We start from the raw sequence: 72,089 nt of genomic DNA on the forward strand, positions 1-72,089 counted from the left end.
GTGAGCACTTCCACTTCTACTTAAGTAACTTTTTGATCGAGTACTTGTACTTTTACTCAAGTAGAAATTTTGAGTACTTTATACAAGTCTGTCTACAGTCTCCTAATTTCTGTACTAAAACAGCTGGAGGAACTAGGTGGTGAGGGAGGAGGGTTCAAAGGAAGCTATACCAGGAATTAAGTGAGCAAGGGTCAAAGGGTGCTGATGTGGGCAGAGTTAGTAGTGTATTAAGAGTACCTAAGACCAATGCATGTAGGCTGGCAGAATTCTATTGCAGCTTTAGAACAAACAAGAAGTAAATAATATGCGCTAGAACAATATTAAAAGGCATGTTCACAAATGCTAGAAGTTTGGTTAGTAAAATATTAGAACTAGAACTGATAATACATAAGGAAGTAAGGGATAACTTAGGAAACAGTGATTACAGCGTGATTACATTCACTGTAAATTATAGGAAAAGGATGCACGTGAGTAGGACAGGAACCATTTAAGAACCAAGCCTAAAAAACTGATATTTTTTTGCTAGAAAATTACTTAGAGCCTCCAAACATTATATATATTTTTTAGCAGAGGCCTTAGAGAATAAAATGGCAGTTGTTGAAATTTTTTATGTTACACAGTATTTGTGCAGCAGTTTTTTAAACACAGTTTGTTTGTAAAAAATACACGTGAATGCATTTTAAAATTAATTAAAAAAAAACACAATATAACCCAATTTTTTTGTAAAATAGGAACAATGGTGTTATGCCAAGTACATAGATACCTAACATGTCATGTTTTAAAATTGTGCACGCTCGTGGAATGGTGCCAAAGTACTGTACTTAAAAATCTCCATTGGCAATGGTTTAAAAATTTTTACAGGTCATCAGTTTAGAGTTACAGAGGAGGTCTAGTGCTAGTATTCTTGCTCTTGTTCTGATGTTAACGGTGATACCTCACATGTGTGGAGCAAACACAGTTTACATATGTGGGCATGACCTACGTATGCTTTCATGCCTGAGAAAAGAATTTATACCGGGGCTATTGCATGTAGCTGCAGCCATAAACCTGATATTAAACATCAAACTAATGACGTATTTTCACAGTTAGGTGGTTGGTAAGTGGTAAATAATGCCATTAGACACTGCATCTTAATGAACAACAAAAATAACTAAAGTTAAACTTGGGTGGCTAAATTCTAGCATAAAAAGGCATATTAATGAGAAAATAAACTTCCTTTAAAAAATGTAAGGCTGAAGGTCCCATAAAGGATAATCAGGGGAAGTTGATTATAAGTGACAAGGAGAAGGCAACTGTTTTAACTATTTTCCTCAGTTTTTACAAAGGACAAGGAGGGATATAATAATGAAGACTGTATTGTTATTAACGCAACATGGAATGTACCTTTGCGAGTAACAGAAGCTAGTGTTCAAAAAAGACTTAAGAATAAATTACCAAGACCAGATGACTTTGAGAGTCCTTAAAGAACTTCAGGCATGTGGTTAGTGCAGGGTGAACTCTGTATTCAGAGTCAGTTTTTTAGTGTCTGCTGCAGAGGTAGTCTACTGACTCCAGTCCAATCCACTATGTAGCTGTTGCCTAGATTTTTTTTCTAGCAGTTTTGCACTGACTGCTGTAGTTGCAGTGAGTGCCCTACTGCAGAGGTAGCCCACTGACTCCAGTCCAATCCACTGTGTAGCTGTTGCCTAGCTTTTTTTCTAGCAGTTTTGCACTAACTGCAGTAGTCACAGTGAGTGCCCTACTGCAAAGAGTCCAATCCAATCCTATTTGTAGCTGTTGCCTAGCTTTTTTTTTCTAGCAGTTTTGCACTGACTGCTGTAGTTGCAGTGAATGCCCTACTGCAGAGGTAGTCTACTGAGTGACTCCAATCCAATCCAGTCCACTATCTAGCTGTTGCCTAGCTTTTTTCTAGAAGTTTTGCACTGACTGCAGTAGTTGCAGTGAGTGCCATACTGCAGACAGAGGTAGTCCTCCACTGACTCCAGTCCAATCCACTGTGACATGTGTAACTGTCGCCTTGCTTTTTTTCTAGCAGTATTACACTGACTGCACAGTTGCAGTGAGTGCCTTACTGCAGAGGTAGTCCTCCACTGACTCCAGTCCAATCCACTGTGTATGTATGTGTATTGTGTAGCTGTTGTTGTTGCCTAGCTTTTTTTCTAGCACTTTTGCACTGAATGCAGTAGTTGCAGTTGCAATGAGTGCCATACTGCAGAGGTAGTCCACGGACTCCAGTCCAATCCACTGTGTAGCTGTTGCCTAGCTTTTTTTCTAGCAGTTTTGCACTGACATCACTGCAGTAGTGAATTAAACATATTGCAGTGAGTGAGTCCACTACTCCAGCACTTTATTATGCATTAATGCACAATCAGATGATGTGAAATGCAAAAGTTCCTGCAAGTGCACTTTTCCTATCAGTTGTCATGCAGTTAAGGTGTGAAGAATGTTAAAAATGTTAATAAATAAAGATTAACATGTTTATTAATAGATTTGTGTCAAAATTTGTGTTTTTTTTTGCAAAATTTTACATGTGTGAAAATATCATCCAATATCGGCCGATACCGATATGCAATCGGCAAAATATCGGTAACGGTAATGGCAACGAAAAAACGATATTGGTCGATCCCTAATATATATATATATATATATATACAAAACTGCACAGCTGATATGCATTTCTAATTCAAAGAGACCAAATGGTATGGAGCAAAGGTACATGATAACAGAAGCACAGATAGCATACCAAAATTGAAAAATGTATAAGAACAGAGAATAGACCAGGGAATTGCTACAAAATAGTATGCACCTCAATTTCCTAATTAAGACCTCCTGGCGACAGAGTATTGAGGTGATAAATACAAAAGGTTTCTCTGTGGCAGAGGGTATGAAACCTCACAGCCATAGAGACACAAAGGGGAGTTTGTTCCAAAAACTAAACTCGAAGGCCATACTGAGTGCATTTAAAATGGTGGGGAACACTGTGATCAGTGCTGCCTTCCTCAATGAGTATCCTGTGTTCACCAAAATGTACCCAGACTGTATGAATAGTCCTGCCTACATAAAAGAGACCACAGGGACATGAGAGGCAGTATACAACAAAATCAGTGGAACAGGAGAAGAAGGAACTGATTGAATATGTTTTTCCTTTGTTATCAGTAAAACTCTTTTTGCAGTGGTCGAAAAATTTGCACATCTTGCATTTTAGTTTCTTACATTGAAACATCCCTTGAAGAAGGTAACCAAAGGATGGGAGGAGGATTTATTGCTGGGCAGCCAATATAGTAGGGGTGGTGAGAGTAGTGCAGGTAGGCCTAGGCAGTTGGTGATAACAGGGAATTCTATAATCAGAAGGACTGATTGAATAATTTGTTGCCAGGTTTGCCTCAACAGAATGGTTTGCTGTCTCCCTGGTGCTAGGGTTTGGCATGTGGTGGGCCAGGCTGATAAATTACTGGGGAGGGGCTGAGCATGACCCAGCTGTTTTGGTCCATGTTGGAACCAATGACAGAATACATGGAAGGTGGAGGTTCCTTAAGAATTAATTTAAAGAACTAGTCTGCAAGTTGAAGGGAAGGGCCTGCAAGGTGATATTCTCTGAGGTATTCCCAGTGCTCTGAGCAACACAGGGAAGACAGAGGGAAATTATAGAGCTGAATGCATGGCTAAAAAATTGGTGTAAGAACAAAGGGTTTGCGTTTCTAGAGCACTGGGCTGACTTTTCATTGGGGTGCAACCTATATGCTAAAAATGGTTTGCAACTAAATAGAAAGGAGTCTGCTGTGCTGGAGGAGAGGTTTATGGGGAGGCTGAAGGAGTATTTAAACTGGGATTGAGGGGGAAGGGTGAACTAGAATTTAATTGGGAAGACAGGTCAGACATGAATGGGGATAGATGGGGGGGGAGGGTTATGGCAGGTGACAAGAAGGTTTCCATGTTACAAACAACCATTGGAAATTATAGTGCTATTTGTACTACTAAAAATTATATGCAAAACACAAGAGCAAAATGCAACAATGCATTAAAGTGTTTGTTCACCAATGCCAGACATCTGTCAAGCAAAATAGGTGAGTAGGAAGCTTTGGTGCATGAAGAGAAGTATGATTTTATCGGTATTGCTGAATCTTGGTCTCATTCTTCAAATGACTGGGCTATTAATATTTTTGGCTATGCACTATTTTGGCGAGACGGGGTAAAAAGGTGTCTCTGTGAGAAGTGATCTCAAAGCGAGTGTGAAGGTTGACCTAGCTGATGAGGAGTGTGATGAGTCTGAAGCATTATGAGTGGAAATGTACATGGGTGTACGTACTACAAAGGTTATCATTGGATTTTGTTATAGACCTCCCAGTGTTAATTAGGAGATGGAAAATCAGCTCCTTGCAGAGATAGAAAGGGCTGCAAGGGCTGGGACAGTGATAATAATGGGGGATAATAACTACCTGGAATTTGACTGGAGTAATGGTACTGCTGGAACAGTTAACACTTACTGCAAAGTGACGTAGGGGTACGTCGGCAGACTTTGCGGTGTTTTACGGGGGTGATGCCTCTAGCTAGAGGTATTAGTACTTTAGAACTAGTGTATTCAAAAATGCCTCTAGCTAGAGGCATCACACTGGTACCGTTGTTTAGAGCCGACGGTTGGTTTTCCGACCGTGGTAATTACTGATGCGGCTCAGGAGCCGCTCGGTTGTTACCCTGGTGAGCGGAAGGGGACGCCACCCCCCCCCTCGCCACCTTCCGCGGCTTTGCCCGGGTCTCCTGTCTTACCGGGAGACCCGAGCACCCAGCCGGATCATCCGCCGGCTGGATGGAGTCCTGATCAAATCCGGAAGCAGCTTCGATCGGGTCTCCGATGATGTAACCTGGAGGCGGCGTCCATGACGTCAGGTCCGGGTTACTCTGCTGCTAAAGGCGGCAAATTAAAAGAACTAGTGTATTCAAAAATGCCGTTTGCGGCATTTTGAATACATGGAAGTGTAGTTAGACCCTCGATCCCTCCATAAAGAGTACCTGTCACTGCATATTACTGTCACAAGGGATGTTTACATTGCTTGTGACAGCAATAAAAGTGATCAGATTTTTTTTTTTAAAAACCTGTGATAAAGTTAAAAAAAAAATAAAATAAATAGGGAAAAAAAAAATATAGCCGCCCCCGTCGCCATTAGCTCGTGCACGAAAGAAAACGCATATGGAAGTCGAGCCGCAAAATAAATCACTGTTCAAACCACACATGTGAGATATCGCCGCGATCGCCAGAGAGTGAGCAATACTGAACAAAAAAGAGCTACACTCTAACTCTAAACTGGTAACCGTTAAAAATTTTTAAAGCGTCGCCTATTATGATTTCTACTGACCGTAGTTTGTCGCCATCCCACGGGTGTTTTAAACCGTAACATGTTGGGTATCTATTTACTCAGCGTGACATTATCTTTCACAATATACAAAAAAATGGGCTAACTTTATTGTTTAGTTTTTTTAAATACAGTGAAATTTGATTTTTCGTAATTTTTCCCAAAAAATGGCGTTTTAAAGACCGCTGCGCAAATAGCGCGTGACAAAAAATATTGCAATGACCGCCATTTTATTCTCCAGAGTCTTTGCTAAAAAAAAAAATATATATATATATATATATATATATATATAAAATGTTTGGGGGTTCTAAGAAGTTTTCTAGGAAAAAATACTGATTTTAACTTGTAAACAAAAAGTGTCAGAAATAGGCCTGGGGCTTAAGTGGTTAAAGGGCAAAAATTAGATTTTTGATTCTAATTTGGATTGATCGAAAAAAAAATCTACCATCTTGAATTGTGTGTGAAGAATAGCTGGTTGTTAAGAAGCAGCCTGGGAAGCCAGGCGCCACCTCCTTAAACACCAATAACTCATCAGCTGTCAGTGGGTTGCCCACTGACAGCTCAATGTAAACCAAAGAATTGTCAGCAATTAAAAAAATAAATAAACAGCCCAAGGGTCCCCCCTATCCATACCAGGTCCTTATCCAAGCATGCAGCCGGCAAGCCAGGGAAGGGGGAACGAGCAACCCCCCCCCCCCCTAAACCATACCAGGCTACATGCCCTCAAAATGTGGGGTACTTTGGGACAGGGAGGCCCCCCCAAAGCATTCCCATGTTGATGAGGAAAAATGCCTCTTCCCCACAACCCTGGCCCAGTGGGTGTGGGAGGTGACTTGTCAGAATCTGGAAATCCCCTTTATCAGATCCTGCCCCCCCCCCATGTGAATGTGTATGGGATTTATGATAGTTTAATTTTGTTGTGTGGTACCCCTCAAATCCATACCAGATCCAAAGAGCTTGGTATGGATCAGGGGGACCCCCACACTGTTTTTATTTTACATTTTTTTTACTGGCATTTGTTTTGTTTACATTCAAATGGCTCATGGTTGTTAAGGATGCCAGTGCCACCCACTCCTTAAGGACCAGCTATTCTGATTTCTGAATTTTCATAGGGAATGCAGAAGATACAAAAAAATTCTAAAATCCCGAAAATGAATCGGTCCACTATCGAGTCAATTTATTTTATATTTTTAGCATTGTTTATTCAAAATAGCATTAATTTTTTATTTTTTTAAAACAGCGTGGGATCCCCCCAATCAGTGGTGTATTTAGGTCTTGTGCTGCCCTAGGCCTGACTAAACTTGTGCGCCCCCTAATTTAAATATGACACACCCCTTCCTGTTAAGGACACACCTCTTACTGTTTATGACCCACTTCCTTAATAAACCATGAGTTCTCTGACATGGGAAACAAGGTAAGGGGAGTAAGAAGACAGCGAGGCCTAAATGTACACTCAAAGGTGTCCCCGATACCGGATGAATGACCTTCCACACCCTGTGACACACGAAAGGCTGGGAGGGAATATATATTTTAACAATGCACAATAATTCAAAGAACAGGATAATAGAAAGCAGCAATAAATATGTCAACAAATACATGAAAAAGTTGCAAAATAATATATGAATTTAGTAATTAACAAGGGACCAATGACTGACCCCTAATCCCTATAAGGGGTCCTGACTAAGAGGAAATGTAGAAATAGTGGTCTGATAGCCTCTTTAAAACCCCCTCCCACTGGTCAGTGAGTTGGGGCTCAAATCTGGCATTAGAGTCCCAGAAATCCAGGTGTAGGCACCTAATTGGTGTCATAAGCCAATATAGTTTCTTTAAGTAGTGAGAAGAGGGTATGGCCAGCGGCCTTTCATGGTCACATAGGATGATAACATGTCTCTGCTCTCTATCTGGGGTTTAGCGATACCAGCTGCAGTGACATCCTCCCCACAGCTAGGCAGTGACACCATATTTGAAAGTGGCTTTACTATGGACCAGAAAATATCAGCAAATTGTCTCATCCACAGCCAGCTACATGATCTGTACTCTACTCTACAACAACTTCCCTGCCACAAGCCCAGGAACAGTTCCTCTTCAGCAGAGCTCTGGATCTGCTGATATCTGTATATCAAGAGCAACAGAAGCTCAGTTTCTTTGGGGACTATGTCCTCCACAAGTCCTTGCTCCTCAAAGCAGTTTTTTTTTTTCTTTTCCCAGACTTCAAAGTTTTACATTACAGCTTCTTCTACTCTCCCTGGTGGTGGGTGGGGTTTTCCTCTAGCCATCTCTGTGGATGCACATAGCCCTGAAAATGTTCAGGCATTTGTCCCTCTCTCCCCTTCCCTCCTTACTGACAGGCAAAGAGGGGAATAACAGCTGTAGCAATGGCAAGTGTCTGAGTGACTGCAGCATGTGTCACTCTGTCAGTAACAGCCTGGTCTGTACAGCTGTAGTCCACGGTGTGCCTTGAACTGGGAGTACATTTTCCACCTTGCACTAGTTCGGAAATTTGAACAGGCAGACTAAAGTTCCAGTACAGATTAGATAACAGAGTAAAATCTTGCGATCTTGATCTAGCTACTTGTTTTTCAAGCATAAAATTGTTGCTTGGACATTTCTCTTTAACACATAGCTGACTATGCGGTTAACAAACCATATGCATGCTATACTGTGTGTACATCCACAGCTTTACAGGAGTGCATTCCTTATATGGAGGCCAGAACCCAGTCATTTGGCAAATTAATGTCACATTGGTATTCTACTTTGCAAGTACATGTGGGCAGCATGGTACAGGAGATGCAGTGCTGCAGGCATGGTACAGGAAAATCTCCTGTACTATGCCCGCAGCACCTGCATCTGCTGCGGGGGAGTTTCGCTTACCTTGAGGCTCCTTCCATTTAAAAATGGCGCCGCCCGGCGCCATTACGTCACCGTGCATGCGCCGCCTGGCGCCTGCCCGGAAATTGCCGAGCGTGTACGGGTATTCCCGAACGGCGGCGGCGCACGCGCAGTGCGCATGTCTGGCCGGCCGCGGCCATTTTTTTTTTTTTAGGTTTTATCGGCAGATCGGGGGGATTTTTACATGCGGGGGTCGGCTTTTTTGCCGCCCCCCACAAAGTGCCGCCCTAGGCCTAGGCCTTGTCGGCCTAGGCCTAAATACAGCAGTGCCCCCAATCCATACCAGGCCCTTCAGATCTAGGATGGATGTTAGGGGAACCCCACGCCAAAATTAAAAAGAAAAGAATTGTGCAGGGTCCCCCCCAAAATCCATACCAAAGTTAGTCAAAGTTAGTCAAAGTTATAAAAAGTTTTTGACAAGTCTTACTGTATTTAAAAAAAAGACGACCTAAAAGGATCACAGCCACCTGACAGGTAAACATAGGGGGCAGAGGTGATGTAACCGGGTGACCCTGCCCCCATATCTATCTCTCATTGGGCAAGTGTTATTCCCAAATGACAGATAAACATGGGGCGAGGTTACCCCGTAATGTCACCGGGTGATGCCACCCCATAATGACACCCACTCAATAAGAGGTAGACATGGGGTGGGGTCACCTGCTATTGTCACTGGGTAACCCCTGCCCCTATGTTAACCTGTCATTGAGCTGTGTCCCTAGGTGGGAATAGTTGTATTCCGAGGGCGGTTTGTTATATTTTTTGCTCAGGTCTACGGTTTTATGTTTTTTTTAAAGACTTGTCAAAAAACTGTTGTTGTGTTTTTAATTAACCATTGTGGTGAATGGGTAGGGGTACAATTTACCCCATGCTCATTCACATGGATGGGCCAAGATCTGAGGGGCCCCCTGCTAAATGGGGCTTCCAGATTCTGATAAGTCCCCCCCCCCACCCCCACAACCACTGGGCCAGGGTTGTGGGGAAGAGGCCCTTTTCCCCATTAATATTGCGACAAGATGCTTTGAGAGGAGCCCACCTGCCCCAAAGAAGCCCCCCATGTTGAGGGCATGGGACCTGGTATGGTCCAGGAGGGGGGGGGGCGCTTGCATGCCCCCCCCCCTTTTCTGGCCTGCCAGTAGCATGCTCGTATAAGGATCTGGTATGGATTTTGGAGGGAACCCCCACGCTGTTTTTTTTCTGAAGTTTTCATTGCCGGCAATTCTTTTTTTTGCATTCAGCTTTCAGTGGGAAACCCACTGACAGCTGATGAGTCATCGGTTGTTAATTTGGAATTCGTTTGAAAATTCGTTATTTTCTAAACAAAGCCAAACAAATTCCGAAACAAATTAACGAATCAGAATTAGTATCATAATGAACCTATCTGAAATTAAACTAAACCATTTTTTACGTTCTGCACATGTCTAATTATAACTGTGCCTCAGCAGGGCTAACGTATATTATCTAAATCACATTCAAACAGCCTTTTTATCTCAGGTCATTTCTAAACTAAAATAGTTTGCCACGGGTGTCACCCTTCTGGCAGGTGACATAAATATGCCTTTAGACCCCACAATAGACACTTCTCAGAGGTGCTCCACCATCCCTCTTAAATGACTTTCTTTTGTTATAAAATGCCTCCATAAATCTCAATTAATCTACACCTGGCACTCACTTTATCCTAGGGCCAGAGATTACTCTCATTTTTCTAAAACAAGTTATTCCTATTCTAGAATTGATGCCTTTTTCATTGATCACTTTCACTTACTCCACTTGAAATGCCCTCTCTCAGATTACACCCTGGTTTCTATGCACCTAACTTTGCCTTCTTCAGAGGAACTGGAAATCCTGCTAAGGTTTCCCTTTTATCAACATCATTGATTTAAGATTTTGGGAAAAACGCTATGTGTAATATAGCCCCATCCTTGCTATGGGAAGCCCCTACAATGTGGGGAAAATTGACTAAATTGGGGGCGAGGAACAAAAAGGAGCATAGTTAACAGGTCACTGATGCTCTCCACCAAGTGACAGATCTGAAGAAAGCAAAAAAACTGCATAAAACTGTTTTAGGGAGACTGACGCAAAAGAGGGAAGAATTAAAATCCTTACTTGACCTGCAGAAGGTATATCAGTGGGGAAATAAACTAGGTACACCTCGTGCCCATTCCCTAAAGACAAAGAAAGCTGCTTCATTTATATTTAAAATAAAAACATCCTCTGGTGAAGTGATTCATACTACTCCCCATATTGTGTGTTTTTTCAGGGACTACTTTGGTCAACTTTATAACATTCAGGGAAACGTCTCTTCGCTTAGAGGAGAGATGCACATGAATCCTTTATTATCTCCAGCAAGCTAAGTTCCCCAAACTTCCTCTATAAAAGCTCTAACAATTAGAAAAAGATTTTACTACTGAAGAATTTACTTTAGTCTTCAAAATCCAAGCCCTTAGTTAGAGCCCCCAGTCTGGATGGTTTTACAGTTTCATATTATAAAACATTCCAGGATATTTTTGATCCCCTATCTTATCAACTATGATAACTCCATAGTGGGATACGAGGGCCTGTGACCAGAATCCTTATCTGCCCATATCACGAATATACTATAACCAGGGAAAGACCCTACCTGCTCTGATAGTTTTCATCCAATATCTCTACCTATTAATATAGATGTCAAACTATTTGCTAAGGTCATGGTCAACAGGTTGCTTCATCATCGGGCCTTCATCTTTTGAATACCCCAAGGAGATGAATAGAGGTCTATTTTCTCAAAGAATTCCAAGGAACGGTGAGCATAAGCAATCGTTTATAAGGGGATAGAGAAACAGGCTGTGACCACCAGGCTGACCCAGTCACATAGTGTGTATACACCTCACGGCCATTGCCAAGGCCAATGGGAAAATTGACCAATATGGTGTGCAGCCTTTATACGGTGTGAGCCTGCGCAGTCCTTCCATTATACTGCGTCTCTCCCTTGCTCCCGCATCCATATCCATTACTACAATATGAGACTTTCTACCACATGGGGTTTTATGTTGGCCTGATTGTGCAAACCATAATTCTGGAGGATCTGAACTTCATTCCTTCAAAGACTATCAGCTATTATCCATTTCCAGGATTGGCTTTCCAAACAACCCATTATACTTGGTGTGCAGATATTCCTTTAGATGCTTCTCCCTCTATGGTGAAATCATGATGAAAATGTGGAGCTCACAGACTTATTAATCACAGTAGAAGTGTATAGGCTCAAACCTGCATTCCAGTAGATTATTGGTGCTTTTCTGACAGTCTGTGAATAGACTCCAGTATCACCATTCAATCAGCAATTTTGAAGTATAGGGTTGATATGTTATTGGTTCAATCATGCAGTCCATGACCCTCTGAATTATTGGTACAGCAGTTATTGGTTATTTTATACCAGGTATAATACATCATTGTGGCATGCCGACCAGCAGACCAATGTGATAGCAGCATCCTGACATTCCCGGTGGGAATACTTGCAGCTTACTCTGGTCGTTGCTGGTCTGATCTTCCAGTGTGTGTGTGTGGCCGGCCTTGTATGTGTGAAGTTTTTTGGTTTTATATGTCTTGTGTGCTGTCATTTACATTTCATATCTGTTGATATTTGTACATTGTTCCCCTATATTGGGGGTATTTTTCAAACCGTGTGTCATTTTGATCTTCAATAAAGGATTTTTTTGATTATTTACATAAAGTTGGTCTGAGCATCCCTTAATGCAGCCGTTCTCCAGAGGCTCCTTTTAGCCCCTACCAGTTTTTTCTCTCTAGTTCATTCAGGCTGCGGTGGCTCCCTACTTACTATTTGAGACCCTTTTGGATTACCATAGGGTCCCTCGACGGGTCTGTGCCCAGGTCAGACTTGTATAAAGTACTCGAAATTTCTACTTGAGTAAAAGTACAAGTGCTCGATCAAAAAATTACTTGAGTAGAAGTGGAAGTGCTCGCAGAAAAAGTTACTTAAGTAGAAGTACTAAAGTATTCAACATTTTTTATACTTAAGTATTGCAAGTAGTTTTTTCAAAAAATTTGCTACTTAAGTACTAAAAGTAAAAAGTACCAGTAGTTTTGAAAAAAAAATTCTACTCAAGTACTGAAAGTAGAAGTACAAGTACTGTGTTATGTAGTTATTAAAGAAATAAGTCAAAAGTTTGAACATCATATTGTTTTTATTATTTCAAATGATTTATTCAAATGATTAACCTGTGTTTGTTAGTAGTTTCTTGATGCACTTTAAGCGCTGTAGCACCATTTATTTGTTTGTTTCATATTTTCTTTTTATTGGAAAGATTTGGTATAGCAGCTTTTATTATACACAGCCTTTATTTTCGTATGCGCTGATTTACAAATAACATTATACACATTTTTTTGAGCTTTATGCAACCTGCCATCTAGTGTTCTGGCAGTGGTAATTTTTTTAAAAGTAACGAGTAACTATGCAGCACAAAAAAAAAATACTTGAGTAGAAGTATCGAAATCATCGAAAAAATGTAGTGAAGTAAAAGTAGAAGTAGGAGAAAAAAATTCTACTCTAGGAAAGTACAGATACCGCATTTCGGTACTTAAGTACAGTACTTAAGTAGTTCTACTTCGTTACTATACATCTCTGGCCCAGGTATACAGGACACAGCAGTCTCTATTTTGGGTGCCCCCATCCTTGTATGCTTCATCTTCTCCCATGCTGGATTACAGCTGATAAAACTAGTTTTATTTTTTTTAGACAAATATAACAGTATACATAAGAAATGCACATTAGTTTCTCGTATAACAATTTTTTCAAAAAGGGGAAATGAGCAAACAAGAGATAGTATTCATACAGCTCGCATAACTATAGCGAGTGACAAGATAAAAGAACAGTGTGAGATCTAACAGTAAACCCATATCAGCAAGATAGGAACATGTAGAGCAAGGATCATTAAAATATGAATGCACAAGCTACCAGGAATCTCTTTTATATTATAAGACAACTATGAGGTAATTCCCATCCCTGCGGTTTAGAGTAATGAAGCTAAAGTGATATCACAGGAGGAATCTTGCATGAGGAGACTCCCAGCACACCTTGGGAATGTGGGTCCAAAGTGGTTTTATACCTGGTCATGAGGCCAGGGATAACTCCTTGCATACCCTCTGCCTTATATCTTATGTTATGAGTCACTCTCAGCCCACCCTTCTCCTTTCCACTGACCCTGACAAAGCACTTGATAGGGTGGACTGGGACTTCTGACGACTTTAACTTTTTTCGGTTTAGGTCCCAAAATGCTACACCATTTCTCCTCGCTGTACTTTCTTCTGACAGCTCAAATAGGGATCATAGGGACCTTCTTAGTGCTCCATTCACTTTACATAATGGCACAAGACAAGGCTGTACCTGGTCACCATTTCTTTTTCCCATCTCTTTAAAACCCTTATCTCCACAATACGGCACAGCAGTAATATTTATGGTGTCATGATTGCTAACAGAACACATCCATTTGCGGCCTACGTGGGTGATATTCTGTTCTGTATCCAACAACTTTGTATCTATTTACCTAATTTAAGGTCAGCTTTTAGTATCTTTAAAGTGTTGTCCAACTTCAAAATTAACTTGACTAAACTTGAAATGTTCCCTTTTCATTGACAGCAGGATAGCTTAGCTTGAAACACCTAGGGATTTTTCCAACACCCCACCTTTTCAGTTTATTTAGGTATAAAACTTTATTCCCTTACTGCAAAATAAAAAACTGATCTCCATTGTTGGTACTCTGTCACTATTGGTTGGGGAAAATTAAAGCCATAAAAAAATAAATGTTCTCCTCCCAAATCGTTTTTGTTCTGCAAATTATTCCAATGGGTGTGCCTATAGGCTTTTTTACTATTGCCCAATCACTAATGTCACGTTATATATGGCGAGGGAAACATTCTATTTACCCCCAGTTGTGTGAACTCTTCTATCTCATTCTAAAATGTTGGGAGGTTTAGCTCTTTCCAACTTTAAGACGTATTATCATGTTATTTCTTTGACTCGAATTCCTGATTGGAAACATGCCGGTGGTACCAAGCTATGGGTGAGCCTGGAGTTCACTTTATGTGGCACAGATCTTTATGTCATCCCATGGATCCTGGGTTCATTCAGGGCATTGGCCCCCTTTACCTCACCTATGACGACCTCAACTCTGGCAATATGGGACATGCTACATTCTTGTTATTACTGGACTTACAACTTGCCCTTAATGTCTTTATTAAATCTTCATGTTTTTCTTCCCATATTCCTAGATCAAGGCTTAAGATCTTGGAATCCAGATGGTCTCTTTTTATTACATCATGTTCTTCAAGATCAATATATTAAACCACTACAGTCCATCATTGGCTCCAGGACCCCAACATTAATGGATAGATGGCATTATACTCAATTTATACATTCTTTACCTCAACCACTCTGTACCTTGAATGACCTCAAACAATTCTATGACCAAATGACCCCCCACTACACTGTGTTTCTCAGTTCTTTAAAGCTCTCCTCGCTTTGCAGGGGTCCAACTATCTAGACTACCTCAATTGTTTGGAATCTGACCTAAATTTTACTCTTACTGAGGCCCAGAAGGATACATTTCTGAAACTCTCTCATACCTCCTCAATTTCAGCGAGATTGGCTGAAGTCAATTACAAACTCCTTACCTGTTGGCACCACACACCTGTGAAACTTCACAACATATTTCCTTCTCAGTCCTCATTATGCTGGAGGGAATGTGGACAACCAGCCACCCATGCACATATATGGTGAGAGTGTCTGCTATTCTGTCCCTATTGGCATGAAGTGCTTTTTCTCATAGATCCGATACAGGGGTGGAGTATCCCTTCTAAATTTTGGGCCATATTGTTCCACTGTACAACTGAACCAACTGGCCGATATAAAAGGTCCATTATTCCCCGTCTTCTGAATGCAGCAAAATCACTTATCCCTGGTATGTGGGGATAAACCTTGGTTCCTACCCTGGTTCAATGGATACATAATGTAGAGAATATCTGTCTCTTAGAAAAACTAACCCATTATGCAAAGGATAATGTAGCTTGGCAAACTAAAATATGGGCCTGTTGATTCTAGTTTAAAACTTGTATGTATATACTGTATACAAAGATATTATTTCTGACTCTCTTATCATAGTTGCAATGTGGTTGTATATTAATTACATTTTATGTTTCAATATGGTGATGATGTTTGTGTTATCTATAATCGGCACCCCCCCCCCTCCTTTTTCATCCTCCTATCCTACTATCTCTCTCTTCTCTTTTCCTCACCTACGTCTTACCTTTTACTCCAGTTTACATATCTTTTTTATCACTCATTTGTGTGATGTATTTTGATTTTGCAATTGTAGTGGTTGTCTCAGACGATGATGTTACCAGATGAATCTTCTGGTCCTTAACATACAGTGGGTACGGAAAGTATTCAGACCCCCTTAAATTTTTCACTCTTTGTTATATTGCAGCCATTTGCTAAAATCATTTAGGTTCATTCTTCTTCCTCATGAATGTACACATAGCACCCCATACTGACAGAAAAACACAGAATTGTTGACATTGTTGCAGATTTATTAAAAAAGAAAAACTGAAATATCACATGGTCCTAAGTATTCAGACCCTTTGCTCAGTATTTAGTAGAAGCCCCCTTTTGATCTAACACAGCCAGGAGTCTTTTTGGGAAAGATGCAACAAGTCTTTCACACCTGGATTTGGGGATCCTCTGCCATTCCTCCTTGCAGATCCTCTCCAGTTCTGTCAGGTTGGATGGTAAACGTTGGTGGACAGCCATTTTTAGGTCTCTCCAGAGATGCTCAATTGGGTTTAAGTCAGGGCTCTGGCTGGGCCATTCAAATACAGTCACGGAGTTGTTGTGAAGCCACTCCTTCGTTATTTTAGCTGTGTTCTTAGGGTCATTGTCTTGTTGGAAGGTAAACCTTCGGCCCAGTCTGAGGTCCAGAGCACTCTGGAGAAGGTTTTTGTCCAGGATATCCCTGTATTTGGCCGCATTCATCTTTCCCTCGATTGCAACCAGTCGTCCTGTCCCTGCAGCTGAAAAACACCCCCACAGCATGATACTGCCACCACCATGCTTCACTATTGGGACTGTATTGGACAGGTGATGAGCAGTGCCTGGTTTTCTCCACACATACCGCTTAGAATTAAGGCCAAAAAGTTCTATTTTGGTCTCATCAGACCAGAGAATCTTATTTCTCACCATCTTGGAGTCCTTCAGGTGTTTTTTTAGCAAACTCCATGCGGGCTTTCATGTGTCTTACACTGAGGAGAGGCTTCTGTCGGGCCACTCTGCCATAAAGCCCCGACTGGTGGAGGGCTGCAGTGATGGTTGACTTTCTACAACTTTCCCTCATCTCCTGACTGCATCTCTGGAGCTCAGCCACAGTGATCTTTGGGTTCTTCTTTACCTCTCTCACCAAAGCTCTTCTCCCCCGATAGCTCAGTTTGGCCGGACGGCCAACTCTAGGAAGGGTTCTGGTCGTCCCAAACGTCTTCCATTTGAGGATTATGGAGGCCACTGTGCTCTTAGGAACCTTAAGTGCAGCAGAAATCTTTTTGTAACCTTGGCCAGATCTGTGCCTTGCCACAATTCTGTCTCTGAGCTCTTCAGGCAGTTCCTTTGACCTCATTATTCTCATTTGCTCTGACATGCATTGTGATCTGGAAGGTCTTATATAGACAGGTGTGTGGCTTTCCTAATCAAGTCCAATCAGTATAATCAAACACAGCTGGACTCAAATGAAGGTGTAGAACCATCTCAAGGATGATCAGAAGAAATGGAAAGCACCTGAGTTAAATATATGAGTGTCACAGTAAAGGGTCTGAATACTTAGGACCATGTGATATTTCAGTTTTTCTTTTTTAATAACTCTGCAACAATGTCAACAATTCTGTGTTTTTCTGTCAGTATGGGGTGCCATGTGTACATTCATGAGGAAGAAGAATGAACTTAAATGATTTTAGCAAATGGCTGCAATATAACAAAGAGTGAAAAATTTAAGGGGGTCTGAATACTTTCCGTACCCACTGTATCTTGCGCATGCTTCTACCTGACAATTTCTGTGAATTCAGGCTCACACTTGAATGTGTTTTATAAAAACTGTTGTATTTCTTTGTATATCCATGTTTATTTTTCATTAAACAGCTAATAAACAAAAAAAGACAATGTGTTCCATTTTTAGTTGACTTTCAAGGTCAACGATTTCTGTAATCTTGGTAGGATTTTGTTACCAAGTGAAGTTTAAAATATGACAGATGTTAAAAATGATCATGTCGTATGCAGACATAGATCAAGAACGCTGGGTTTAGGACCTAGCTCCACTTCCTCCAAACTCTTTATCCTCCCTATGGTTTAGTGAACCTGTTTATCACAATGATGAGCCAACAATGAGATTTATGAAATGTGAGGTGGTATGGTCAGGCTTTTACCAAATATAGCTACTGTAGGTCCAATTTTCAAAATGTTTCTGCTTGTGAAGAGCATAGAAATGTAGCACAAACCTGGCATGCAAGCACCTGAATGTATGCTGATTATGGTTGTTTGTGACATTTTTCCCACTTTAGGTTAATTTAAGCTAGCATGTATTTAAGTAAAAAAAAAAAGGGAAGATTAATGTTTGTGTTTTTATGTAATTACTAGTTATTAATTGAATGTCATGATCATTATTATCATTATTATGTTTTCACTTTCTGTTTTTTAGAATCAGTTTTAGCTTTATATATATATATATATATATATATATATATATATAGTTATCGAGTTGTAATTATTTTTAGCCATCTCTGTAAGAGGCTTAAAAATATTCTGGAAAATAGAAAAGAAAAGAGCAGGCTCCCACTGTGACATAAAAAGTAACTTTACCTCTTCAGGATTACAGTAATCACATCTCAGCAAGCCAGTGGAAAAATATAGATTTGCTAACTACTTTCTAACTGCAGAGAGGTGCAATCATACTGTAATTACCCAAGCAAACTGGATAATTTTGATTTTTTTTTCTTCATCATTTTGCTTTAGCTTTGTACAACATCTTTTTTCACATTGATAGAAACAACCTGAAGATAAATACTTGTTCAGCCCTTTGTCCAGTTTCATGTAACCCTGAAAATTTTTATTGTTGAACATGCCAGAATATAGTCCATATAGCAAAATCAGAAAAAAAAACAATAACTTAAGGATACTATAATTAAAGAAAGAAATGAATATCTTAGCATCTCTATTAGCTTGTGTTTCATTCATTTGCAGTGTTCTTCACAATTGTCCTTGGGGAAAGTTTCCAAATGGTTGATTCGGATAAAGATTACCACAGGCTGAAAAGTATATGCGGCAAGACTATTTGGCAATTAAAGGCTTGGTTCCATATTTATTAAATGTAGCCTTATCATGAGCCTAGTATCTAGTAGACTAGTGAATTTAAGATAATTTTAAACTAATGTAAGATTCTCAAAGCTACTCCTACCCCAAATATATGCTTTTTCCAGGATGAAACTCATGTTACAGACAAATAAATAAAAAGACATCAGAGAAATCAGGGGCTTGGCTGCCTACTTACCGTATGTTATTGCCTCCCTCACTTAGGGGTATATTAATGAAGCATTTCCTAGTTAATCCACCCAATGAATGGGATACTGCTATTTGTTCAAATTACATTTAATGTCATTCTTCCAAAATACAAAATTTGCAATATGATTAATGTGTACAAGACAAATGCAACAGACTGTGAAGAGCTGTTGGATGTCACTCATATAGTAAGCTGTGAAAATGGCTTTAAAGGCTGTAGGCTAATTTTCTGGTAGGTGCTGTCCTTAGCCCCACCAGAGCTAAAACTGTGTATAAGAACAGTTTTAGTGCTTGGGAGATGACAATCACATTAAAAAATGACCAGAGGTAACCAACCCATCATTCCAGGTAGGGAGCTTGTAGCTCATCTGCTATGCTAATATATACCGACATGACCTTCAGTATAGAGGGAATGCTTTGACAGAAGTCCACCTAAAAAACAAAAACTAGAGATGGAATTCAGTTAAATATTTTAGAAATGTAGCTGTGCTTTTATAAACAAGTATGTTGTCTGCTACTCCCACAACCTCCAACAGTAGCTAGCTCAAAAGTAAAGATAACTATTGGGTAAACAAAATATATATTTTTGAAATTTTGAGGCATTTAGTGGCTTTGAATGGTATTTCAGGACTTTTTGTTTTTAAGTAAATTTATTTACAAGTTATTAATAAAGTTTACTTTTTCAGGCAGAATTTCACTTTTCATAAGAAATAAAAGCATTTTCTTTTCTTGACCAAGCTATCCTATTGTGCTTACCCCTCGCTTACCTAGTCCATGGCAGCTGTAAATCTACACAGCTTTGTTTAAAATTGTAAAAAATGCATTCATACACTGTGTAATCTTTTTTTTTTTTTTTTGAAAGCTGCTTTTATTGTTGTTTTTCAAAGGGTAGTACAGAACAAAGCCTATTGGGCATACCCAGGCTCATACTCAAAACAGGAACCAAACACCAAAAGAAAAATGAATAAAATACCATAGCTAAAAAAAAAAAAAAACTATAAGTCGGTACGCTCAGACCACATGAGCAGGTCCTCTCATAAGGATGTTACAAATAACACTCTTTGCACTAAGGGCTGAAGCTCAGGAAATGATAAAGTACACATTCCCCAATGACCCGGATACCTAGGGAATTAACCTCCTACCAGATTATATGTGAAAAATGCCACTATTACACTTGTATTTAAATACACAACAGTATAATGGTTAGTAGCCTATAGCATCTGCAATTGTAAAAGAGGCTTTCAGCCATATGTCCCACACTTTGTGAAATTTTTTTGCACAGCTATGAGATAGATAAGTGGCCTTATACAATGGCAGAGCCAAATTGACCAAATCCCAATGATTGGTCCAGGCAGCAGGGAAACAACCCAAAAAACACCCAATCACATGATCGACTCCCAGCCAAGGCGTGACATAGCCGAGGTGAGATGTAGAGACAATCCTCTTCTCGCATCTGCCAATTGATCGAAATGATCCAGAGTCGGGGAGACATAAAAAGCCTCAACCGCCTTGGATTCACTGTCTTCCAACTGTCACACTTGAGATGATAGCTCATAATGCACCGCTTTAACAGCGGAGGTGTATTCTCCCCTCATATTGGCCTTAATGGCCTCTAAGACCACATGAGTCGAGGCAATGCCTTCATTAAGTTCCCAGTGATGTTGTAATTTAGGAGAGATCATCTCACCAACCTTGGGACCTGGAACCACTTAGTAGCTAACCGCCAACAATTTTGACCCCATTTCTCCAGCAACCTCAATTTAACAGCTGGAGGGGCATGATCTGAGAGGCCCGCAGGTAAGTACAAGACCTTCCGCATGGCTGTCAGGGCACAGGTGTTACCAAACACCAGTTTTTTTTCTGGACTCAGATTTGTGAGTGGTGGAGTGGAAGGAGTAGGCCATAGAGGTCTGGTGCTTCCATCTCCAAATTCAGTGTAATTAGAGGCTTGTGCTGATTGAAGTAAATCAGGGGAATCCACTGTTCGGGTTGGACGAGTCTAAACATGGATCTAAAAGAGTTAAAATCTCCAGCTATGTATAGTCTGGAGAATTGTAAGGTGGCTAATTTTTCATACACAGTGTTCAGGACCTGCTGGTTGAAAGGGGGGAGGGGGGGGGGGTGTACACAATATCCAGAGCATACTCAATCGCTTTGATTTCAAGTAAAATAATAATATGAAGAAATAATATGTGACGATTGGTGTTGGCGCTACCTTAGAAAATAAATAAATGGTGTATGCTGCCACAATTGGCGCAAAAATTAGTGTAATACAGTGACCTACAAATTTCAGAGTGTCACCAAGAAAATGTGAGTGAAAATAACTAAAATTAAAATAAAGAATCCAAAATTCATATTCATATATATCCAAAAAATAAACCACTACAAACCATGTGATGGTATGTGCAGACAACAAATTATATATAATGATCCACGTGTATAAAAAATGATCCCAAAACCACAAGTGTATTCTCAGGTTACAAATACCTGGTAAAAGTGCCACACATATTGTGATTGAGTGGGAATAAATGATGAAAGTAAAGTCCACGGATAGCCACCAGGTGGCGTTTAAGGTATACAACCTGTATATTTGATTGTGTGGGGGGTCTCTTCTCCGTAGAAAGGGAGCAGCTCTGAGCTGGTGGCCGATGCCCTAGGTGCTCACATAAACAGAGGAAGACCCCATGGTGAATGTTAAATCCATACAATAGTAAAAAACAGCGTAGCAGACTCACTCGTTACGGTGATCAGGATCAGAAGAACGGTGCGCGCCGGGATGCTTCCGCGTTCCACGGCCGACAACCGGAAGTGACGTTAGACGTACGTGACTCCGCCCTACGCGTTTCGTCAGATGGACGTCAAGTGGAGCGGCGTCAACTAGGCGTACTCCCGGATTCTTTATAGCCATAGGTCACTGTATTACACTCATTTTTGCGCAAATTGTGGCAGCATACACCATTTATTTATTTTCTAAGGTAGCGCCAACACCAATCGTCACATATTATTTCTTCACTTTCACCTTTACAATTAAGGGTTGATTGGGGCAGCTTACACCTTATTTTCACTTTCACCCTCCCATCATAATCCGTAGCGCTGGTTTTTTCTTTTATCATAAAAGAATAATATATCTTCACTCTGGGTCTCTTACCAGGTGTATAACCTTATATGCTAACGACTTATTTAGCAAGATAGCTACTCCGCTTGCATAAGTGGAATAGGTAGCATAGAATGATTGTTACATAGTTACATAGTTAGTCAGATTGAAAAAAGACACAAGTCCATCTGGCTCAACCAATAAAAAACAAAAAACAGTAAAGAAACCCCAACCATACAATTCCATATACACAATCCTATGCCCACAGTTGATCCAGAGGAAGTCGAAAAAAAACCCCAGCAAAGCATGATCCAATTTGCTACAGCAAGGGAAAATAAATTTCTTCCTGATCCCCCGAGAGGCAATCAGATATTCCCTAGATTAATTTTACCTACAAATATTAGTACCCATTTATATTATGTACACCTAGGAAAGAATCCAAGCAATCTAGTGAGCTGGCCAGAACCACCTCTGGAGGGAGGTTTTTTTTTATAGCTCTTACGGTGAAGAAACCTTTCCGTATTTGGAGACTAAATCTGTTTTCCTCTAGACGCAAAGAGTGCCCCCTAGTCCTCTGTGACCTTAAAGTGAATAACTCAACACCAAGTTCACTATATGGACCCCTTATGTATTTATACATGTTGATCATATCCCCCCTTAATCTTCTCTTCTCAAGAGAGAATAAATTCAGTCCCTCTAATTTTTCCTCATGGCTGAACTTCTCCATGCCTCTTATCAGTTTGGGTGCCCTCCTCTGCACTTTCTCCAGTTCCCCGATATCCTTTTTGAGAACTGCTGCCCAAAACTGAACTGAACTGTATATTGTTAATACAAGAAAGGACTTTGCTTGCTTTGGAAACCGCAGCTTGGCATTGTATGCTATTATTAAGCTTAGGATCTATCAGAACACCCAGCTCCTTCTCCGCTATGGATTCCCCCAGTTCTACTCCCCCTAGTATGTATGATGCATGCATATTCTTAGCCCCCAATTGCATAACTTTACATTTATCAACATTAAACCTCATTTACCACATAGTTGCCCAATGAAACAGTGCATTGAGGTTAGCTTGTAAGTTGGAGACATACTGTAAGGAAGTTATTCCACTGCAAAGCTTGGTGTCATCTGCAAAGACTGAAATGGTACTTTTAGTCCCAGACCCTATATCATTTATAAGGATATTAAAAAGTAAGGGTCCCAACACTGAACCTTGGGGTACACCACTGATAACCTTAGACCATTCAGAGTAAGAATCATTAACCACTACTCTCTGAATTCTATCGTTTAGCCAATTTTCTATCCATTTACAAAGTGATCTTTCCAAGCCTGTAGACTTTACCTTACACATTAGTCGTGTGTGGGAAACTGTGTCAAACGCTTTTGCAAAATCCAAGTAAGAAATCAGGTTGTATCAAGAGTCTGCTAAGAGCAAGAATCTTATTGCCCAGAAGATGAGTTTCCTGCAGGAACAGTATATGGGGTTTATATTGATTCAAATACTTAAACATCAAAGTTCTCTTAACCACTTCAGCTCCGGAAGGTTTTACCCCCTATTTTGTGATTCAGTGGTGCGTTATTTTAACTAACAATTGCGCGATCGTGCAAAGCTTTTCTCAAATACAATTGATGTCCTTTTTTCCCCACAAATCGAGCTTTCTTTTGGTGATATTTGATGATCACCTCTTCGTTTTTTCGATTTTGTGCTAAAAAATAAAAAAAGAGTGCCAATTTTGAAAAAAAAAAAAAAAACACAATATTTTTTACTTTCTGCTATAAAACATTAAAAACTTTTTAAAAAATTAATTTTTTTACCAGTTTAGGCCAATTTGTATTCTGCTACATATTTTTGGTAAAAATGCGTATTTTAATTGGTTTGCGCAAAAGTTGTAGTGTTTACAAACTACGGGATATATTTTTGGACTTTTTTTGTTGTTGTTTTTATTAGTAAAATGGTGGCGATCAGCAATTTTTAGCGGGACTGAGACATTGCGGCAGACAGATCGGCCCCCTAACTGACACTTTTTGGGGACCAGTGACATTAATTCAGTAATCAGTGCTAAATAATATGCATTGTTACTGTATAAATGACACTGCCAGGGAAGGGGTTAATACTGGGGATAATCAAAAGATTAAATGTTTGCCTATATGTGCTTAATAACTGTGGGGGGAGGGCTCTGTGACAGAGTTTCTGTGAAGATCGCAGGAGGCCGGCGACGATCGTGCCCGCTCCTCCCACGGTCTGGCTCCCATTGTGTCTAATCACACCGCTGAGACCGCGTGCACATGATCACGTAGATCTACGTGATTATGTGCAGCCGAGTCACCCTGCCGCAGTAAATCTGAGTAGGGTGGTCAGCAAGTGGTTAATCTTGTAGTTCAGACCCCGGACATTTCATGAAAGTTCCATGACTATCACATACACTTAATTAAAGAACTAGTTAGCAAACAAGTGTGGGAATGTATAATGTGATAAAGGTGGTGCGCTCTTTTAAATATAATAAAGAATGCATTGAAAAGTGTGTAAGATATGTGATCAAAAACAAAACTAGTGAAAGGATGATGGCAAATAAAAAAATCATATAAATGTGATGAATGCATAAATATCATGAATAACACAACATGTACATCTTCATAAATAAGCTGGAATACTGGTAATCAGTATCAATCTAATAATGATAATCGGAAAAAGTCTGTGAATAGTTTGTGACATACAGTATGCTGATTTTCATAATAATTCTTCTGCACTGTAGTGTGCTCAAAAAAGCCACCTCCACCGTGTATCCACCTGTGAGTGCAATGCACACTCATTTTAAGCACATTAGATATGTGCAGAATGATAACCACATGAAGGGGGAGGCTGATATCCTAGAATCTCCCCACATTGCTTCTCTCAGTCTTCACAGTGCAATGCTAGATAGAGAAGGCAGTCCGCCTTAAGGATTTTCCCTGGGGCCCTCCTCTCATTAGGTTAGGGGGTGTTCCTCGATTAGATATATTTAGACAAAAGCGATCTCATAGTGTAATAAGTTTAAAAACATGTATTAAGGATAAAAGACTTTGTAGGAACACTCACATTATGGCAGTAGCGTACCAGCATGTAAATGTAAAATCTTGTGCTTCACTGTGCAGCTGACAAATTCCCAGCCACCCAGCAAGCAAGGCTGACGTTACTCGACTCCTCCTACGCATTATGTCACTGGTCACGTGACTTCTTCAGGGACCCACGTGACCTTTGAGAGAGAATGTGATGCTTAACAGCCCTGAGTAGGATGATTGCCGACAAATTGTAATTAAAGAACCAATCGTCCAGTGGACATAAGAATGCACAGAACAATAAAACCTGTTTACAAACTCTTCCTTGGCAGCAAGATCTGACCAGAATCAGTTAGTTTTTCTTTTTACTACTAGGGAAAAACCCCCATGGTTGGAAGGCAGTGGGTTCTGTGTGTGGGAACAGTAAAGTGTCACTGTGGAGTCGCTCCCGAACGATCAAATGTAACTTGGAGACAAGTAAGGAATGTAAATAAGCAGCTTACATAGAAACATAGAAAGATAGAATGTGTCGGCAGATAAGAACCATTTGGCCCATCTAGTCTGCCCAATATATCTGAATCCTATGAATAGTCCCTGGCCCTATCTTATATGAAGGATAGCCTTATGCCTATCCCATGCATGCTTAAACTCCTTCACTGTATTTGCAGCTACCACTTCTGCAGGAAGGCTATTCCATGCATCCACTACTCTCTCAGTAAAGTAATACTTCCTCATATTACTTTTAAACCTTTGCCCCTCTAATTTAAAACTGTGTCCTCTTGTGGTAGTTTTTCTTCTTTTAAATATGCTATCCTCCTTTACCGAGTTGATTCCCTTTATGTATTTAAAAGTTTCTATCATATCCCCTCTGTCTTCTTTCTTCCAAGCTATACATGTTAAGGTCCTTTAACCTTTCCTGGTAAGTTTTTTCCTGCAATCCATGTACTAGTTTAGTAGTTCTTCTCTGAACTCTCTCTAGAGTATCTATATCCTTCTGGAGATATGGCCTCCAGTACTGCGCACAATACTCCAAGTGAGGTCTCACCAGTGTTCTGTACAGCGGCATAAGCACTTTTCTCTTTCTACTGCTTATACCTCTCCCTATACATCCAAGCATTCTGCTGGCATTTCGTGTTGCTCTATTACATTGTCTTCCCACCTTTAAGTCTTGTGAAATAATTACTCCTAAATCCCTTTCCTCAGATACTGAGGTCAGGACTGTGTCAAATATTCTATATTCTGCCCTTGGGTTTTTACGCCCCAGGTGCATTATCTTGCACTTATCCACATTACATTTCAGTTGCCAGAGTTCTGACCATTCTTCGTGTCATCAGCAAAAAGACAAACCTTACCATCGAGGCCTTTTGCAATATTACTTATGAAGATATTAAACAAAATTGGTCCCAGTACAGATCCCTGAGGTACCCCACTGGTAACATGACCTTGTTCTGAATGTTCTCCATTGACTACAACCCTCTGTTGTCTGTCACTCAGCCACTGCCTAATCCACTCAACAATATGGGAGTCCATGCTCAATGACTGCAGTTTATTGATAAGTCTTCTATGTGGGACAGTGTCAAAAGCCTTACTAAAATCTAGATATGCAATGTCTACTGCACCTCCAGCGTCTATTATTTTAGTCACCCAGTCAAAAAAATCTTGGCATAACTGGTGAATAAGGCTTCAGAGATAGTAGCAGCAGTCTGTTGGAACAAAATGGATCTCTAGGAGGACAGGCAGGCAGCTCACTTAATATAAGGACGCCATACAACAACAAACAGGCCTGTGAGTGGAGTGAGCAGCACGGGGAGCTCACAAAGCCCAGTGAGTGAGTTATCTGCGTCATCAGGGGTATCAAAGAATTTGGTCATACCATCATGTTGGACCCATAAGCGACTTAGGTAAAGCATGCTGTACTTCATGTTGCGCTCTCAGAGACATCGGTGGACATCATTGAAGGTCTTATGCTTCTTCTGGAGCTCTTGTGAAAAATCCAGGAATATTTCCTGGCTTCAGAGAGGATGTGATCGCGGTCAAGATAATACAGGGAAAGGGAAAGGAGGGGCCCTGGGAATATATCAACCCATAGGTACCCGATGGGCCTGTTCAGCAACATACAGTATCTCACAAATGTTAGTACACCCCTCACATTTTTGTAAATATTTTATTATATCTTTTCATGTGACAGCACTGAAGAAATTACACTTTGCTACAATATAAAGTAGTGAGTGTACAGCTTGTATAACAGTATAAATTTGCTGTCCCCACAAAATAACCCAACACACTGCCATAAATGTCTAAAAAAAACCTAAATTTAAAACCGCTAGCAACAAAGTGAGTACACCCCTAAGTGAACTGTCCAAATTGGGCCCAAAGTGTCAATATTTTGTGTGGCCACCATTATTTTCCAGCACTGCCCTAACCCCCTTGGGCATGGAGTTCACCAGAGCTTCAAAGGTTGCCACAGGAGTCTTCTTCCACTCCTCCATAAGGACATCATGGCGAGGCCTGTTCTCAGTGTCCTGTTAAACCGTTTTATGGTCTTTGCCACAATGCTGCAGCTCAGTTTCAGGCTCTTGGCAATCTTCTTATAGCCTAGGCCATCTTTATGTAGACTAACCATTCTTTTTTCAGATCATCAGAGAGTTCTTTGTCATGAGGTGCCATGTTGAACTTCCAGTGACCAGTATGAGAGTGTGAGAGCGATAACACCAAGTTTAACACACCTATGTCCCATTCACACCTGAGACCTTGTAACACTAACAAGTCACATGACTTTTCACTTAGGGGTATACTCACTTTTTTGCCAGCGGTTTAGACAATAATGGCTGTGTGTTGAGATATTTTGAGGAGACAGCAAATTTGCACTGTTATACAAGCTGTACACTCACTACTTTACATTGCACCAAAGTTTAATTTCTTCAATGTTGTCACATGAAAAGATATGATAAAATAAAATATTTACAAAAATGTGAGGGGTGTACTCACTTTTGTGAGATACTCTAGGTGACAGGGGCATCCAGGAAGTGTAAAATATTTTCGAAGAAGGCATCTGCAAAATCTGCTGGGTGCTCTCCTTCAGTGCCTTCAGGGAGGCCGAGCACGCGCAAATTGTTGCCATGTATGCTATTTTCAGCATTATCGACTTTGGTCATCAGATACTTCACTGTTTGATGCATATCAGCATGCACACCAGCATGTTGCTCCGTGTGATCCTCTACCATTGAAACATGTGTCTCTGATTCCTTCAGATGGCCTCTAATCTTATCCAGGTCATTCCTGATCAGGTTGCATTCCTCTACCAAGTGATTGATATGAACCAGCAGGGATGTCTTGCTTTGCTCGATCCATGCCAGGATCAGGGATGTGTCCGGCACTGTTGGGTTGTCTGGTGGTGGAATGTTAGAGCCCGCTGCCCCTTCCCCCTCTATCTCTGTGAACAGAGCCTGCAGTCTGCTAAGTACTCGGTACACGAGTGGAAGGCCAGAGCCGCCGCCTGTCTGTGGGCAGCTTGGGCAGAGGTTAATCTCCAGGTGTCACAGGTCCGCAATCGAGACCAAAGACACTGCAGAAATACACAAGATTAGAAGTGCAAGGCCCTCTCCGATATGATACAAATTGAATGGATTGTTCAGGTGGGTTCTCCTAATACATAGTTTTGGTAAATGTAAAGGAAATTATAAAGAGATTGTATGATCAGATTGCATAGTGTATGGCCTGCTTTATTCAAGTACATGGGAGGGAGACATTCAGTTGTCAATTTTCTTGTAATCCTGTTCAGGGAGAGGGAGGGTGTAAACACACCAATTTCAGATAGCGTAGTGGGAGAGCGTGTTTTCTGGTGCATTTTTCCCGCAACATGCATAGGGCAGCTCATGGATTTCAGTGAGCTGTCCTATGCCTAGACAAACACATCAAAGTAGCTCATGGGGCATTTTGGCCCGTTGCTGTTTTCACATTTGTTACCACACTTTTGTTTTGCATTTCTGCCCTCAACAAAATGCACTTTTGCTTCTGCATTTGGGGTAACATTAACAATTAAAGAGAAGTGTAGCCAAAGTTTTTTGGCTGTACTTCACCTATGTATCACAGGAGTGCTGAAGCCCACTTTTGGGCTAATGTCACAGAGCCAGTCCAGGCTCTGAAAAGATCCCAAACATATAGTCAGGATCCACCCAGATGCCTGGACCGGCAGCTAGCTCAGCCTTTCAGCGAGCAGCTGGAAGCCTGAGCCAGCCACTCCTACTTTCTCAACAGTCCAGTGCTCCAGTGAGTGCTGGAGGGGCAGAGCAAAAGACTGAGTTACCAGCACTTTGCAGCACTGAAAAGTGGTGTTCGATTTCTCAGTTCTCGGTCTTAAGGTTCGTAGGGGACAGATGCAGCATGGAGTGATACTTCATCCACCTAGGTGAGGATATATATATATATACAGTGCCTTGCGAAAGTATTCGGCCCCCTTGACCTTTGCGACCTTTTGCCACATTTCAGGCTTCAAACATAAAGATATAAAACTGTCATTTTTGTGAAGAATCAACAAGTGGGACACAATCATGAAGTGGAACGAAATTTATTGGATATTTCAAACTTTTTTAACAAATAAAAAACTGAAAAATTGAGCGTGCAAAATTATTCAGCCCCTTAAGTTAATACTTTGTAGCGCCACCTTTTGCTGCTAATACAGCTGTAAGTCGCTTGGGGTATGTCTCTATCAGTTTAGCACATTGAGAGACTGAAATTTTTGCCCATTCCTCCTTGCAAAACAGCTCGAGCTCAGTGAGGTTCGATGGAGAGCATTTGTGAACAGCAGTTTTCAGTTCTTTCCACAGATTCTCAATTGGATTCAGGTCTGGACTTTGACTTGGCCATTCTAACACCTGGATATGTTTATTTGTGAACCATTCCATTGTAGATTTTGCTTTATGTATTGATCATTGTCTTGTTGGAAGACAAATCTCTGTCCCAGTCTCAGGTCTTTTGCAGACTCCATCAGGTTTTCTTCCAGAATGGTCCTGTATTTGGCTCCATCCATCTTCCCATCAATTTTAACCATCTTCCCTGTCCCTGCTGAAGAAAAGCAGGCCCAAACCATGATGCTGCCACCACCATGTTTGACAGTGGGGATGGTGTGTTCAGGGTGATGAGCTGTGTTGCTTTTACGCCAAACATAACGTTTTGCATTGTTGCCAGAAAGTTTGATTTTGGTTTTATCTGACCAGAGCACCTTCTTCCACATGTTTGGTGTGTCTCCCAGGTGGCTTGTGGCAAACTTTAAACGACACTTTTTATGGATATCTTTAAGAAATGGCTTTCTTCTTGCCACTCTTCATGCTCTCTGCACTTTAAACAGACATCTGAGACTATCACAGTGCAGGTGCATTTATACAGAGACTTGATTACACACAGGTGGATTCTATTTATCATCATTAGTCATTTAGGTCAACATTGGATCATTCAGAGATCCTCACTGAACTTCTGGAGAGAGTTTGCTGCACTGAAAGTAAAGGGGCTGAATAATTTTGCACGCCCAATTTTTCAGTTTTTTATTTGTTAACAAAGTTTGAAATATCCAATAAATTTTGTTCCACTTCATGATTGTGTCCCACTTGTTGTTGATTCTTCACAAAAAATTACAGTTTTATATCTTTATGTTTGAAGCCTGAAATGTGGCAAAAGGTCGCAAAGTTCAAGGGGGCCGAATACTTTCGCAAGGCACTGTATATATTTAGGGTTGAATATATTTTAATATTTTCACAATGAAGATATGAAGTCTATCACGTATGTAAAAGAAAAGCAAGTTTACATTTGTACAAGTCAAAGAAACAGAAGTAATAGAATGACAAGGTTTTCAAATTACATTTTACAATGACCTTCACTAAACACGACACAACAGTAGACACTGTGTAAGTAGTAACAGGATTTTTTAGGTGCTATTGACACAAATAAAATTTACAAAATTATTTATTATTTCCAATAATGAAATAATTGAAATGTTTGGTAAAATCAATACACATGGTATGATGTTATCCCGCAAATATCAATCCATTTAACTTGTGTATAGTGTGACAGGAAGTCAGGTAAATCTGGGAATGTAGTCACTGAGAGGAGACACATTCCCACCTGCTTTGAAAAGTTCACTAATTATTATAGGGTGTCGGCTGCCAAAGGCAGCAGGAAGGTGTAAAGAAGTTGAAAGGCCTTCAGCTGTTCGGAATGAGGAGATTAAGGCCTCTATAATTTGTCCAAAGAAAGTCTATGCATTGCTGCCTCCTGTCGCCGTGTGGGCTGGGAGAGGAAGGCAGACAAACGGCTGCATCCTGACGCCATGTGGGTAGAGGACAGTCCTGTGTGCCCCCTGAAAGCTGAGTGAGCATGGGGAAGACCTCCTGAAGCGGTGTGTGCTCAGGAGGGTAAAAACGAGTGAAGACGTCTCAAAGGTGAGAAGACGAAGTGTTTCTGTGTGAAAGAAAACAAAGGGACATGTTCAATGGACAATGTTTGTGCTGTGTGAAAAGCAAACAAATGGTCATTTGAGTGTCTGCTGTAGGATCAGCAGTGTCGGCCCAACAGTAGGTTGGGAAGACTTCTTAGGTAGGTTCCAGCTGTGAGAAGGTAGACGCCCACAGCGGCCAGGATTTATTTTGTGTTTTATTTTATTTTGATGTTTTTGCTGCATGCACTTGTTTGAAGAATAAACCAAAAACTATTGTTTTCAACCACTCCTCGGCTATCTCCCTGTGTGCCGACCCCCCCAAAGGGGTCACCCATACGCCTACCACCGAGCTAATCCCTTACAATAGTTACAAGTATTGTTCGGTTAACCCAATAATCACAGTATGTTATCCTACAATAATGTTAGATTCAAACATATTCAATCAAGCAACAGATGTCATATTGTCTACATGTTTCACCATAAGCACCGCTTCTTCTAGGAAACTAGGAGAGATGCAGATGGGGAGGAGTATAAAGACATAATCACGGTGAGCATGTTGTGTGTAAGTAAACCTATTTGTTCCAGGGAAAGGCGTAGGCAGTGCCAAGTGACCCTGTCAAATGCCTTCTCAGCGTCAAAGGAGAGAAGGCAAACTATAATTCCTCTTTAGTGGATGTAGGAAATCAGGTGTAGGGTTTTAATAGCGTTATCCTTAGCCTCTCAGTCAGGGACAAAGCCCACCTGATCCCTATGAATGAGCGAGGGTAAAAGGGGAGAGAGATAATTCCAGAGAATTGTAGAGTAAAGCTTTAGGTCAACGTTCAATAGGGATATGGGCCTTTAACTACCACATAAGGAAGGGTCCCTCCCTAGTTGAGGGAGGACTGCTAATTGTGCTTCAAGAAGATGAAGCGAAGGAGGGTGATGCTCATCAATTGAATTGCATGCCTGGGAGAGCATGGGGGACAGCAACGGGATGTGAAGACATCAGGCCTGGGCATTTACTATTGTTCAAGCCTCTGATCACCTCCTGGAATTCAATATCACTTAGGGGGGCCTCAAAGTTCTCCAATTCTGAAGGGGGAACAGGGGCATAGCCGTCTCTTGTATATATGAGAGCATGGTCTCCTGAGATGACTGTGTAGTGGATGTCAAAGGAAGGGAGGGCAGATTGTATAATTTGGAGTAATAATTGCAGAATTCTGTGGAAATTTCCTCATTATTATGAATCTTGACATTAGAAGAAAAATCGATACATGGTATCGGTCGTATGGGAAGTCTGGGATAGATAAAATGGGCAAGGTGTCTGCCATATTTATTGGCTAAAAAGTAATAAATGTGCTTCATCTTTTCTCTGGCAATAAATGATTTATATTCTAAAATGTGAAGAAGGTCTCATCTAGCATTAAACACAGCTACCAGCATGGTCGGGTCAAGGGTATGTTTCTTTGAGGACACCAGAAGAGAAGAAAATCAGGAGGTTAAGGCTTTCCACAGTACTTTCATTTTTTAACCTAAAACCATGCTGGATGAAAATTCCCCGCTTTACATATTTTAAGCCTCCTATTTAGTAAGTAAGTTGGTTGGTCTGCTCTGAGGCATGTGTAACAGAAAAATACTGAATAGCTGGATAAATTGCATTCACACAAGGGGGTTCCTGCAATAAATTATCATTTAAATGCCAGTTGCAATGTTTGAGCGTTATCAAGAATTTCCCTAGAGAAAGATGGAGGGAGAGTGGTCAGACCACAGCCTAAGTCGGATTGAATGTTTCAGGGTGAATTCTAAGAGATTTTGGGAAAAAGGTAATCTATCCTGCTGTATGTATTGTGTGCAACTGAAAAAAAAACTGTAATTCCTCTCAGGAAGCCTGATGTTTTAAACTCTATAAGAGCCCTTAATGGCCTTTTTATCTTCGTTAAATTGAAACTTTCTGATTTTGTGTTTACTGTGTCTAATAGCTATTCTTCAAACCAGGAGCAGCTGTGATTCCTGACATTCAGTGTCTCCAACCTGGCAACCTTTAGCAACAACAATCTTATTATGAGTTGCAATGTTTGAGCATTATCAAGAATTTCCCTAGAGAAAGATGGAGGGAGAGTGGTCAGACCACAGCATAAGTCGGATTGAATGTTTCAGGGTGAAATCTAAGAGATTTTGGGAAATGAAGAGGTAATCTATCCTGCTGTATGTATTGTATGCAACTAAAAAAAAAAACTGTAATTCCTCTCAGGGGGGTGCATAATGTGCCACATATCCGCCAAATGCAGATTACAGAGACTATTATGTTCAAGAGAGATGGGGACAGAGATGACTTATCCATATACATGTCCGCACGAGACACCAGAGAAGCATTGAGGTCACCTACCAGAATAATAAAATTGTTGTTGCTAAAGGTTGCCAGGTTGGAGACAATGAATGTCAGGAAACACAGCCGCTCCTGGTTTGAAGAATAGCTATTAGACACAGTAAACACAAAATCAGAGAGTTTCAATTTAATGAAGACAAAAAGGCCATTAAGGGCTCTGATAGAGTTCAAAACATTGGTCGTAAAGGAACAGTGAAAAGCTATGGGAACTCACTTTGATTTTGTTGGGTTTGAACTATTAAACAAGGTGGTTAAATATCTGTTTTTAAAGAATGGAACCTTTCTCAGTTTTAAAGGGGGTTTATTGTAAAAGTATTTAGGTTTTAGTCTTGTGAAAATGATAAAGGACTAGGGGGGGGGGGCGTGGCTTGGACAAGCATGAGGCAGCAGGATCAGTGAGCTCTCATTCGTCTAGGGGATTTTACAGCTCTGTAGAGGAATCAAGTGACGAAAAACTTTTCCAAACATGCCAGGGAGAAAGTGGGTGCCCTAGCTGGCCAGAACCCCATACACTTGCTCAGGGGATCTGGATTACTTTGTCTCTGGAGGATCTGGCTTTCGCTTTGTGGAGTTCAAGATGGCACCAGTGTGCCTGCCATCACATGCCTCCTCTCCTGCTGCCATATCTGACCTGGGAGATACAAACCGTTCCAGGCAGATTCACAGTGCCAGCCTTGCGCTATCACACTCCTCTTTCCCTGATTACACAACTGATTCAGGCCCGGTTCACACTGGTGTGACATACACTCCGACTTTGGGAGCACATGATGTGTATAAATCAATGGTTCCCTATGAGAGCTGTCTTAACTGGTCTGACACAAGTCAGTCCGACTTTGAAAAAGCTTTCTGCACTACTTTGGTCCAAACTCAGCCCATTCAATATTGTTGAAGTTGGATCAAAGTCAGATCATCATCTTAACTGATTTGACTTGTGGCATGTGATTTGTGCTCTGAGGATCTTGAAGGGGAACCCCATGCCAAAATAAAAAGAAAATGGTGTGGGGTCCCACCCAGACCATACCAGACCCTACGGTCTGATATGGATTTTAAGGGGAATCTCCATGTCATAATAAATAAAATACATTGTGGGGTCCCCCCAAAATCCATACTAGACCTGTATCAAAGCATGCAGCCTGGCAGGTCAGGAAAGGGGGTGGGGGATGAGCGAGCACCCCCCCCCCCGACCATACCAGGCCCCCCCATGTGAATGAGTATGGGGTACATTGTACCCCTGCTCATTCACCCAAAAAAGTGTAAAAAATAAATAAAAAAAAGTACACAGGTTTTTGACAAGTCCTTTATTAAAGTAACTCAAATGAGGTAGGACCACAGATAATGGGGTGCCTTGTCGGGGCTCTGTGGCTTACCCATGTATTTTCAAATGTGTGCAACTAAACCCCTGTTTTTAACGCATACTGTTGGACAGGTCAGTTTGATTGGTCACAGACTGGTCAGTAAGGAGAGCTTGGAAACTTTTTGTGTCTTGTTAGATGTGTGCAATGAGATGGATGCAGATTGGGAAAGCATGTGTCTCAGCAGCACTTGGGCAGCAACTCCAAGAGGGAAGCAAGCTCTGGTACAAAGAAAGCAAACAGAAGGTGCCTTTAAGTTCAGAAACAAAAGACTTTAATTGCCAAAATATTAAAATTCAATTACTAGTATTAAATAAAAACAAGGCTCATCATAGATGGTGGCAGGGAATCCAGTGGCAGGTGGTCCCAGGGATGGTCCAGTGTGCAGATCGATGGTGAAAGACCCAAGCAACCAGCAGAGGGGGTCCACAGGAGAGAGGATCCGTAAGGATAGCAACACTGCTGGGGCCAGCATGGAACGCAAGACTCTGGATGTGACGTCAGCGGGAGGCTCCCAGGGCCAGCGTGGAACGCAAGTGCCAGGAAGTGATGCCAGAGGGGCGGGACATGTTTTGGAGCGTCTATTGGCTCCTTCATCATATCAATAACTTTGAGCTCATCACTAGGGGCGAGGTCAAAGATGGGACTATGGGCGGGAACAGGAACAGCAGCAGCCACAGCCCGAAATATTGGTGTATTAGATTAATACAAAAAAGGCAAAGAATGTAGATTGATATTGCATAATACTAAATTAAATTGTATCTGAAGGAATACATGTTGGTAAACGGTACAATAAAGTGGAAATGGAAAATTATAAAAAAATAATAAAAAATTAAAAGCATCAGATAAATGACACAAATAACACAAACGAATGGAGGGGGAAAGTGTACATGTGCGCCAGCTCCCGTGATGGCTGCTTGAAATGGGAGCTCTAACCTGCTCTGTCGATCTAAGCACCTCCTAGCCAGCTACTCATAGTGGACCTCACCCTCACTCCTCCCTGAACACAGGACACTGCGGGGCTTCTTTCATATGCCGGGCTTCCTGCACAGGTGAGAAACTGCTCCCCATCTAAATTTCAGTGAGAAGGCCCCTGGAGTTCCCAAGATGGTGGCTGCAGCTCCACCATGAGGAGAGCAGGAAGAGGCATATTCCATTGTTGACCCCTCCCAGCCTCTCAGGACTCTTGTGGGCCACCGAGCACACCTGTGAGTAGCCTCCCTCACCCAGCTTCCTCCCCAGCCTCCACAGTATCTCTCAAAGATAGAACCCTGGAGGAATTACTAAGATCCCCAGCTGGGGACAGCACAGTAGAACTAGCTGCTCCTCAACAAGCTTTTTTTTTTTTTTCACAAAAAGGTGCTTTATTAAAAGAATTAACACACGTTACAGTTAACTGTACATTAGTACAAAAGTATATAAAAAAATAAAGGCATATAAGAACTCTTACATATAATACCAAACAGTATGAAAGGTAACCACTACATTGTTCAAAGCATCAACATGCACTGAGGGCAAGCGAGGTAAGTATCTTAGTTGACAATTTCTTAAAAACTAATGGATTCCGATTTAAATAACTTCAAGATATTAACAAGGATTGTAGAAATCCTACTTGTAACTGACTGTTGGTATTGGTAATAACAATGTATTAACATTTTTAGATTGCAAAACTTGTAGTGGATTAAATTAAAAAATATCCCTGTTTCTGGTCGTACTAGAAGAAAGGTATACGACCACAATAGTAGGGATAAAGATAGAGAAGAGAAAAGGAGAGGTGGAGGATAGGAGGAATAATTAGAGGGTGATAGAGGGGGAGGGATAGGGGGGATTAGCCGCAGAACTCAGGAGGGCCCCCCCCCCAGGAGAGGCACAGAATCATTTTTCAGAAAGAGGTCCCAAAGGAGACCCTTCAGGTCATTAGGTTGTGAAAGTCGGAAGAGACCGTAAAATGCGTCCACGGTAACCACATCTTACGAAATTTTTCAGTTTTGTCAGTTTTCATAGCTAGCGTCCTTTCCATTTAGTATATTTGGTTAATTTTGAACAACCAGTCACGGATACGTGGTGTGTTCACATAGTTCCAATTCAATGGGATGAGACACTTTGCTGCATTTAACATGTGTCTAACTATTGAAGACTTGTACACAGAGTAAGGCAATGAACTGATATGTAAAAGATAGGTCGGAATGTCACAGGTCAGGTTTTGTCCAGAAATGTGCCTAATCCAATAGGCAATTTCCTTCCAGAATTGTTCTAACTTAGGGCAGGTCCACCAAATATGGACGAAGTTACATCGAGTCACTCCGCATCTCCAGCAATTGTCGGAGCTGTTTGGAAACCACTTTTTCAGTTTGTCCGGTGTATTGTACCATTGTGTCCTGATTTTAAAAGAATTCTCTTGAAGTTTGGTGCTGAGAGAGCATTTGTACGCGAAGACACACAACTTTTTCCATTGTGCAGGTGAGATCTTTATACCCAGAGCGTCTTCCCATTTTTCTTTATATGGGTCTGACGATTCTATTGGGGTATAGTTGATCCATTGGTATGCTAGGGAAGTCACCTTCCTCATAGGTGTGCGAGATGAGCAACATCTTTCAAATTCAGTCGGGATTCTGGAAAATAGGTGTTTAGATTTGTTACTCTGTAAAAAGTCGTGTATCTGAACGTAGTTCCAGTATGAAAGGCGGTGTTCTTTCGAGCAAACCTTCTGTAATTTTTGAAATGTTAAAATTTTTCCCCCAGAGAAGCAGTGCGCAGCTGTCAGGGGTATCAGGTCCTTGCCAGAATGAACTAGCAAAGATTTGTTTTGCACACCCGGCGGAAAGTCCGGGTTGTTGTATAAAGGTACAATAGGACTCGGAGTAGAAGATAGTTCAAATTTAGACATTGTCTTCTGAAAAAGTTTAAGGGAGGTATAAATCAAGGGGTGTTGCTTGATCTCTGAGGGCAGCGCTCTAGCACTCGTCCATAACATGTGTTCTGTGTCGCAGAGGGACCAATGTCTCTCAATGTTAACCCAATCTTTGGTCTTAGAATGACAATACCAGTCAACGACTCTGGTTAAGTGAGTCGCCACATAATATTTATAAAAATTTGGAATTCCCATACCACCGCTCTCTCTGTTTTTCTGCAGGTATGCAAGGCTAATTCTTGGGTGTCTTCCAGCCCAAATGAAATTACGTTGTAAAGAAGAAAGTTTACGAAAAAATGAGGATGGGACATGGATCGGAAGGGTGTGAAATAAGTAGAGTCTGGGCAATATCGTCATTTTCACAATGGCTGCCCTTCCGAACCAGGAAAATTTGCCCCTATCCCATTTTTTGAGGTCAGCCGATATCTTGCGTAGTAAAGGTGTGAAGTTAGTTTCAAATAATTTGCCAATATTTGCTGTTAGGCCAATACCTAGATATTTTAGGGACTTTTCTTCCCATCGATATGGGCAGTTGTTTTTAGTCAGATTTATCATCTGAGGGGGGAGAGTCAAGTTTATTGCCTCTGATTTTGAATTATTTATTTTGAAGTTGGACAATGCTCTATAATCTTTGAAGTGTTGGTTCAGGTTTGGTATCAAAATATGCGGCTGAGCAATATAGAAAAGGAGGTCGTCCGCATAGGCCGAGACCTCGTATTCCCTTTGTCTTGTTTTGATCCCCTGAATAGGTCCAAGTTAATTAGCCTAATTAAGGGTTCCAAAGACAGTATAAATAGTACGGGGGAAAGCGGGCATCCCTGTCTCGTACCATTTCGTAGATCCAGAGGATCTGAGAATACCCCGTTTACCCTGACTCTTGCTTGTGGGGATGAGTAAAGGGCTTTGATCCAGGATATCATATTCGAGCCCAATCCTATATGGGCACATGTCTCGAACAGATAATCCCATGACACGCGGTCAAAGGCCTTCTCTGCGTCTGTGGACAGCAGAAGGCCTTCGAATCCCCACGACTTAGCTCCGTGAATGAGATTTATTGATTTAATAACGTTGTCCCTGGCCTCCCTCCCGGGCATAAATCCCACCTGATCAGGTCCAATCACTTTATCCAGGTGTGGCCTGATTCTATCGGCCATAATTTTCGCTAGGATTTTAAGATCAAGATTAAGAAGGGAAATTGGCCTATAATTAGAGCAAAGTGTCGAATCCTTGTCGGGTTTTGGAATCACTGTTATATGGGCTGTTAAAAAATCCCTAGAGGGGGCATTCCCATCTTTGATAGTATTTAATGCTTTGGCTAGGACAGGTGCTAGTGTATCTGAAAAAATTTTATAGTATTGGGCTGTGAAGCCATCCGGGCCTGGGCTTTTCCCTGCCTTCATTATTTTAATTGCGAGTTTAACTTCCTCTTCTGTTAACTCTGAATCTAGCTGTTTTGTGCATTCTTGATCTAGGATGGGAAGACCGCTTTTCAACAGATAATCCCTGATCGCTTGTTGTCTGGTAGAGGTACAGTTTTCAGGTTTGTTTTGGTTGGGCAGATTATATAGTTTCTCATAGAAACTTCTGAAAGTGTTTGCTATGTCCCTGGAGTCTTGGACTATAAGGTTTTGTGTTGATTTAATTCCTGGAATAATGTTACTGACCTGAGAGTCTTTTAGTGCCCTTGCCGGTATTTTCCCAGATTTGTCCCCGTGTTCATAGTATATAGCTTTTTGCCAAAACAGGATTCGTTTAGAATCAGCGTCTAGAAGGGACTGAAGTTCCCTCCTAGCCTGCAACAATTCCTCAGCTACTGAATCGGCCAAGGATTTTTTATGTTTGTTTTCTAAGTCTTTGATTTTGGTTAGGAGTTTTTCTTTGATCGCTATGTTTTCCTTTTTCTTTCTAGAACCTAACCGAATTAGTTCACCTCTACTAACAGCCTTGTGAGCCTCCCACACTGTCAGCTGTGAGGTCTCACCTGGAGTGTTTTCAGAGAAGTAGGAATTCAGCACATTTTGAATATGTTGCTGGGCAGTTTGTTCTAGTAACAAGGAAGGATTAAGCCTCCAAGCTTTATCTTGCCTACGTACAGGGAGGAAACGCATATGCCAATCTCTGCTCCGCTCACTTCCGCTAAATCCCTCTGCGACAGGAACACATGATCAATCCTCGTGTATCTGTTGTGAGGCGTAGAGAAAAAGGTGAAGTCTCTGCCTGAGGGATGCAACATCCTCCAGGAGTCGACAAGTGTGAGCGATTGGAGCGACATTTTGATTTTTTTCAGGATGGCATAGGTCAAGCAAGATTGACCAGTGGAAGTGTCACATAGTGGGTTGAGTGGTACATTAAAATCTCCCCCTAGGACTATGCATCCTTTTGCAAAACTTTTTAGTTCTGCTATCATTGATTTACAAAACGTTAAATGAGCTTTGTTAGGGAAATAGACATTTGCTAATGTAAGCTGTTTACCTCCAAGTGTACCCGTGACAAACAAGTACCTCCCTTCCGGATCTGCTAACTGCCTCTCCAGGACAAAGGGTGTATCTTTGTGCAGCAAAATGGCGACTCCCTTGCTTTTTGTGGAATCATTGGACGCATAAAACGCTGTTGGAAAGAACCTGTTAGTCAGTGAAGGGTGAGAGGGGTTTCTGAAGTGGGTCTCTTGTAAGAATACCACTTGTGGTTTGCTTCTTTTGAGTTCATAGAGAACTTTTCGTCTCTTTTCTGGGATGTTCAGACCGTTAATGTTGTGTGAAATTAAGAACGGGGACTTACCAAGGTGGGAGTATGCCATCTCGTCTGTGGGGAAGGGTCCCTCCTGGCTGCAGAAGAAAGATGAGGGTTGGGAAGAGGGGAAGGAGTTGAGACACTAAGGGGGGGGGGGGAGAAAGAACAGGTGGTTAATGAAGAAAAGAAGATAAGTAGACTCACAGTATGGCGAGGTCAGCCTGGTTAACCTGAACCGGCCAAAGTCGCAGTTATTGGATATTTAAAACACGTATAAGAAGTGTAAGTAAACCAGATGCAGAAATTATCCTGTCAGGGTGGTGGAAGGCGTCACACAGGAATGGTCAAATCGGAGAACAATTTGCAACAGGAAAACAACAAGAAAAAAAGTTTAAAGAAAAATTTATCTCAAACTATGACCAAGTGACTCGTTCCGCCGTCCCGGGTCTCCACATGAAAAGTGAGATACCTGCTAGAGGAGAACACAGTTCAACCTAATATGATTAAACTTTAACAGTGTATCATCATTTAGTATCTAAAGATATCATTCGGTCTGCAGGTCCAGAAGTCCGTGACCCCTGCCCCTGGAGACCGACCTTCATGCAGGTCAAAAGAGATGTAGTGTAAGCGGGCTCCTAGATTTGCTGTAATCACAATAAAAGACCTGTCCCCAAATACAAATAGCACCAGATTGTAGCCTGAGCCCCCCCCCCCCCCCCACGGAACCAGTACTTTAAAGCAGTATAATCATTGTACTACCCATGAGATCGTGTGAATAACTTTGAGTAGCAATCCAAAGCTTAGTGAGATAAGAAAAAAAACAAAAAAAAACAAAAGCGATCGACAATTGTTCTCTCATATCATCAATGTCAACCTTTGTGAGTTCGTAGACAATTGGCCAAATACCGTGGCCCGAGCATCATACCACCCCTATGGCGACAGATATACCTTCATTACAATCAAAAAGTCTGAACTGAGAGGAAGAAGTCTGGACGTTGGGATTAGACTTCACGTTGGTGGTCCAGAGTTAACTCTTGTAGAAAGGAAAGAGAACATGTAATTCCTCCAGTGGTTTTACAAGCTATGTCGCCATCTAGAGGTCAAAAAAAGGAAGTGTCTGTCTGTCAAACTGACTTTATCCATGGTTTAGCACAGCTGCACAGTCCACTAAGAGGGCGTGTCTATAGTGACATGAGAGTTATCGAGAACATTGGCTCCTGGAAAAACAAAAGTAAAAGAAAAGATTCCGGATTCCGTGGGAACAGAGGCCTTTAGCAATGGGGAAGGAAAGGCTGTGAACAAACATATTCCAGTTTTGGAGTAGAAGATAGCATGCATTTAAAGTCTGTCCCTATTTCTTGGGGTCTTCGGTGTTTTGGGGGATGCACCGAACAAGGTATTGAGCTCTCTTTTCCTCTGTTTCCCCTTTTTATAATGGGGCGATCGCGTTGAGGAGGCTTCCGAGCCTTCCTGATTTGCCTCTAGTGGGAGGGGAACCAGGAATTCTGCATACCAATCAGGGAGATTGACTTCTTCGATGTGCAGATTGGTACAGAAATCATGTAAGTCTGCTGGCGTGCGTAGGAAATATTGTTTGCCGCCCAGACCTGCTTGAAGAGCAAAGGGAAATTTCCACCTGTATGTAATGTTCTTTGCTTTAAGAATGTCTAATAAAGGCCTGAGTGCTCTCCTGTTGTTCAGGGTAATAGGAGATAGGTCCTGGTATAGTTGTATAGGGCAATCATTGAAAGTGATCTGTTCATTTTGCCTTCCTTTTGAAAGTATATCCTCTTTAAGGGGATGGCTGGACAGGCAACATATTATGTCTCTCGGTGGAGCATCGTCTGGGGGTTTCGGTCTCAGAGCCCTGTGCGCCCTTTCAAATTCTATTGGCGATTCCTCTGGGCACTCAAGCAGGGTGTTAAACACAGTTTGGAGGGAGCGTTTGATTCCTTCCCTCTCTATGGATTCCGGGACCCCCCTCACCCTAATATTGTTACGACGACCACGGTTGTCCAGATCTTCCACTTGCCTATTTATAGCTATCAAGTGGGATGAATGGGACATAGCTACATCTTCTAGCCTCCTTATGGCTCTGTCCCTGTGTCTCCCTGCTCTCTCAACGGCCGCCATTTGGTCAGAGAGCCTAGTGATGTCCGCCCTTAAGTCCACAATAGCTGAAGCAAAAGAGCTCTTTATGTCCGCTGCTATCGCTGTCATTATCTTGTAAGTTAATGGGGGATCAGAGGGCTCGGGCTCACCTGCTGTGTCTTCGGTATCGGCCAGGGAGTCTGTATCGTACTCCCTGTCTTCCTCCCCGCGTGACGACCGCGCCATCTTGGAGGCCTGGGAGCTCCTCGTGGTGGAGGTGCTGGTGCCGAAAAAGTCCTGAATATTCCTTGCAGGGTTGCTCGGACCGGCCCTTGGTGTCTTTGTGCCATTGCCTGGCTTGTTTGCTCTGCCCATACTCGAGCGCAGTGGAGCCCGCTAGCTCTGGGAGACCCGATTGGCAGAGGAGCTCTGTCTTCAGACGTCCATTCCGTCCGCGCACCAAGCCACGCCCCCAACAAGCTTCACCTTCACTCACGGGCCACACATCTGACATGGCATTATTGCTAGCCAAATTTTCAGAAATGTTAGCCAATGGACTTGCACAAACCACAAACTGCACAGATTACTTCTACCATCAAAGCAGATTTAGTGCCTAGGCTCATGCATCAAAGTCACAGAGCAAACCGTTGATCAATGAGTTGTAAGGATTAATCAAAATACTGCCCGCATACAGGATTTACAGGTCCAACTTGACACAGCCCTGTCCAAAATGGATTACTTGGAAAATAGGAGCAGATGCTTTAATTTCTTCATCAGAGGCCTCCCTGAATCAATCACTGATGTACAATACATGGGACTGTTAAATCCTTCATCAAGGCCCTCATCCCAGCTATTCCAGATCACAGAACTTGACAGAGCTCATAGAGCCTTACAGCTCTCGTGACTAGACGGTCTCCCCAGAGACAGAGTAGTCAAGCCACACTATTATACTGTTAAAGAAGTGGTGAGACGTTACCGGGAATCAGACCACTTATCAATTCAGGAAGACCCTGTTCAAATTTTTGCGGACCTTTCCCCCACAACAATACAAAAGAGAAGATCATTAAAACCACTACTAACAGCCCTATCTCAAAAAGCTGTGAAATACTGGTGGTCATTCCTGTTCCAGCTACAATTCCAATTCAAGAATAAATCTTATGGATTTGCATCCTTCTAGGACAGTGAACATTTACTCATTCAGCTCGGCATAATTTCCCAGGATCCATCTTTAACAACTTTTAGCAGACACCAAGTGCATCTAAGCGTCCTCCACCGATCAGTTCTCTCAATCAAGTCTGGCAAAAGCAGAAACAGAAGAAATCCAGAGACTTTCACCCTCCCTGATGATGTCCTTCTCCCATGGATATTAATCTGATCACACATTGACCATATTTGATCGGAAGAAAATTCTTCCTTTAATACTCCAGTCAACATGACCCTGAGTGTTCGCACTGGTTAGTGGGCTTCTCTGAAGTCATAGGGGACCCCACTAAGCTAGAGGGGTTCTTTGTTATACCAGGTTGTCGCATGTTAATCCTTTTTACCTTGCTCATTACTGTTTTCTTCTTTGCTTCAGCTATTTTTCCCCATCAAGACACTCGCTATCTGGTGGCAAACTTGATGGGGATGCTAGAGTTGCAAATATAATCCTTTCTGTGGCCTGTCAGAGGGGACACCTGACATAGAGACAAACTACTCAATAACATTTTGTTTGTTGACTCATGGTGGGTCTCCCCCCCCCCCCCCAATTTGGGCCGTGATTAACCTATAACTTTTCTACAAGCTGAATAAGTTTCATTACTATACTATTATTTTTTAAGTTGTGGGCGTTAACTCAAGGGAGGTTCCCAAGCTGGAGCAGTTTACATGCTCCTCCCCTGTTGTGACTCAGGGGTTCGCTCTCCTGAGTGACAACAGGACAGCGCTCTGAATATAACAGGTCATTGTAACAACTGCTTACCTGTGCAGGTCTGGCAGGCCCCATCCTGCTCCTTGGGAAAGCGGAATAATCCTTGTTCCGCTTTCCCCTTCCTACGCTATTCTCTATACACTCCTCTCTGTTCTTATGTTTTCCTTTTTCTTTTAGATACAGAGCAGATACAGTGCGGAAGTTACAACTTTTTTCATGCACATCGAAGCTCCGGTATTTTTTGATCAGTCTCTCTGAAAGCCTTTATCGGGACTTTTGGGTATGTGGTTTTCATTTATTGCTGTTTATCTCCTCTTTTCTCCATGATTAACACTGATTCACTAGGCGCATCTCTCCGAGTGGCTTCTCATAACACCCAGGATTTAAACTCCCCTGTCAAAAGACCCAAAGCCTTTCATTATTATCATTCTAAGGGACTTGATGTCCACCTTTTACAGGAGACTAATTTTCCTAAACAATTTAACCCACCATTTATACGCCATAAATTCACCATCTTTTTTTTGCCAATCCCGAAGATAAAAAAGGAGGGGGGGTAGCCATTTTTTTTTATTAAAGAAAATTTCTTTCTCCCCTACCCAGATAGTTAAAGATCAAGAAGGATGTTATATTCTTGTCAAGGGGCAAATCGATGGAGTCCTATACACTTTTATATCTTATTATATACTCCGAATCGAGGATAAATGGCCTTCTTTTCCTCAGTGCTGCATACCCTAGCCCCTCACTTTGAGGGTCGGGTGGTAATGGGAGGGAACTCTAATATAGCCTTCGATCAGCTCCTGGGAAACCTCGCCTCGAAGACCCCCCTAAACAAAGCCTTCGTATCTCTAAACTTTTACACTCATTGGGGCTAATTGAGATCTGGAAAGAACTAAATCCTTCGACTAGAGATTATACACACTTCTCTTGCCTTCACCTGACTCATGCTAGAATCAATCACATTATTCTTCTGACCTTAGTCACACCCACAGCTTTACATGCTTCCATTAGGGACATAGCATGGTCCAATTACTCTCTGGTTTTCCTTAAAATATTGAGGTCCCCACCTTCCTCAGGTCCTCATCCATGGCGCTTTAATGAGTAATTTTTGAGTGATCCTGTAAGGTGCACTATAAGGATCTCAAGGAATTTGCGATTGAAGAATGCCCGCTTTTACCTCTAGAGGGACAGGATCAGACCTAAACTCACAGCCAAGTTGAGTCCCAAGTTCCATGCAGTCTCTCTTCCCAAAATTCGCTCCCTCTTGCTGTCCATTTCTCAAAATCCCAAGCACATTATAGCGACATTCCATTCTTTTTACTCTAAATTATATAGGGTTGAAAACTCTACTGATCCTCATCACTTAAATGCCTTCCTGGAGGGGATTCCCCTTCCTAAATTAAGAGATAATCACTGCTCTATCCTTGCCTCTCCGATCTCAGAGACTGAGGTCTTAAATGTCATAAAGGGTCTCCGAAAGGGTTCAGCTCCGGGGCCTAAATGGCTTCTCTGCAGGTTATTACAAATCCTTTGTGACTACACTCTCTCCATACATGGTCTGGTTCTTTAACTCCATCCAGAGTGGTAAGCCCCTTAAATCTGCTTCCAATCTCGCATACATTTCTGTGATCCCGCCGAAACCTGAGAAAGACCCCAGGGAAGTCAGGAACTACAGACCTAACTCGTTGATCAACAATGATTTAAAAATGATGTCTAAGATACTTGCAAACCGCTTAGCCTCCTTCATGAAAGTCTATGTACACAAAGACCAGGTGGGATTTATACCAGGTAGACAAGGTCCGGGTCAAATGAGGAGGGAAATTGATGTAATCTCCCTTACGAAGTCAGGTTGGGATGGAGGCCTCCCCAGGAAGGTTATTTATTATCTATAGACCTCCAAATAGCATTTGATACGATATCGTGGCCCTACCTATTTTCTCTTTTAGAAAGATAGGACTTTGGCTTAAACTTCCTGAGAGTCCTGGAGACACTCTACTCAAACCCCAAAGCCCAGGTTCAGATGCAAGGGTTTTACTCAGACTCCTATCCTATTGCAAAAGGCTCCAGACAGGGGTGCCCACTCTCCCCTTTGATTTTTGCAATTGCAAAAGAAACCCTTGCTATTGCGATTAGGCAACACCCTGATATGAAAAATAAGTCCGCAGAGAGCATATTGCTCCATGCGGATAACAGCGTTTGCTGAAAAAACCTCAGGGAAAAAGTTTATGAAAATGCTAGGACAGCCTGCAAGAGTTCTTTTGAAGCCTTCAGCCATGGTGGAGAAGGGGGAATTGGAGGACAAGCTGAAGACCGTGTTCCTTGGCCTATTCTATCCTATTGCCGTAAGGCAAGGAGGATCCACATCGTCTGGTGAGTGGGAATTTCTACACTCACTTTTCACACAAGGTTTCACTTCTAACTGGCTGAATTATCCTACTCCAGGGATGCACTACCTTTCACGACAGGAAGAGTGAACTGTTCTGTTTGGAGTTGGAATTTGCTATTTTATTCTATTCTGTCGTCATTGGACATTTATGTGCACATTTCAGGCACAATATACACTTATGTTGGCACTATTGTTTGTTTGGTGCACTTTTTATATTATTGTATGATTTTACTTTAATTTCACATTGTTATTGTGCATTTTCATAAACTTTTTCACTGAGGTTTTTTAGCAAGCACTGTAATCTGCATGGAGTAATATACTCTCTGCAGACTTATCTTTCATTGTTCAACAGGTAGGTTTGTGACAGCAGCTGTTTATTATATATTTTTGTATAATAATTTAAGTTAGTTTGGCGTGAGTGGGTTTATATTTTACCCCCTAATATACATATAGTTTGCTGTGGACCCCTCTCTCACAAATACGCTCTCTTTTCAGATGACATACACCTTTTTTTTTAACCTCCCCCGTGATCTCAACTCCCAATATCTTTAAACTAGTTAGAGAATTCAGCTTAGTTTCAGGTCTACAAGTTATTATGTCCAAATCCATGGCCCTCAACATTTCGACCCCCCAATCTTTAGTGGAAAATCTCCAGGACCATTTCTCCTTCTCCTGGAATCACTCATTCATCCCATACTTGGGAATCAACTTGGCTGCTACTATCGACAACCTCTACAAGGTCAACTTTTCATCCTTTTAGGAGCCAAAATCACGATCTCTCATGCCTGGAAACGCTCCTCAGTCTCAGTTGCCTTAGCCAAAAGGGAAATTTCCTGCATAATGTATCAATGTATGATTGCATACTAGGGCTTGTGTTATTTCAGACTTCTTCACCACTACTTTCAGTATTTTGAGCCCCCCCTCCCCTAGGTATCGGAAATCTTTCCAGAAGTAATGCTGTTGTTAAGCCTGTTTTCAGGCTCACCCGACTCCCTCTTCATGAGCCTTGTTAGTCAACGGGTTTTTTTTTTTTTACAATTTTTTTTTATTTTTATTTTTTCTCATGTTCCTTGACGCAGTTTACACATTTATTACATATCTAGCCAGTATATTTTTCATTGATAGGATTGTATTTTGTTTTATCCTTGTATGCTCTGTACATTTATACTCCTTCAATAAAAATATTGAAATAAAAAAGAATGGAGGGGGACAAGTGGGACTACAAATGCCAGAGTGGCACATATGAAGCAACAGAGGGGAATATTAAATACATAAAAGGAAATTAAAAAGGGGGAACAGGGTAAGGGAGAAGGCAAACAATCGAACGTATAAAGGCCTGTATGAAACAGTGTACATATACATATGTATACGCTCTGTATGCATATATATGAACTGTGGGAAATGCACATTGAAGCAAGGAGAACATGGTGTTATACTGGTAACAAGTATGACTGGGTTTTATCAACCACTAGGTGATTAACTAAAAGAACAGCACTATATGCGTGTAGGATCTATGTATATGCATTTTAACTATGTCAGTTGGAAAACCTTTTTCGTAAAATTTTTCTTTCAGGGTCTCGCTCTGGGTGACCCTAAAAGAAAAATTCTACAAAAAAGGTTTTCCAACCGATATAGTTGAAACAGCATGTTCCCAATATAAAGAAATGGTCACCTCTTCAAGTCATATTCCACCAAGACAGATCAAAATGGAATGCGTTTTATTACCCAGTTTCATTCCTGTCATAGGGCAGATGGAACAAATTACAGGAAAACATTGGCCTCTTTTGAAACAGGATCAGCATCTCCTTCCTGTTTTATCAGACAAACCCAAGTTTACTTATAAAAAAGCCCCCAGTATTAAAAGTAAGTTGGCACCTAGTAAACTCAAAAGTAAGCCTCCACCATCTGGGCTCTCACTCCCCACCTTTTTGCCCATAACTGGTATGTATCAATGCCGGAAGCCTCTTTGTAAGGCCTGTCGGTTTGTCCAGCATGGACAAAAGGAATTCCATGTGAAAGGGAAAACTTTCCCAATCAATGAATTTCATACGTGCTCATCCGAATATGTAGTTTATTGTCTGTTATGTCCATGTGGCCTCTTGTAGTATGTTGGTTGGACCATAAGGATACTATGAAAACGGTTTGGCGAGCATCGCCGGTTTAACACAGAGAGCAAAGACATACACAGCGTGCCCAGCCACTTTTTGGAACATCAGGCTAAGTCCACTGAAGGCTTAAGGGTCTGGGTCATTGAGGCTATGTCCAGAGATCTCCCCCAGGCTGAGCATTTTCGTAAGCTGTGCCAGAGGGAGACCTACTGTATTTATTTGTTGGAAGTTTTGTCTCCCGGGGGCCTAATGAGGAGCTGGAAGTTAGCATGCTATTATAAGCTGTCACACACACAATGATTTTATAGAAATGGTGAGAATGTCTTTTCCAGGTTCACCATTATCCCACATGCACATAGTGCAGAAATTGCCAACATGTACCTATACCTGTAACTATACCTGTAACTGTAAGTCCACATAGTTGATATGCATATACGAATGTCCTCCTATATTCACCTAGTGGTAATAAAACCCAGTCCTACTTGTTACCAGCATAGCACCATGTTCTCCTTGCTTTATTATGCATTCCCCACAGTTCATCTATATGCATACTAAGCGTATACATATATATATATATATGTGTGCTGTTTCATACAGTCCTTTATACAGTCATTCGTTTGTCTTCTCCCTTACCCTACTCCCCCTTTTTAATTTCCTTTTATGTATTTTACTCTTTCCCCTATTGCTTCATATATGCCACTCTGGCATTTGTAGTCCCACTGGTTCCCCTTCATTCTTTAGGTGTTATTTGTGTCAATGTTTTTAATTTTTAAATATTTTTTAATAATTTTCCACTTTCCATTAATTTCCACTTTATTGTACCATTCTCCAACATGTATTCCTTCAGGTATAATTTAATTTAGTATTATGATGTATCAATATTAATTCTTTGCCTTTTTTGTATTGATCCAATTCACCAATATTCTGGGCTGTTGCTGCTGCTTTCCCTGTTCCCACCCATAGTCCCACCTTTGACCTTGCCGCTAGTTAGTATATTAAGACATGTTCATGAGCTCAGAGTTATTGACATGAAGAAGGAGCCCCTCTGACGTCACTTCCTGGCACTTGCGATTCATGCTGGCCCTGGCAGTGTGACCGTCCTTCCTGGTCCTCTCTCCTGCTGCCCCCCACTGCTGGTCCGCGGGATCTTTCACCATTGAGCTGCACACTGTACAGTTTTTATTTATTTTTGACATGAGTGGGGGGACAATGTCCCCCATACTCATTCACATGGGAAAATTGTAAGAAAAAATTAAAGTGTGTATGTATAGATTTAGCTAAAAATATATATAAATTAAGGAATAATACAAAATTTCCATTCAGCCTCTGTGGATGAATGTAACCAAAACATTTAATAAAAAATCACTAAAAATGATTACTAAATAAAAGATTGCTACAGCGCTCACTCACCTTTTTAGTTGGCCTAGGTCAGTGATGATGAACCTTGGCAACACAGGTGTTTTGTAACATTTCCCATGATGCTCACCTACACTGCAGAGTACATGAGCATTATGGGAAATGTAGGGCAAAAACATCTAGGGGGGTGTTAAGGATTACCATCACTGGCCTAGGTAAAACATTTCCAATACATTTTAGTAGTCTGTGTGCACCATTTTTAACATAAAGCAAAATCTCTTTAAAATAAATTGTAAATGGCACATTGGCTTTCGCCCTGGACCTGAAATGACACCAAATTGGGTTGCACACATTCCAGCAAGTGGTCACAATCAACTGGCAAATCATGGTGAGGGCCACTTTCAGCTGTGAAGAAATGGCATTCATATGCAAAGTAAGTGTGTGTGTGTGTGTGTGGGGGGGGGGGGGGGTCTGTGCTTGTAATCAGAGCATTGATTAACAGTGCAGACCCTTGGGGGATGCCACTAGAGCCACCAGGGATTGCTGACCTAGGGCCACCAGGGATGCCCACCCATGCAACCATTGATGCCAATCAGTGCTCAGGGAACCTGTTAGTGCCCTCCTCATCAGTCCTGCCCATCATTACCATCTATCAGTGCTGCCCACCAGTGCCAATCATTGCCCATCGGTGACACCTATCAATGCCCATCAATGCTGCATATCAGTGCCGCCTATCAGTGTCCATCAGTGCTGCATATTAGTGTCTCATCAGTTCCTGCCAGCGCAGCCTCATCAATGCTCGTCAGTGCAACAAAAAAACATATTGATTTACAAAATTTTTTTACACAAACAAAAACACATTTTTTTAGGGGTCAAACATTTAGGTCTTCTTTTTGCCAATAAAAAAAAAACCTTGCAGTGATCAAATACCACCAAAAGAAAGCAATATTTGTGTGAAAATAATGTCATACATTTGTGTTAGGTACAGGGTTGCATAACCGCACAATTGTCATTAAAAATACAACAGCAGAAAAAAGCTGAAAATTGGCCTGGGCAGGAAGGGGGTGTAACTGTAACAATGGTTTAGTGGTTAGTGTTCCTATATATAAACACTGAGAGCATGAGTTCAAATCCCAAGTCTACCATCACCTCCTTAAATTTTAGACAACTGTAAAAAAATACTGAAACTTGGCAAATGCATAATTGCACCCTGCACATATGCATGTCTGTTTCTTGAATATACATGGCCATTGACATGCAATTTTAGGTGATGTAGCAAATGTATTACTATGTGGCAAAAAAAAAATAATGACACACAACTGGGAGCACACAGGGTGTTATCATGGTTGGGCCTTGAACTCACGACCTAGCAATCTTTGTCTATGAGCATAGACCACTACACCAAAGTGCTGAATACAATCTGACATGCCTAAAAGTTTCAGATGAATAAAGAATGAAGATTGCTAATTAGACAGCTGTGTACTATTAGTAAATCTAAAGGTTAAAACACATAAGATACATAACTATACTTTAAAATTAAAATAAACCATAATAGATGACATTGCTGTGTAATAGTGATTCAGAATAGACAAATTTCCTTTTATGAAAAACACAAACGGAATTTGGTTAACTCCAAACCCGAATTCACTCTTGGTTAACTCCAACTCTGAATTCACTAAAGCACCTAGTTGAAGGTATAACTCCAGTACTTCACCTAATTAAGATGCTAATGAGTTTCGGCTGGAGTTATTTTGAGCAGCTCTACTCCCATTTTATAGTGAATTAGGCCCTCTGTCTCAGCCATCATGCTCTTTCACATTTCTATACCATTTCTAAAACCCAGGAATGTTTTTTTTTTTTTTTTTTCTATAATTCAGGCCCCTGTCAGAATGTAAAGGCACTGTGGGGGGAGATCGCTGCACTAACATATAACTTGTGTTAGTACAACAATCTCTCAGTTTTGTTTTTTGTTCATTCTGCCTACTAGGTTGAATGAAAAAAAAAAAACTTCTAGTGTGTACCAGGCTCAAAATTTGTTTGGTTGCTACTGATCTGGCTCCTTTTCTTTCCATGTATGGCCAGCTTGACACCTTGCTTTTATGGCTCATTCTCAGTTTTCCCACGCAGTGTCAGAGCTTGCTACTTTCTCTACCACCATCCTTTTGTCCCTAGGTTGCCCCATTGCTTAAGAGAAATGTGTAGAAAGTTGTAAGGGTTAAGCAAGTTTCTTCACTATCAAGAAATGCTGAACCTGTGAATGAATTTGTCTGTAAAAGCTGAATACTAAAGCTGAAGCTGCTGTGGGCATTTGCAGACACTACTAGGAGCCTGCAATTCATAAGGGCAACAGATTTTTTTTAAATGACAGATTCTCTTTAACAATAAGCATACAATTAGTGAGGTTGCTAAATGGCAGAATGCAAACCCTCTATGAAAAAAAAATAGAGATTTATACAAACAATCAGGTAACTATTTTTCCAGAAAAAATATCAAACTTCCTGTTAAATATAATATTGTGTCTCTCACTGTGCTTTCATGCAGCTATAACTAAGTGTGGCACAATAAGTCAATCAACAATGCTGCAGGAACATATTAAGCCTGTAGTGATTTATTAAGTTATGGTAATCAGGGTGCATTGAAGCAAAAGATTAAATACTCTCTAGATTTTCAGATTAGTAGAAAAAATGTGCTTCTGTAATGACACATAACTCATGCTGGTACTAACCTAGACAAGCATAGGATACAAAATACATTTAGAAAATGTTAAAAGTGAACTGACAGAGAAAAGTACATATAATAATAATAATATATGCCAAAATGTAAAGATGAAAAAACAAACAAATATTACTAGAGCTGATATTTGAAGTCATTATTTTTATATCAAAACAGATATCTAGGGATGGGTGAAAGGTTCGGGCCCAACATTTGCCTGTTCAGCTGTTTGCTGAACACCCACATTTTTAGGATGTTCGCCAAGTGTTCATCCCAATGAACACCCTGCAATGTACTGAGCGATGCAAAAAAAGAAAGAAAATAATGGCGTGGGCCCCCCCAGTCCATACCAGCCCTTTGAGTCTGGTATTGACATTAAATGGAACCCTACTCCAAAATTGAAAAAGGGGCGTGGTATCCCCCCCAAAATCCATACCAGACCCTTATGCGAGCATGCAACCCAGCAGGTCAGGAAAGGGGAGGGGATGAGCGAGCACCCCCCTACTCCTGAACCATAACAGGCCACATACCCTCAACATGGGGAGGTGGGTGCTTTGGGGCAGGGGGGCTCTGCCTCTGTCCTCTTCATACCTCTGCACAAAGGTTCTGGTATGGATTGGGGGGGACCCCAGTGCCGTTTTTTTCACATTTTTCTATTTTCGGCAATGTTTCTGTTTTTTCATTCAGCTGTCAACGAGGAAGCACACTGACAAATGATGACTCATCCATTGTTAAGGACTCTTTCTCTTTCCTCCACATACACACACTCCCCTCCTTCCCCCCACACACACACTCCCCCCCACACACACACTCCCCCCCCACACACACACTTCTCCCCCCCCCACACACACTCCTCCCCCCCCACACACACACACACACACACTCCTCCCCCCTACACACACACAATCCCCCCCACACACACACTCCTACCCCACACACACTCCTCGTCCCACACACATACACTCCTCCCCCCCACACACACACACTCCTCCCCCCCACACACACACACACACTCCTCCCCCCCACAAACACACATACTCCTCCCCCCCACACACACACTCCTCCCCCCCACACACACACACACTCCTCCCCCCCACACACACAATCCTCCCCCCACACACACACTCCTCCCCCCCACACACACACACTACTCCCCCCCCACACACACGCACTCCCCCCCACACACACACTCCCCCCCACACACACACACTCTCCCCACACACACTCCTCCCCACACACTCCCCCCCACACACACTCCTCCCCCCCACACACACACACTCACTCCTCCCCACACACACACTCACTCCCCCCCAAACACACACACTCACTCCTCCCCCCCACACACACTCACTCCTCCCCCCACACACCCCCCCCCCCCCCACACACACACACACACTCCCCCACACACACACACACACTCCTCCCCCACACACACACACTCCTCCCCCACACACACACTCCTCCCCCCCACACACACTCCTCCCCCCCCACACACACTCACTCCCCCCCCCACACACACTCACTCCCCCCCACATACACACACTCACTCCTCCCCCCCACATACACACACTCACTCCTCCCCCCCACACACACACACACTCCTTCCTCCCCCCCCCACAAACACACACTCCCCCCCACACACTCTCCTCTTCCTCTCCCCCCCCCACACACACTCCCCCCCATACACACCCCATTCCCCCCGCCATAAACACCCATACACACTTCGCTGGAGTAAAGGGAGAAACCCTACCCCTGTACATGGAGAAACCCTACCCATGTTCATACTGTACTGCCATTGCACAAAGGTTGTGGTATGGATTGGGGGGGACCACAGTGCCGTTTTTTTCACATTTTTCTATTTTCGGCAATGTTTCTGTTTTTTCATTCAGCTGTCAACGAGGAAGCACACTGACAAATGATGACTCATCCATTGTTAAGGACTCTTTCTCTTTCCTCCACATACACACACTCCCCTCCTTCCCCCCACACACACACTCCCCCCCACACACACACTCCCCCCCCACACACACACTTCTCCCCCCCCCACACACACTCCTCCCCCCCCCCCCACACACACACACACTCCTCCCCCCTACACACACACAATCCCCCCCCACACACACACTCCTACCCCACACACACTCCTCGTCCCACACACATACACTCCTCCCCCCCACACACACACACTCCTCCCCCCCACACACACACACTCCTCCCCCCCACACACACACACACTCCTCCCCCCCACAAACACACATACTCCTCCCCCCCACACACACTCACTCCTCCCCCCCACACACACACTCCTCCCCCCCCCCCACACACACACACTCCTCCCCCCCCACACACACAATCCTCCCCCCACACACACACTCCTCCCCCCCACACACACACACTACTCCCCCCCACACACACACGCACTCCCCCCCACACACACACTCCCCCCCCCACACACACACACTCTCCCCACACACACTCCTCCCCACACACACACACTCCCCCCCCACACACACTCCTCCCCCCCACACACACACACTCACTCCTCCCCACACACACACTCACTCCCCCCCCAAACACACACACTCACTCCTCCCCCCCCACACACACTCACTCCTCCCCCCACACACTCCCCCCCCCACACACACACACGCACTCCCCCACACACACACACACACTCCTCCCCCCACACACACACTCCTCCCCCCCACACACACTCCTCCCCCCCCACACACACTCACTCCCCCCCACACACACACTCACTCCCCCCCACATACACACACTCACTCCTCCCCCCCACACACACACACACACACTCCTTCCTCCCCCCCACAAACACACACTGCCCCCCACACACTCTCCTCTTCCTCTCCCCCCCCCCACACACACTCCCCCCCATACACACCCCATTCCCCCCGCCATAAACACCCATACACACTTCGCTGGAGTAAAGGGAGAAACCCTACCCCTGTACATGGAGAAACCCTACCCATGTTCATACTGTACTGCCATTGCACACACACAAAAAATACAAGAAATGGATTACATTCAATAGACACAAAATATATCTGAATTATATCCAGACAAATATGAAGAAAAGAAAACAAAAAAAACAGGAGCTGTGTACAAATGAATAAGCTTTATTGGACATGTATAAAACATCAGTAATCACTCAAGCAGGCATGTGAAATGTGAAGTGTCCCCCCCCCCCAAAACCCCCAAATCAAGTAATCTTTATTCAAATTACAGTGCAAAGATACAACATATGATGATGAATAGATAGAGCTTACAATATCCAACAGTCAAGCAAAATAAGTTGTAGACACCTTAGTATTAAGCATAAAACATACCCAACATACTTTTATGGTGATTGTTTGCATGAGCCTGCCTTTCCATTTAAATACCATCAAATCACTAGAACATACAGCTGCACAGAGGAATGAAAATAAAAAAACAGCCTTAGGCTGTGATTTCTTTAAAAAAAAAATATATATATATATATGTGTGTGTGTGTGTATATATATATATATATGTGTGTGTGTATATATATATATATATATATATATATTTGAGAAAATATGTGATCAAGCGCCTTGGATATTATCTTTGGATTAAATTAAGAACTATGAACATATATATATATATATATATATATATATATATATATATATATATATATATATATATATATATTGCACTATAGTCAGTTTATATTTTGTCACACCACTGCCATCTAGTGGTCAGTTTATTTAATCAAGCTCAGTTTCTAATAGTTGTATTTTGGGTACATAATTGCAACATTTTGCAAAACACAATTTACACAAACATAATCACTTTGTTACATTTATTTCATAATATATGCCATTGATAGTTTCTTAGCCTATCAATTTATATTTAAAATACTCATTTTTCACAGAAATAAATGTTTTAAACACCTATATATAATTTCCAGCATGCAGGATTATTTTTATAAATTTGTTGAGCTTGAATTGGGTCTAAATAGAATATATATTAGCACATCTGCTGTGCAACAGTGTATTTGGGTGTTCAAATCCCTGAACTACCTACAACTGTCTGTTGTTATATATGACAAGCAACACTAATATGGCTTCTCCCCCCCAAAAAAAACATTGTATATGTGTGAAATTAATATATTTGATATATATTGATATAGGAAGTAACAATAATATATTGTTTTTTGCATATATATATATATATATATATATATATATATATATATATATACATATACAAAAAACAATATATTACTGTTACTTTCTATTTCTAACCAACCCAAAAATATATTAATTTCACACATATACAATGTTTTATTTTTGGGGAGAAGCCATATTAGTGTTGCTTTTCATATATATATACACATAGGCAAATCAATAAAAAAAACACACATATATACATATATATATATATATATATATATATATATATATATATATATATATATATACATATAATTATTTTTTGGCATCTATATATATATATGTAAATGTGTATAGATATATATTTTTTGTGATTCATATTTATATATATATATATATATATATATATATATATATATATATATATATATATATACAGTGGGTACGGAAAGTATTCAGACCCCCTTAAATTTTTCACTCTTTGTTATATTGCAGCCATTTGCTAAAATCATTTAAGTTCATTCTTCTTCCTCATGAATTTACACATAGCACCCCATACTGACAGAAAAACACAGAATTGTTGACATTGTTGCAGATTTATTAAAAAAGAAAAACTGAAATATCACATGGTCCTAAGTATTCAGACCCTTTGCTCAGTATTTAGTAGAAGCCCCCTTTTGATCTAATACAGCCAGGAGTCTTTTTGGGAAAGATGCAACAAGTCTTTCACACCTGGATTTGGGGATCCTCTGCCATTCCTCCTTGCAGATCCTCTCCAGTTCTGTCAGGTTGGATGGTAAACGTTGGTGGACAGCCATTTTTAGGTCTCTCCAGAGATGCTCAATTGGGTTTAAGTCAGGGCTCTGGCTGGGCCATTCAAGAACAGTCACAGAGTTGTTGTGAAGCCACTCCTTCGTTATTTTAGCTGTGTGCTTAGGGTCATTGTCTTGTTGGAAGGTAAACCTTCGGCCCAGTCTGAGGTCCAGAGCACTCTGGAGAAGGTTTTTGTCCAGGATATCCCTGTACTTGGCCGCATTCATCTTTCCCTCGATTGCAACCAGTCTTCCTGTCCCTGCAGCTGAAAAACACCCCCACAGCATGATGCTGCCACCACCATGCTTCACTGTTGGGACTGTATTGGACAGGTGATGAGCAGTGCCTGGTTTTCTCCACACATACCGCTTAGAATTAAGGCCAAAAAGTTCTATTTTGGTCTCATCATACCAGAGAATCTTATTTCTTACCATCTTGGAGTCCTTCAGGTGTTTTTTAGCAAACTCCATGCGGGCTTTCATGTGTCTTACACTGAGGAGAGGCTTCCATCGGGCCACTCTGCCATAAAGCCCTGACTGGTGGAGGGCTGCAGTGATGGTTGACTTTCTACAACTTTCTCCCATCTCCTGACTGCATCTCTGGAGCTCAGCCACAGTGATCTTTGGGTTCTTCTTTACCTCTCTCACCAAGGCTCTTCTCCCCCGATAGCTCAGTTTGGCCGGACGGCCAGCTCTAGGAAGGGTTCTGGTCATCCCAAACGTCTTCCATTTGAGGATTATGGAGGCCACTGTGCTCTTAGGAACCTTAAGTGCAGCAGAAATCTTTTTGTAACCTTGGCCAGATCTGTGCCTTGCCACAATTCTGTCTCTGAGCTCTTCAGGCAGTTCCTTTGACCTCATGATTCTCATTTGCTCTGACATGCATTGTGATCTGGAAGGTCTTATATAGACAGGTGTGTGGCTTTCCTAATCAAGTCCAATCAGTATAATCAAACACAGCTGGACTCAAATGAAGGTGTAGAACCATCTCAAGGATGATCAGAAGAAATGGAAAGCACCTGAGTTAAATATATGAGTGTCACAGCAAAGGGTCTGAATACTTGGGACCATGTGATATTTCAGTTTTTCTTTTTTAATAAATCTGCAACAATGTCAACAATTCTGTGTTTTTCTGTCAGTATGGGGTGCTATGTGTACATTCATGAGGAAGAAGAATGAACTTAAATGATTTTAGCAAATGGCTGTAATATAACAAAGAGGGAAAAATTTAAGGGGGTCTGAATACTTTCCATACCCACTGTGTATATATATATATATATATATATATATATAGACATACATAGATATGTGCATTTCTCTCATTAACGTCGTTTTACCACAAATTTGCGGGTGGTATTTGCCACAATTCACTATAACGCCCACTAACGTTTTCAAAAACGTTATTTTTAGCCTACTTTTTGGTATGGAGCATGCACACATGGGCTATCTGCCAGAAATAGACTCTGGAGCTATTTTTGAGCTTTACACTTTTATTAAAATCTTTTTTTCTACTTAACTTTTTCACACAGTTTAAAAGCAGTTTAGCTCAAAATCATATAACACATCTTTCCCACACATTTTTTTTTTTTTTTTCCTGCCATATTTTGTGATTTTGAACAAAACAGTCCACCTTTTAGCGGGACTGTTTTTAAGTCCAGTCCTGACGTTATTTGATCTTAGTGAATTTGACACTGCTCCTAACATTTCTGATGGAGTTATAGTGAATTGCATTTGCACCTAAAAATAGTCAAAATTGAGGTAAAACAGAACAAGATCAGTGTTGGAGGTACAGTGAATTAGGCCCAGAGTCTCATAGCTGTGTATAAGATTAATATTATTTTCGGGCAGTCTGGGTTGTGTAGACAAACCTGATAAATGAAAAAACTGATACAGTGTAGGGAAATTCAGAGTTTTTCATGGAAATCCAATGGCTAAGCTGTAAATAACAATACTACTTCAATTGGGGAATGAATTGATATTCCCATAAATCAGACCATGAAGGAAAATGACAATGAAGTGAAGCATATGCATATAAAGAATTAGGAAACCAGAGTAAGGTGATGCTCAGGACCGGGTTGCAGTTGAAGTTTCTAAGAGAGTCCACAATGGGACATCTTGAGAGGCATGAAGTATCCTTACGTTAAGAGATTTGAGCATCCTTATAATATTTTTCTACATTCGGAACATTAATTCCCCAATTGGCATTTATGGATATTGAGGGTGGTACAAGCTATTCTGGGTTACTTTTGCAACCAAATGAAGAGCAACAGAGCAGTGATGTGGCCTATACAGGACAGGGAGGAGAAGATTCAGGACTGCAAGATGGCATCAGATATTACAAATAGGTTTGAAAAATTGCAACAGTATAATTGTTTAAAAATAACAAGACTTAATATACCTAACTAAGTATTCTCAAATTCAGTAATAAAAATAAATAACCTAGAAATTATGTTTTATATATACAATATTATTGGTAATGTACCTGTTAAAGCTGTATATAACCCAAATACAAAAATGTAGCATATTAGATTTTACCAATCCTTGGTAAAGAAGTGACGGCTGGATTGTTTTTTTTTTTTTTTTTGTGTTTTGGCTTTTCTTTCCTATAAATCATCTGGCGATCTGACCAGTAACATACTTGCTGTCTGGGTGTCAGCTTTCTGGATGAAGTAATAATCCCTTGGACATCAGCATTTTCAGTCTGGGGACAGGGTAGACTAGCAGATTTAGATGGACTTGACTAACAATTCGAAGTTGACACTTTATAAGCAGTTATAGCGAACAGTGTTTTTCCATTTGAGATGAAAACTTTACAGAAATGAATAAACATTGACCATTGTAAGCACCGCTGTCCATGGTACATGGTTTGTCTCAACCCCTTAATTGCTACTTTGGACTGCTTGGTCTGTAAAGTAAAAGGGAAAATAAGAGAGATTTACTAATTGGAACACCAGGTGAAAATGACTGGAAAATGTCTAAAAAATAAAACAAATGCAGCCACCACACAAGAATTGATAAGCTGCAGTTGCATACATTTTTGTTTTTTGGGTTTAATATCGGGACTGCTGATAAGGAGGTACAGATGGTCCTTCTGTACCATGCCTGGACTCCAATGGCTCAGCATGGGGGCCTAGCAGGAGGTGATGCTGGTCCCGTTCCCAAGCTCAGCATCCCTTCAGCAGCACACTATGTACCCTAGTATCTAGTCCTGTGCATTCAGAGGTGAGGGCAGTTATGTCTGGTGTGTCTTATTTTCTTTTAGAAACAATTGTGCTGCACAAACCCTAAGTAATATTGACCTATGAGGGAGGCTGTACAGGGCCCCATAATTTCTTATGGCGGCCCTTTAATCAAACATACAAATCCAAACAGCATATCAATACGATAAGTAAGAAATATTTTAAATGTAATCAAAATGCATCTGAGCAACTAGCAAATTTACAGATTTTCTCAGGAGCTTTAAAACATTTGAAACATGAAAAAAAGGAATGAATACATTCAAAAATACAGATACTAATTCACAATCAGTCCTTTTGGTTAGACTATCTAATTAGTATCTAATTCAGTAATCAACCATGTCTCTTATTGTATAAGACTCTTCACATTCCAGTGCATTGTTGTAAATTACACATACACATGTGTGCTATTTCAAATGTAACAAGTGCTGCATTAAAGCACACCTATCTACATCTATGTGTTGTGGTGTGTTGCAACAAATGTGCATTAGGATGCATGTGCAAGGCATAGCAGGGGTGTTAAAACAAATGGACCTGCAACAAACCAAACCTCTCTACTGTGTAAAGTGTTATTTTTACGATTTACCCTACTCTGGGTTACATATTTACATAGTTACATAGTAGGTGAGGTTGAATAAAGACAATAGTCCATCCAGTTCAACCTGTGTAGGTGTGTGTGGACATATTCATTTCTCATATCCCTGAATGTTTCGATCAATAAGATGTACGTCCCAGAGTCTTTAAAAATAGCCATACTCCCCGCAGTTACTACCATTTCTGGCAGGGAATTCCACAGTCTAGTAGCCCTTACAGTAAAGAACCCCCTGAGTAGCCTGTGGTTAAATCTCTTCTCTTCTAAACGCATTTTATGACCTCGTGTCCTCATGTATTCCTTGCGACTAAATAGTTTTTTTTCTATGCTCCGATCACCGTTGAGGTATTTGTAAATCACTATTATGTCCCCTCTCACGCATCTCTTCTCCAGGGAGAATAAATCTAGTGCCTCTAAACGCTCTTCGTAATTAAGGTCCTCAAATCCCCTAATAATTGCGAAAAAAGGAGACATGGACTTTGCAGGCACTGGGTATCATAAAATCACATACTTTATTTTACAATGCATTTAAAAACATCAAAAAACGAGAAAAAAAAAAAAAAGCATACAACAGTCATATCCCATATGAGGGGAATATGAGATACAGGATTGGTAGGGAAATAATTTACATTGGTGGTAATAATACACATTAATACAGTCACAATAATATGCCAGTAGTATTGATACTTCACATCGGGACGATCATGGCCACAGGTGACAGGGAACGGTACTGTCATCCCGGGGAGATCGAACTATGTGTGTTAGCAGTAGATCATACAGTATTGTTGAACCATATTGCTCGACATGTTTTGCCTTATGCTTCCTCTCGGAGCTAATGGATCAAAATTCTGTAGAGTTCAGTAGGCAGTGATGGTACAAGTAAAAGGTATAACAAATACCCAACAGGAAGGATATATGAAGGATCAGATTTGTCACTTGGGTGGTTGTATAGGTAAACACGCAACCCAGCGTTAAAAATCAACACAAGTTGGTATAAGACACCTCAATTGATGTGCCAACAGAGCATACTTGTAAAGAGTAAAATACTCATACACATAACAAGTATCTGTATTCACAAATGCCTGGTAAGGCCAGAGGGATATCCCTTAACATACACCCAATCCCACAGCATACATCCTCCCTGGATGGGGGGTAATCCCCTAATAAGTTTTGTTGCCCTTCTATGTACTCTCTCAAGCTCCAATACATCCCTTCTGAGGACTGGCGACCAGAACTGGACAGAATACTCCAGATGTGGACAGACCAGAGTTTTATAAAGTGGTAGGATTATATTTATCTCTGGAATACATCCCCTTCCTTATGCATGCCAAAATGCTGCCAGCTTTGGCAGCTGCAGCTTGACATTGCATGCTATTTCCTAATCTATCTTCCACTAAGACTCCCAGATCTTTCTCCATTTTTGATACCTCCAGAGACCCCCCTCTAGCTTGTATATTGCTTTTATGTTATTGGTCCGTAAGTGCAATACCTTGCACTTATCCACATTAAACCTCATGTGCCATGTAGTTGCCCACTCTTTCTGCCTCACGATGTGAAGTTATTGCCCTGCTCAATTTTGTGTCATCTGCAAAAACTGAGATCGAGCTACTGATCCCATCCTCTATGCTACTTATGAATAAATTGAACAACATTGGTCCCAGAACTGAGTCTTGGGGGACCCTACTTACCACCCCAGACCAGTCCGAGTATGCGTTGTTTATTACCACCCTTTGGACACACCCCTTTAACCAGTTCTGTATCCAAGAGCAAACCTTGTGGTCGATTTAATTGGTCGATATAATTTATAAATCAAACGTTTGTGGGGAACTGTATCAAACGCCTTAGCAAAATCCAGGTACACCACATCCACTGGTCTGCCCCTATCTAGCTCACAACTTACCTCCTTGTAGAATGTTAACAGATTGGTTTGACAAGAACACCCATTTGTAAACCCGTGCTGATTACTGCTGATGATGTTGTTCTCTTTAGCAAACTCTTGGATATAGTCCCTTATCATCCCCTCCAGAAGTTTACATACGATTGACGTCAGGCTCACCGACCTATAATTTCCCGGGACATGCCTCTGCCCTTTTTTGAATATCGGTATCACGTTAGCTTTTCTCCAGTCCCTTGGTACATTTCCTGTTAAAAAAGCTGTCAGCAAAGATCAGGAACAGTGGTCTAGATATTACCTTACTGAGTTCTTTAAGTACTCTCAGATGTACAGTATGCCATCCAGGCCTGGTGATTTACTTGTGTTAATTTTATCTAGCCTTTCCCTTATTTCACCCTCTGATAGCCATAGTGGCAAGTCCTGTGAAGTACTGCTAACCAAACCATCATGGTCAGTGTACCCCTCCTTTTCCTGTGTAAAGACTGAGGAGAAGAAAGCATTAAGCACAGTTGCCTTATCCGTGTCCTCTGTAACCATCCTCCCCTCATCGTTAATTATGTGTGCAACATGTTCTGACCTTGTTTTTTTGCTGTTGATATATTTAAAGAATTTCTTAGGGTTCTTTTTACTATCCTCCGCTATTTGTCTATCGAAGTTGATTTTAGCCATTTTTATTTCGGATTTACATTTCCTATTTAATTCCTTGTATTTTTGTGTTTTTGTTAATTTGCTTAACTAATGCACTGAATGTGCATATAGGAAGAAAGGTCTTCATAGATGGGATTGATTACTCCTAATGTAATATTCATTTTGAACAGTACAGTATTTAGTTTTCTCGATTCACTCCCTCCTTTGACACAAAACACTTAGGGCACTCTAAAATATATATAACAAATGAGCTCTGGAATGTAAAATAACTTATTATGAAGAAATTATGTTTCCAGTTTGAGGATGGTGAAAAGGGTATATAGGGGAAATACCTAAGCAGATGCAAAGGCACTGGATATAGGAAAGGTATAGAACACTCTTCTGGGAAACCTATGTCTCAAAGATTCGTACAGTTAAGACTAAAATTAATCTATATCTGTATACTGGGACATATAGATGTGCAAAGGTTTTTTTTTTTTCATTTTTTGCAAAGCCCTGTCTTGAAATAGGATTTTGGTACAAATGTGGCACAAATGGTATACGTAGCTTAATTTTTTTTAAAATGCTATTTTATATATCTCTCTCTTCGGTTAAGGCCCACAATTTGATTTGTCTGAGAAGCTGCCACTTGTATTTATTAGAGCTTACTCATTTTTGTAAGCAAAGATGTTTATTGAGATGTAACACATAGTACAGGTCAGGGTAAAAGAATACATGGTGTAGACATAAATAGGCACTGTAGCAGTAATACTGTTGTACTTAAGTTGTATGCAAAGTAAATCTACAGGTTTTGGTCTACATATTACCAGGCAACGTATGCATACCAGTCCAGAATACTGGGGAATAAAGGAGAAGTAGGGGAGGGGGAAGAGGGAAGAATGAAGGGGGGGGGGGGGCTGGGAGGAGGATAAAGAGAGGAGGGGATAGTGGGGGCATCTGGGGGATAGGGAGGGGGAGGGGAGTTGAGGTGGGGGAAGGTAGTAATAAAAGACTATCAGCCAAGATTGCCCACAAAACATCTTAAGGGAACCTAGCACAGCCCAACCCATAACCCTTGGTGCATTGATAATGTGCAAAAAGTAATTAGTATCAAACAATAATCCCTTCTGCATCTATCTATTCCATTTTTTTAATAAGTTACAACTTGCTTATGTTAACTTAACCACTTGACCTCCAGAAAGGCTTTACCAGCTTCATGATCAGGATATTTTTTGCTATTCGGCTATTTAACTAGTAATTACAGGGTCATGCAACGCTGTACCTAATCAACATTTTTTTTTTCACACAATTACAGATTTTTTTTGGTGGTATTTGATCACCACTGGATTTTTTAATTTTTGTGATACAATCGAAAAAAGACCAACGATTTAAAAAAATATATATTTAAGGCTTTCAAAAGGGTGTACGTCACTACGTATCCAAGTTTTGGAGGCCATGAAATGCCTGGAGAGTACAAACACCCCCCACCCCCCAAAAAAAATAAAATAAAAACCTTTTTGGAAAGTAGATCACATTTTTTGTCACACGGTTTTAAAGTTAAGAAAAATAAAGAAAAGAATAAAAATACACAAAAGAACAAATGAGATCTGCAAAATATTTACCATGCCTTTTGGAAAATACCTTTGGGTGTCTACTTTTCCAAAAAGGGATCATTTGGGGATATTTTGTACTATCCTGGCATTTCAGGGCCTCTGAAACTATGATAGGGCATACAATTTATGTGATATTCTTTTTTTTTTCATGCAGCCTGGGGATGATCATCGGTCAGTGGGGATGAAGACATCTCTGCTAGAAAAAGTGTGTGGTATGCCCACTATTAGAATATAACGCTCTGCATCCACCCACTTCTAATGTTGGGCATACATGTAATGTTCTTTGTTTCATTCAGCCCGTGGGCCGAACAAAATGTATTGCTGTCACAAGGAATATAAACATCCCTTGTGACAGTAATAGGCAATGACAAGTACTCTTTATGGAAAGATCTGGGGTCTTAAAAGTACAATTTAAAACATAGGATGTCAGCCTCCATGGAAATCTTACTGTGTCACTGTGGCTTCATATGGATCCTTGTCAACAGTGGAGATGGAAGTCCACGAGTGGTCGATGGACCGATGCCGGGAGCCAGATGGGAGGAAGCTGGGTTCCAAGTCAGTGAACGTACTGGACAGCCAGAAGTTGACAGGGAGCTCGGTGATGACGCCAAGGAACCCGGAAGGCCATCAGGGAACAGAAGGCAGTGGAGGGCAAGCCAAAGAGAGTTGATCCCTTCACTATGGCAACATGTTTTGCGCAGCTGCATCTTATCAAGCCATGTGACGAGACGGACCAATTCTCCTTTAATGCAAAAAGTGGGAGGGAGAAGGTGTGGTGGCCCCAACCCGGGGGTGGGGTTAAAAGTAAAAATTAAAACCGTATCCATCTATAGAACTGTTATGCAAGGATGAAGACTCAGACACAGGACAAGAACAAAAACAAAAAACAAAAAATTCGGAATATAATACATCTATTATGAGCAAATCGGTCCATGTGGGGAACAATTGGAATAAGGGAACAATCAAGATATATTAGAAAAGGATAATTGGAAAAAAAAAAAAATATATATATATATATATATATATATATATATATAAATATAAAAATATATATACAGTATCTCACATAAGTGAGTACACCTCTCACATTTTTTGTAAATATTTTATTATATCTTTTCATGTGACAAGACTGAAGAAATGACACTTTGCTACAATGTAAAGTAGTGATTTTGACAGGGCACACAGAGCTCTTAGGCCTAAAGCACCCGATAATACCCCGCCTCGTGACATTATCTGTTGCTTGAGCAATCATCCCCTGAAAAAGGAGATTCTAAAACAGGCCCGCCAAAATGATCAGATCATCTTTAATGAGCAACCGATCCTCCTATTCCAAGATCTGTCCCCTATCACACTTAAAAATAGAAGGGCACTGAAACCACTATTAGAAATTTTACAAGCAAAACATATACCGTATCGCTGGAAGTTTCCTTTTGCCCTGCAGGCCAGCTCGGGGGGCAGACAATATATGCTCAAAACCCCGGATGAATTGCCAGCTTTTTGTGACTCTTTACACCTTGAGCCAATCTCCCTTCCAGATTGGTATGCTGAGTTTTTGCTTCCTCCAGATCCCATGGGTAGCCAAAGAACAACTAACCCCTCTCCAGCACGAACCCCAGGCGGGAAGAGTGGAAAGAGACAAAAGTTTTGTGATCCCGGGAATTTGTTCTCATCTCCGCCAAGGACACCGAGATTGAGAGATCACAAGTGATCGCACTGAAGGAGCTTTATCAGTTTTTTTTCCTTTGACCGCATGGTCGCATTCTTGATATGTAATGATTAATAGTGCTCGACTGCATTGTTCCCTTCATTCTAACATTAGAGGAAGTTGACTTTCCCTCACCTTGAATTCAATTTTGTTCCTAGAACTAGATGTCTTTACTCACAGATATGACTTCAATTGTTTGAGAATAATGATATGTGAGAAGTTGAGACACCTACTATCTGGCTACTGCAGAGTTTCCATGCCACTGTTCTTCTTTGACCCATGATGATCGGTCATTAAAGACGAAGTCATGACTGTTATGGCAATAAGAACGAGAACATTGCATCGGAAAACTTTTCTTAGGATATCATCATTTTTTCCTATTGCTAATGTTAATTCTGTAGGTTAACTGACCATATATATTTTTCTAAACAATAAGAAATGACTTTGCTGACTGTTGGAGCGGTAGTATACAGCTGCACCACCAGATGGCAACAATTAATATGCTAACATAATGCAGTTAGAATTAACATTGAATTAAGTCATCGGTCCTTAAGTGCCATCCATATGGCTGTGTTAAACTTTGTAGTAGAGATGTACATTGACATATACTCCTATGAACACCCTTGTTCATATACAACTGTTAACGATAGGTGTTTTCTTTTTACAATTATACTTGATGTTATAGTTTTCTTTTTCTGGTGAGAGAACCCCCCTTGTTTTACTCGAGTGGGCAAAGTGACAAGTGATCTCTGGCAGACAGCTATATAGGGGAACGTCACTGCTGGACCTAATGTTGGGAAATCCCTTGTGGGGTACTGGATGTAAGATCCATGTACTCATATCAGTGTCATGTTGCGTACACGAGCATTTACAACTGAAAGCTACCATTGCATTTATGTTAGGATGCGGACTCACAAGAGCATACAGACGGATACCGAAATGTGAGTTTGCTCTTTTCAGTTACCAATCTTTCCACCGAAAGTACCCAAATTCCTGTTAACAAGCTATGAGTACTTTAAAGATATACTTCTTGAAGTATACCTGTTTTAATTGTTTAATGTTTTTTCTTTTCCGTGGAGTGGGAGAGCCTCCTGGAGTGACTGATTTATTGTACACATAGAACTTGATACATTTGGGAAAATTATCTCTGTTCCATTTCCTGGTTTATTTTCCCTTTTGGATGAAGTGGTCATTCCTGGGTGTGCCAACCATTTTTTTTTTCCCCCGATAGAGGTTGGCAGTCTGTTCACTGGTTCTGAGGTGTAACAGGAACCATTTTATATTACTGTAGCATCTAAACCTATATCTTCCATCTGGACTAGATAGTCACAGGTGGTCATTGTTACCTATTTGGTGCCTTTTTTCTCTACTTTTCTTGAACTTCACATTCCTCTCTTTTCTGCTTCTCTCCTCACCCCCATCCCATCTCCTTCCCCACCTTTTCCCCTCCCCTTAAATTCTACAAGATGGCCTATTCACGGCTGGATAAGGTGCCTTTTATTATATCTCATAACGTAAATGGCCTTAACATCCCAGAAAAAAGAAGTCGCCTAATGTATGAGCTTAAAAAATCTAAAGCCCAAATTGTCTATTTGCAGGAAACACACTTCCGAAGCTCCAACATACCCAAATTAGGTACTAGATATTATCCTGAGGTTTTTCACGCAACCAATACCCAAGCCAAAACCAAAGGAGTGACAATTCTGCTGCACAAGAATTGCAAATTTAAACTAGACGAACAGATATCAGATCCAGATGGTAGATATCTACTCTTGATAGGAACCCTCAACGGAAACCCGATGACGTTGGCGAACGTCTATTTTCCGAACACAGCACACATCACGTTCTGTAACTTGATCATAGATGAACTTAATAAACATGCAAAGGGATGCATAATACTAGGGGGAGATTTTAACATACCTCTGGACCCATTACAAGACACATCCTCGGGTAAATCTTGTATCTCATACAAAATCATTAAAAAAATTAAAACACTCCTCAGATCCCTAACACTTATCGACACATGGAGAGAGCTTAACCCGACAGTAAAAGATTATACATTCTACTCAGCCCCACACAAGCGTTACACACGCATAGATCACATTTACATAACTCAAAGGGATCTTTTCAAACTGACTAACGCTGACATAGGCATTATTTCCTTCTTGGACCATGCTCCAGTCTCCATTTCACTTTTACTGGACACACCAACTAGAGGTGAGTTCACATGGAGGCTGAACTCATCACTATTAGTGAGAAAAAACATTCAAGCTGACATTCAGAATTCCATAACAAATTATTTCCAGGACAATGTCTCGGAGGATATCTCACCTCTATTGCTTTGGGAAGCACACAAGACTGTGGTCAGAGGTGAGCTCATTAAACATGGAGCAATATGTAAAAGAAAGAGGGAAAAACTTACGGAAACCCTGATAAGGAAAATCTCTGACCTTGAAAGGCAACATAAATTCAGCACCTCACAAAAAGTAGAGCAAGAACTAATAACACAAAGAAAGGCTTTAAATGATCTACTACAATCTAAGATCAAAAGGTCACTATTCCTCAAAAAGTCAATCTATTATGAACAGGGGGATAAGGGAGGTAAACTATTAGCTAGGGCCTTGAAGGAAACCCAACTTGACAATAATATCCATTGCATCCGAGGTAAGGATGGTGAACTGATAAGAGATCCACACAAAATGGCAGACAACTTTGGATCTTTCTATTCCAAATTATATCATGTCCCACAGCAGAAAAAACCCGAAGGGTTACACGGATCCCGTGACGAGCTAATCCGGGATTACCTGGTCAACAGTGGATTACCAGTCCTGCCTAAAGATGCATTGGATGAACTAGAAAAGGTGATTTCAGTAGATGAAACGAAGACCGCAATAAAAGAATTGAAAACAGGGAAGAGTCCGGGCCCAGACGGCTTCACATCCCAGTACTATAAACTCTATATAGATTCTATAGCGACTCATCTCACAAATGCATTAAATTCCATGCTTGGAAAACATGTCCCATCCAGAGATTTTTTGATGGCACACATCTCAGTCATCCCTAAACCCGATAAGGACCCTACTCTCTGTGCAAGTTATAGGCCAATTTCGCTCCTAAATTTAGATCTAAAGATTTTGACTAAAATAATGGCAACTAGACTAGGTACCCTGCTACACCATGTCATAGGGCCGGAACAGGTGGGATTTATTCAGGGAAGGGAGGCCAAATATAGTGTCATAAAAGCGATAAACTTAATTCATGGAGTGCGAGACACTGCTGTCGAGGGCCTGCTACTCTCCACGGATGCGGAGAAGGCCTTCGACAGGGTGGCGTGGGATTTCTTAATGCACACATGTAAGCATATTGGAATGGGACCGAATATGATGAGTTGGCTTCAAATTTTGTATTCCAACCCCACAGCAAGGGTCAAGGTTAATAACAACTTGTCTTCTCCATTCCCACTGAGAAATGGTACCAGACAAGGCTGCCCCTTGTCACCGCTTTTGTTTATTCTAACCCTTGAACCCCTAATCCGCACCATAAACCTTTCTCCAGACATTCATGGATTCCAAAGAGGAACTAGAGAGTTCAAACTCTCAGCGTACGCAGATGACCTACTATTCTTCATATCCCAACCGCATATCTCTATTCCAAATTTAAATAACCAATTCAATAAATATAGATACCTATCTAATTTTAAAATTAATCACAGTAAGTCCGAAGCCCTTAACCTGACCCTCTCTGATGATCTTCTCAAACTAAAAAAAGAAAATTGCCCATATAGATAGGAACCCAAGGCGCTGAAATACCTAGGCATCAAACTTACGAAACAGATAGACGACTTATACGAAGCAAATTTTATACCCATACTGAAACAAATAGCAGGTGACCTTAAAAAATGGAATGTGAAGACTTTTTCTTGGTTCGGCAGGGCATCCATCATAAAAATGACGGTACTGCCGAGGTTGCTCTACCTCTTCCACACGCTCCCAGTCAAGATACCCACACTTTTTTTCCCCAAATTAACGGCTTTACAAAGAACATTTGTTTGGGCAAACAGAAAACCAAGAATTAAATTTAGCTATTTACAATTGCCTAAACTAAATGGTGGTATAGCGTTACCAAACTTCCAAAAGTATTATCAGGCGACGCACCTGACAAG

The sequence above is a fragment of the Pelophylax lessonae genome (assembly GCF_965119305.1).
Source record: "Pelophylax lessonae genome assembly, chromosome: 3".
Lineage (NCBI taxonomy): Eukaryota > Metazoa > Chordata > Amphibia > Anura > Ranidae > Pelophylax > Pelophylax lessonae.